Raw genomic sequence first — 72089 nt, 5'->3', positions numbered from 1 at the left:
GAGCCTCCGACGTCCTTTGACTCCCGAGCTAGCTTGGCAACACTATAAGAAAATAGAAAAGAGAGAGACTAAGCATAGAGGTTAGTAAGCTTATACGTAAATAATAAGCAATAAAAATATGCATTTACATACACATACATAACATAATTTAATTCATCTTATTCTCAACAATCATTGTAGTCATATCCTATCTCATTCGATTTATATAATGTTCAGTAGAACTCAAGATCATAATTCCTTCATTCTCATCTTACTAAGGTTTAATCATTTCATAATATCAATATTTATGAGCTTAGCGTGCATACTTGTACTCTTTCAACATGATCATACCTCATTATTTCTTTGACACATCCTTGGACTACCCGTTGAACCACTTGGAATACTAAAGGATACTTAGGAAATCATATTCACAAAGTACGGTGCCAATGCCATATCCCAAATATGTTCTTACATGGGAACACTTATTGATGCCAATGCCATGTCCCACACATGGTCTTACATGGGATCACACATATCAAAGTCGATATCCCATCTATGGTCTTACATGATGTTCTCATATCAATGCCAATGCCATGTCCCAGACATGGTCTTACATGGGATCACATAGCGATACCAATGCCATGTCCCAGACATGGTCTTACATGGGATCACTCATATCGATGTCGATGCCATATCCCAGATATGGTCTTAACGGGATCTCACCAACCCAAAGGTCTTGATTTTTATGCTCGAAGTATTCCTAAGGTTCAGCTAGCTTCCATTGCCTCAAATCTTTGTCGAATAACATCAATAATACTCAAAAAGGCAAATATTCATTTCATGCAACATTAAGTGTTAAATGTTTAATAAAATGTTGTATCAATTACATACAAACTTACCTCGGTACAAAAATGTAGCTAACTATTTGATTTAGTCCACAACCTTGTTCTTCCTTCGATTTTGGTCCGGACTTCGTTTTTCTTGATCTATAATAGTAAATTTCACTTATTTAATTATCACATTATTCAAATCAGTCCATAAATCATACTTTGGAAAAAATTACAATTTTTCCCCTAAACTTTCTCTTATTTAATTATCACTTTATTCAAATCAGTCCATAAATCATACTTTAGAAAAATTACAATTTTGCCCTTAAACTTTCACATATTTACACTTTGGTCCCTAAGCTCGTAAAATGAAATGTGTCCAACTTCTTAGTTGCCTAAGCCTAGCTGATTCATATTCCCTCTTATAATAGCCCACATTTTTCATTACATCACATTTTTAACATCTATTTTTACATGTTTTACAAATAAGTCATTTTTTGGTATTTTAATGAAAAATCACTTAGAAAAATATGTTCATTTAACACCAAACTTCCATATTCCTCCATTAATCATCAAAATACATGTATAAACACATGGGTAAATTCTTGAACATAAACCCTAGTTCAAATAAAGGGTAGAAATAGCTAAACCATGCTTCTAGGATCTCAAAAATGTAAAGAACATTAAAAATGGAGCTAGGATTGACTTACTATTAAGCTTGAAAAGTTGAAAAACCCTAGCTATGGTGCTCCTCCAAATTTCAACTATGGCATGAAAAAGATGAGAAAATTTTTGCTTGATTTTTCCCTTTTTAATATTTAATTAACCAAATGACCAAAATGCCCTATTCATTAAACTTTCAAATTTTTTCCATGCATGCCCATTTTTGTCCATAAAAATAGAAATTGGGCAATTTGCTATTTAAGGACTTCTAATTAATAATCCAAAGCTATTTCATACTAAAAGTATCTAGAAACATATATTTAGCAACTTATTCAATTTAGTCCCTAAAGACAAATTGGATACTTTACCCACAAAATGTCTTCATGAAATTTTCACACGAGTATGAAAGCATATCATAGACCTCATAATAATCATAAAATAATTATTTCTACCTTAAATTTATGGTCTCAAAACCACTATTCTAACTAGACCTTAATTCGGGATGTTACAAAATTTGCTTATAACAACAGTTATCAATCGAGTATAAAGATGACACTGTATGAAGCATTGCATGGCCGTAAGTGCTGAACTCCATTGTACTGGACTGATCTCAGTCAGAAATAGATTCACGGGTTGATTTGGTTAGAGAAATTGAAGAGAAGGTGAAAGTAATTTGTGATTATTTGAAAGCAGCTTTGGATAGACAGAAATCATACACGGATTTGAAACGAAAGGATATTGAATTTCAGTTGGTGATAAAGTGTTTCTAAAAGTATCACTGGGGAAGAAAATTCTTAGATTTGGTCGTAAAGGCAAGTTGAGTCTACGGTTCATTAGGCCTATGGAATTATTGAAAGAATAGGACCAGCGGCATATCGATTAGCTCTGCTGCCTAAATTGGAAAGGATTCACAATGTGTTTCATGTATTGATGTTGCGCCGTTATCGACCAGATCCTCCGCACATAATTTCACCAACAGAGATTGAGATTCGACCCAATATGAGTTATGGTGAAGAACCGATAAAGATTTTCGCTTTGGAGGTTAAACAGTTGAGAAATAAAAGCATAGCTCTAGTGAAAGTTTTGTGGCAACGACATGGAGTCGAAAAGGCTATGTGGGAACCTAAGGAAGCTATGAGAAAATAGTACCCTAACCTCTTTTCTAGTAAGATTTTTGGGGACAAAAATCCCTCAAGGGTGAGAATTGTAACAGCCCGTTTTTAGGTCAAATCAGAACATTGGTTTCAAGACCATAAATCCAAAGTGGAAATATTTATTTTGTTATTATTTTAAGCTCTATAGTATGATTGAATAATTGTGTGAAAATTTCGTTGAGAAATTTTATCGATTGAGTGTCCAATTTGACTAGAAGGATTAAGTTGCAATAGGTGCAAAACTTGAGTTCTCTATGTTAAAGGTGCCTAATTTCTATGAATTCTTAAATTAGAGGTCCTCAAATGTTAATTAGACCATTATTATTTAGTATGGGAAAAAATAGACATGGTTAGATAAAATTTCAAAGTTCTAACTAAAGGGCATTTTAGTCATTTGGTAAATAAAGATAAAAATTAACAAGTAAAAGATTTCATCTTCATCAAATTATTCCCCCATAGCCGAAAATTTCAAGGAGAAGATATAGCTAGGGTTTTGGCCACTTTTAAGCTCGATTGTAAGTCCATTCTTGTCCCGTTTTTAATGATTTTTATATTTTTGATATCGTTGTAACTTGATTTAGCTATTTCAAGGGCTAATTTGAAAGAAAGGTGAAGTTTAAAATTTTACCCATGTTGAACATGTATGTATTTTGATGTTTGATGGTAGAAAATGCATGTTTGTTGTCTGTTAAACGACTTAGGTAAAGTGATTTTCAGTAAAAATGACAAATAGACTTATTTGTAAAAGTCTATAAAATGAGTAGAAAATGTGAATAAATGAAAATTTTGGGCTGCCATGAGCATGACAAAGGTTTGGCTAGGCTTGGGTTGTGAAGAAATTGAAAGAAATTCATTTTACGAGCCTAAGGACTAAATTGTAAAAAATGTCAAAAGTTTACGGGAAAAATGTAATATTTTCCATAGTGTGTTTTTGGGCTGAATTGAATAATGCGATGATTAAATAAGTTAAATTTGGTATTATAGATCAAGAAAAATGAAGTTCGAGTCAAGATCGGGAAAAAAACAAAGTAATTGATGAATAGATCCCTTTGGTCATTTTTGTAACCGCGGTAAGTTCGTATGTTAAGTAAGATTTAATATAATTGTATTTAAATACTTTACTATTGCATGAACTAAATGTTTGATTGTGTAGACAAGCTCAACTCTACGGACGAGTTCGACGACAGTTCGATAAGTAAGAAATCCCTTTTGAACCTTAGGAATAGATTAGGATACAAGTGACATGTCACTAGGGTTACAATGTGTTATGTGATTATGTAATCTGGGTACTGGTCTCGTACATCCTATCGTTGGCTGAGTATGCCGACGTATGTTGCAGTTACTTGACAGCTTAAGAGTAGCACTAGTAACTACGTCTTGACTGACAGCTTGTGTGAGAAAGCCTGTTGACTAGCTCGAGAGCGAGCAATTATGCAATATGAGATTGAGGTAGCATTGGCTACATATGTGGCACTTAGTGTGCAAGATTCCCAAGTATTCGATTTTGGTCTACATTGTGATATCCAACTCTACATGGTGACTCACAATATTGCGAACTTCGATAAGCTGGTAGATAAAGCCAAAGCTATTTAGGAGATTAAGGCTCCGCGAATTGAAGTTGGAGTAAGAAAGTAAATGTTTGGGTGTGTAACACCCCAAAATAGGGCCTAGGAGTTTTAAGGGTATTTTAGGAATTTCGGCCTATATAAGCTTGGAATTTTGTAAGGTTGGTACTCGATAGTATTTTCAACTTTGGCATCTTAACTATCTAATTAATTTTTGAAAAGGTGTTTTAGAAACCCTTAATTTTAAAAAAGGACTAATTTGTAACAAAGTCAAAATAGTAGGTTTTTATGTTATAGTTTTACCATCTTGTAAAATTGAACCTATTTCTTCCCCATCAACATGTTTTTCACGACTGTTTCTTTTCCCTTTCAAACTTGTGCCACCCCTTGTCATATCCTTAGCTATTCCATTGATTTTTTTATTCCCAAACCACAATACATTGATTTTCTATCATTCCTAAGCCATATATTACAATAAATCTCCAAGAAGAACACTCAAAACATCCATAGATTTCACTATCTTCTTCAAACGTGAGTTTTTAGATTTACGTCGAAACTCGTTCATTCTTTCCAAAAAGTTAATCGTTCATGTATCCATTGGTTTTTAATGTTATCTAGACTCTATAACTGAATTATTAGCCCTCAAATTGCATGTTTTAAATAAAACCTGAAAATCGAGCCATTAATGGTGGATTTTAGGATTTTGAGTTAAAACATGGTTTCAAAGTGTTTGTCAGCTTGTTTTTCATGATTAGAAGGTTTCTAAATTTATCTATAATTTTTATTAATGATTTCTCATGTTTTAATGGATTCTATGAAAATTTCCCAAAATATGACCAAAAATGTCGATATCATGAATTGAATAGATTTATATAGTTTGAAGGTTTCGAATTAGGTGTAGATGATTAAGTAAATGAATAAAACTTATTTTAAGCAAAATGGTTGAATACGGATCGAGATATTGGTATATAAAGTTTGTTATGTTAATAGTTTAAGGTACATGGGAACTTAGCTTAAGCTTGTGTTTTGTTTGGTTTGAGTGGATTCTTGGTTGATATTTGACAATGGTTATTGTATGATTTATGTGTGTAAAGCTTCGAATTTTTTAGAGCTAGCTACGAGCTAGGGAATCATTAGTTGAGCTTTCGAGTTTCTAACAAAAGCATAAAGTGGTGAGTATATGGAATTGCTACTCGTAAACACGAGTCATGTGTTCTTTGGGAATTTAGATGTAGCCTGAAATCCCACTTATCATGTGGTTATGTGGTTATATAATATGAATGATATGTGATATGTGGATATGGTGCTTATTGTGTAAAGTACAAGTCTATACATGCAATAATTGTGTAATATATATGTTATATGACTATGCTAGTGTTTTGCAAAAGATGTTAATATGTAGTGTTAGTGTATGGTTAATCGAGTAATATGTGATGCTTTTCAGATATTTCGGCCATGTGAACTTGGAACCATTAGATATAGTTGGCATGTCATAGAATTGTCAGTACTCACATATATGTACAGAGGTTTTGGGCGTTAAGGCCGTGGGACATGTTTTAAGGGATAAGGGAATGTGAGCTAAGAACCATTCAACGAGACATGTGAGGGGAAATAAGTGTGTTAGCTATATGATTCACTTTCGGGACATGTTTGACTCTGTAACACCCCAAAACTGGCCTAGACGTTATGGCCGAATCTGTGATGTCACATTGAAGTGAGTTTAAAAAAACGTGGTCCTATTAAAAAAGCCCATTTGTGTTAAAACCTCATTTTTTATCTTTATGAGATGCTAACTTAATTTATTCATTTGTTAAGTTACAGGTTTGTCTAGCAAAACATGTTTCATACTAAATCGTTATTAAACTTAATAACATTGTTCGTTGCGGAAGCTTTTAAAACAAGTTACGTAGTATGGTAGTTGAAAATCATTTACTGTTTGAAAACCTGGGCCCTACTGCTATCAGATTTAAGTCAATTTAAATAAATCCCCAAATAAAAATAAAACTTAAAACGGCCTTATTACATAAAGTTTACCCAAATAAAACTACCTTTATTAGAAATCAAAAACGAAAAACATGTGGCCATTTCTGAGTCCCTCGTAGCACCAACCCGCCTAAGGATTACCTGTGCAGATAACCAGAAAAGTGATTTTATGGAAACTCAGTGTGTAATCCCTATTTATCAAACAGTACATCATGCAATGTAAACAGTCTAGGCCTAAGCCCTTATTAGTAGAATTTCAGTGTGGCCCTCAGCCTATTACGGTAACAGTATCAGTGTGGGCCTTAGCCCAATTTAGTAAAGTATTAGAGATGCAAACAGAGATCCTACCCATCCATCCTCTACACTCCATTCCGTCCAACCCTACACTCCATGTGGGGATAAAATCGACCCATCCATCCCTACACTCCAGAATATAGCACCGGTTGCAACATTAAATAGTATATGCAGCAGAGCTGCCAGTACAGTACACTTCCTCCAAATATATTAACCCTACCCCCATGCAACATGCAATGTCATAATATATACGTGTATGCAAAATTTCATGCTCGATTATAGTCAAATATAACATAGGGGTACATCAGTCATTTTACCTCGAGGGGAATAACAATAAGCCAAAATAATGGCCTTGGCCGTGTACACTACTCAGCCGGCCTGGTTATCTCTACACAACAGTGTGGATTACTCATGTAGGGCCCACGAGCCCGTGGGTCGACACGACCCATTTCAGCCCAATATGTCCCAAAATGACCTATGCCCACGAGATCCCTCGTGGTGGTCTCTACAGTCACATGCTTGTGCTTATGCGTTTAGATGACCACACGGGCGAACGCACGCTCGCATGGCATCAATGGTAATAGTTTTTTGGCTTTAGCCATTTAACAATTTAAGTAGTGTGATTACACACCTTGCTTGCGGGAAGTGCCAATAATCCACGAGCGCCACAGCCTGCATTCGTTTAAGGATTTCCATTAGTCAATAAGGTTAATCCCCCTCTTTTAACTTTATACCCAAAATAGCAGTTGCTATTTGCCTTGGTTGAAAGAGCGTGATTACTTAATCCGTTGACAAACGTTAACTACACCCTCCTTGCTGAGCAACTGCATTACCAATGAAATCCATTACTGATGATTACATACATACACACAATTTGAATCACAAATAGGCTTATAAGAAATACAAAACCAGATATGGGAAAAAAATAAGAAAATCGGCCAACACCTTATAACATCAATTACGCACCACGTGATATCTAAGAGTCAAATTACCTTTAATCGAGTGATAAGAGAAAGGTTTTGAATGCTTCCGAAGCCTTTGTAGACTTCTTCACTCCCTGAGAAGTTCTAAAACTTGAAAGAGCACCACAAATGAGAAAAAGAAGAGAAAGTCAAAATTAGATAAGCAAAATGGAAACTTACCAATCACAAAACTGAGAGAGAATCGAAGGGAAAGAAAGAAAAGAAAAAGAAGGGGAGAAGTGACAAGATATTTAGCCAAAGAATAAATGGGAGGGAGAAGGTGGTATAATCGGTTAAGAAGGTCACAAAAAGATCAATAAGCCTAGAGAGTTCTTGCCAGAATCAAAAGTGTGGTGGGGAAAAAGGAGTTAAGGGAAATTGGTCAAAAAGAAAGGAAAAGAAGTCAATTGCAAGAGGGGAGATGGTCGAAAAGAGAGCACCAAAACAATCATAGAAAAAGATACCCGAATGAAAAAGAAATATTCGGCCCCCAAACAAGAAATCCAAAGAAGCAAAAGGGAATTTTTTGGCAGAAACCAAAGAGAATGAGTGTATCCACCCCAAAGCTGAATTCTTTCTCCCCAAAAAACTGATTCCCATGAGTGATCAATGCCTTATTCGGCCACAAATCTACCACACCTCAAACTCCACTTTTTCCTTCTCTTATCCCTCTCCTAAAATCTCTCCATTTTATTCTACTCAACCGCCCATTCAAACTCCCACCAACACTACAGTTTCGATCAACCTAGGATACCTCCCTAACACATGTAGCAAAAATGAAACACTCTTTCCCCCTACCAATGCTCGAACCTTAGACCCCAAGGAAGACTCCACACACCTTCAACCACTAGATCAGTAGGCTTTTTATGACAAGGTTTACCCATAACAATTTAATAGACTACTAACCATAGGCAAGGGTTATTCTTAAAAAAAACAAAGTTTTAGCAATTATCCAAGCTTGAACTCAGGACCTCTCCCACACTCCTCAGGACACTCGACCACTGACATAAGCATACATTTGTGCAACATAACATACAAAATAAGCACCTCACTTTTTTTTAGTGCGTTACAACTGTAACAGTCTGATTTTGACCCTAGTCAGAATAGTGGTTTCGGAACCACAAATCTGAGTTAGAAAAATATTTTAATATTATTTCTATTTCTATTATAAGTGAATTGACATGTGAGAAAGTCTCGTGTGAAAATTTAACTGTTTGTGTGTTAAATTTGCAAAAAGGACCCAATCGTATAAAAGGTAAAAGTTGTGTGCTAGATGTTAAAAGTGCTTAATTGACTTGGCTTTATAATTGTGAGGTCCTTATGTAGTTATTTGACCAATGTTATGATTAAATGACAACAGTGGACATGAGTGGATGGTATATTAATGTTTTTATGCAAGGGTAAATTGGGAAAATGCATATTAAAGTAATTAAAATAAAACAAAACATGAAAAATAAGGCCATTATGTTGTTCATCCACCGAAAATACAAAGAGAAAGAAAAGAGAAAGCTCACTTAGGGTTCAGCACTTTGAATTGGTGAATGAGGTATGTGTTTTACTCAGTTTTTGTTAATTTCTATGTTTTTGTGATCGTTGCTTAGTGTACTACAAAGCCCATGACTCAATTTCAAATTTTGGTGATGATTTTGAAATGTGCCATGGATGAATTCATGAGTTTTGTGCTGTTAAATGGTGAAATATGAAAGCTTGATGTTAGGTTTACATGTTTTGTCTTTGGATTTCAGATGAATTTGAGCAAATTTGGAAAATTTGTGAAAATGTTATTTTGAGGGACTAAAATGTGAAATAAATGAAATGCATGGACTTGTTTGAGAGCTAGAAGAATTCGGCTAAACTTGTGTGTATGCAAATTATGTGTATTTTGTGATTTTTTGAAATAGGGACTAAAGTGTCGAAATGTAAGAATGTAAGGGCTAGTTTGCAAATTTCCCTAAATATGTGTTTATGGATTAAATTGAATTAAATGGTGAATAAAAGGGTTAATTTTGAAAACATATAGATCAAGAAAGAAGGAATTCGGACTTAGATCGAGGAAAGTCGAAGGTTATCGAGTAGATAGTCTAAGTCGACAAATTCCAAGTACGAGATAAGTTCGTACTTAAAATGTGATGTTAAGTAAGCTTTGATGCATTTTATTATATATGGGTTGTATATAATTGAATTGGATAATATGATGAATCGAAAGTTTTGGCACTAAGTGTGCGATTTAAACTAGCTTCAGCTACTTGAGGCACTAAGTGTGCGTTACCGACTTAGTCTCGGTTACTTGAGATGGCACTAAGTGTGCAAAAATATTATAGCTTCGGCTAACCTTATAGCACTATGTGTGTGGATGTTTAAAAATATGAATAAGTTATGGAAAGTTTTATATAATTCAACAAGAGGTAAGTATGAAAGTGAATAAGTACGGGAAGATCCAGTTATGTACGATACTTAAGTGGTAGAGGATATTATGTATGTGAATTTCATTGAGTTGATATGATCTTAAAGATTGACATTGTACAAATACTTATTTATTTCGTATTGTTGATGATTTGAGTATGAGCTCACTAAGCTTTTAAAAGCTTACCTTGTATGTTTTTGCATTATTTTATAGATTTCATAGCTGCTACAAGCTCAGGGATCATCAAAGATTGTAGCCACACTATCGAACCTGATTTTGGTACCTTTGCAAATGTACATATTTGAAGTATGGCATGTATAGTCTAGTTGTTGTGGAAGTATGTTCTGTGATGTATATACTTAGCCATGTGATTTGGCTAATTTGTGTTTGAATTCATAGTTGATATTGGTTTATGATATGTGGGGTTAATTTGAAATTGTGGTATGTTTTAGTTGGTTAAAAGAAATGGTAAGTGATGGTAAGCTTTGGTAGATTTATTTTGGGTTTGGATGATAAATATAAGGAAATGTTTCGTTATGAATATACCTTGTGTTTAGCTTGAATTGGTAGGTTTAATGAGTAGAGAAATGGTTGATGTTGTTATGTTATAAATGATGAATGCCATAGCATAAAGATTGGCTAAATTGGATTGTACATATATGCTTGTTTTCAATGCTTGTAGGTTGATCTAAAAAGGAGTGGCAAATTGGCTTAAACCAAGCTGAATTGTGCCACACGGCAATGGCACACGGGCGTGTCTATAGGCCATGGGTTTAAGTCAGTAGCTATCTAGGAACCACACGGCCATAGCCCACGGGCGTGTCTGTTGGCTGTGGGGAAAAGTCAGTATGTAAACTTTGTTTTGGCACAGCTGGGTTTCATGGGTGTGCCTGGTGCCCGTGTTAGGCACACGGCCTGGTTCCACGGGCGTGTGACCTCAGCCAAATGGAAAAAGTTTTTGAATTCTGAAATTTGCGAATGTATTTAGTTTTGTCTCGACCTCTTCTTAATGTATGTTTATGGTTTCATTGACCTAAGAAAGGGACTTTATGTTTATGTTCGACTATGATGTTTGTGAAATGAATGTGAATTTTTTTTCGATAAGTTCAGTAATGCCTCTTAACCTTAGTCTGGAGACGGATACGGGTTAGGGTGTTACAATTTTTGGTATCAGAGCTATGGTTTAGTCAGTTCTAGGACTACCATAGCATATGTGAGTCTAGTTATACATGCCATTTATTTAAAACTGCGATAGTGTGATGAATCTGTGGTTCCGAGTGAACAAGTTACGTAGGATTTCTTCCAAGCTGAATTCTGAAAGAAATATATCAGCCAAAGATTCATTGATCAGAAACACAATAAGTTTCTTGAGCTTAAACAAGGCCCAATGTCTGTCACAGAATATCAACGAGAATTTGTAAGGTTGAGTCAATATGCCCGTGAATGTGTATCTTCGGAAGCAATAATGTGCAAGAGATTTGAAGACGATTTGAATGAGGATATTCGCCTGCTAGTTGGTATTCTAGAAATCAAAGAATTCGTGGTGCTTGTTGAATGAGCATGTAAAATGAAAGATCTTGGGAAAGAGAAAAGAAATGCTGATTTTGAAGCTAGAGCGGTACAAAAGAGATCATCAGGTAAATCATTTCAGTCTGGATCTAAAAAGTTTAGAGATGATAACAATCGTTCAAAGGCTAATACGGGATATCTGAACAGAGATCGTGTTAGATCACAATCGAATTACAAATCTTTAGCCACGTCTATTGCTAGTGTTGATAATGCCAAGAATGAAAGGTCTGAATGTGATCAATGTGGAAGACAACACTTTGGTGAATGTTGGGGAAAGAGTAATAATCGAGCTTGTTATAGTTGTGGTTCAAGAAAACATTTTATTAAAGACTACCCAGATTTAGCTGAAAAAGATAACGTTCAGAATCCGAGATAGAGTGGTAATGTTTCTCGTGGTAGACCTCCCAGAAATTTGAGAAATGTAAGTGGTAGTCAAATAAGAACGAAAGATACAACTATTAGATCTGAGGCTCGTGCACCTGCTAGAGCATATGCTATCCGAGCTCGAGAGGAAGCTTCACCGCCAGATGTGATTACGGGTACATTTACTCTCTATAATACTTCTGTGATTGCTTTGATAGATCCTGGATCAACACATTCATATATATGCATGAACTTAGTGAACAGTAAGACTTTGCCTGTAGAGTCTACTGAAGTTGTGATTAGAGTTTCGAACCCCCTAAGTAGATGTGTTCTAGTTGATAAATTCTGCAAGAATTGTCCGTTAATGTTTCGAGACAATTGTTTTTCAGCTGATCTGATGTTATTACCTTTTGATGAGTTTAATATAATTCTGGGTATGGATTGGTTAACCTTGCATGATGCTGTGGTGAATTGTAAACTAAAAACTATTGATTTCAGATGCAAGAATGATGAAATAGTTAGAATTGAATCTAGTGAATTGAATGGATTACCTGCTATAATATCTTCGATGAAAGCTTTGAGTATTGTGAGAAAGGGTTGTGAAGCCTACTTTGCATATGTGATTGATTCAAAAGTGTGAAAAAAGAAAGTTGAATCTGCACCTGTAGTCTATGAGTTCCCTAATGTGTTTCTTGAAGAACTTCCAGGATTACCTCCAGTTAGAAAAGTAGAATTTGGTATAGAATTGGCACCTGGTACTACTCTGATTTCAATAGCTCCGTATAGAATGGCTCTGACCAAGTTAAAAGAATTAAAGTCTCATTTGCGAGAATTAACCGATCGAGGATTTCCTAGACCGAGTTTCTTACCTTGGGGTGCTCTGATTTTATTTGTGAAAAAGAAAGACAGTACGATGAGAATGTGTATAGATTATCGTCAGTTGAATAAAGTGACTGTCAAGAATAAGTATCCCCTGCCCTGAATCGATGATTTGTTTGATCAGTTGAAAAGAGCTACCGTGTTTTTGAAAATAGATTTGAGATCGGGCTACTATCAGCTACGAGTGAAAGATTCAGATGTTCCGAAGACTGTTTTCAGAACGAGGTACGACCACTATGAATTTTTAGTTATGCCTTTCGGATTGAATAATGCACCTGCTATCTTTATGGATTTGATGAATAGAATTTTCAGACCGTATTTAGATTAATTTGTTATAGTCTTCATCGATGACATATTGATTTATTCATGTGATGAATCTGAGCATGCCGAACATCTGAGAATAGTGTTACAAACTTTGCGAGATAAACAGTTGTATGCAAAATTCAACAAGTGTGAGTTCTGGTTGCGAGAAGTTGGTTTCTTGGGTCATATTGTATCAGCCTCTAGTATTCGAGTTGATCTGAGTAAATTTTCAGCTATTTTGGATTGGAAACCTCCGAGAAATGTTTCTGAAGTCTGTAGTTTTCAGGGACTTGCTGGTTATTATAGAAGATTCGTAAAAGGTTTCTCGATGATTGCGACTCCGTTGACAAAATTGCTCCTAAAAGATGTGAAGTTTGAATGGTCTGAAAAGTGTCAGAACAGCTTTGACTAGTTGAAAGCTTTATTGGCTGAAGCTCCAGGTTTAGTACAACCTGAATCGGGTAAAGAATTTGTGATTTATAGTGATGCTTCGTTAATTGGTTTGGGATGTGTTTTAATGCAAGAAGGAAAAGTTGTTGCTTATGCTTCGAGACAGTTGATGCCACATGAAAAGAACTATCCGACACATGATCTAGAGTTAGCTATGATTGTGTTTGCTCTAAAGATTTGGCACCATTATTTGTTTGGTGAACAATGTCACATTTATTCAGATCATAAGAGTTTGAAGTATTTGATGAAGCAAAAAGATTTAAATCTACGACAAAGAAGATGGTTAGAACTGTTAAAAGACTACGAACTTGTGATTGATTATCATCCGGGAAAAGCAAATGTTGTCGTAGATGCCTTAAGTCAGAAAACATTGTTTGGTTTGAGTGTAATGAATGCTCATTTGGTTCTGTATAATGATGGTTCAGTTTTAGCTTAATTAAAAACAAGATCATTTTTCTTACAATAGATTATCGAAGCTTAGAAGATTGATAATGAGATTTTAGCAAAACGAGCTCAGTGTGATGTAGAGACTGATTCAAAATTTAGAGTTGATGAAGATAATTGTTTAAGATTTGGAGATCGGATTTGTATTCCTAGAAATCTAGAGTTAATTCAAATGATTATGAGTGAAGCCCATAGTAGTCGGTTATCTGTACATCCAGGAAGTACGAAAATGTATAACGACTTGAAACAACATTATTGGTGGCCCAGAATGAAAAGAGATATCTCTAAATTTGTTTCTAAATGTTTGATCAGTCAGCAAGTTAAAACTGAACATCAGGTGCCATCTCGGTTATTACAACCGATTATGATTCCAGAGTGGAAATTGGATCGAGTGACCATGGACTCTGTGTCAGGTTTGCCCCTGTCTCCGAGAAAGAAAGAAGCAATTTGGGTTGTAGTTGATCGATTGACGAAATCGGCTCATTTAATTCTAGTTTGATATGATTATTCGCTTGATAGATTAGCTGAATTATACATTTCTGATATAGTGAGATTGCATGGTGTGCCATTGTTTATTCTATCAGACAGAGATTCAAGATTCATATCGAGATTTTGGAAGAAATTGCAAGATGCTCTGGGTACTAAATTGCATTTTAGCACTGCTTGTCATCTGCAAATAGATAGTCAATCTGAATGGATTATTCAGATACTTGAGGATATGTTGAGATGTTGCATTCTTGAGTTTGAAGGAATGTGAGAACAATATTTACCTTTGATTAAATTCGCTTATAATAACTGTTTTCAGTCGAGCATCAAAATGGCACCATACGAAGCATTATATGGTCGTAAATGTCGTACACCTTTGAATTGGACAGAGCTCAGCGAAAATAAAATTTATGGAGTTGATTTGATAAAAGAAACCGAACAGAAAGTGAAAGTGATCCAAGATAGTTTGAAAGCAGCTTCTGATCATCAGAAATCATATGCAGATTTGAAAAGAAAACACATTGAGTTTGAGATCGGCGACAAAGTGTTTTTGAAAGTATCTCCGTGGAAGAAAGTGATTCAGTTTGGTAGAAAAGGCAAGTTGAGTCCGAGGTTCATCGGACCATATGAAATCATTGAGCGAGTTTGGCTGGTTGCTTATAGATTAAGGCTACCATTTGACTTAGAAAAGATACATAATGTGTTTCACGTATTGACGCTTTGATGATATAGATCTGATCCTTCGCATATAATTCCTCCATCTGAGATTGAAATTCGGTCTGATATGACTTACGAAGAAAAGTCGATTCCAATCTTAGCTCAAGAGGATAAAGAATTACGTAATAAGAAGATTTCGTTAGTTAAAGTGATGTGGCATCGACACGGTATTGAAGAGGCAACGTGGGAGCCTGAAGATGCTATGAAAATCCCTAAGGGGGGAGAATTATAACAGTCCAATTTTGACCCTAGTCAGAATAGTGGTTTAGGGACCACAAAATCCAAGTTAGAAAAATATTTTAATATTATTTTTTGTTTCTATTATAAGTTAATTGACATGTGAGAAAGTCTCATGTGAAAATTTAACTGTTTGTGTGTTAATTTGCAAAAAAGACCAAATCGCATAAAAGGTAAAAGCTGTGTACTAGATGTTAAAAGTGCTTAAATAAATTGGCTTTATAATTGTGAGGTCCTTATGTAGTTATTTGACCAAATTTATGATTAAATGACAATAGTGGACATGAGTGGATGGTATATTAATGTTTTTATGCAAGGGTAAATTGGGAAAATGCATATTAAAGTAATTAAAATAAAACAAAACATGAAAAATAAGGCCATTATGTTGTTCATCCACCGAAAATACAAAGAAAAGAGAAAAGAGAAAGCTCACTTAGGGTTTAGCACTTTGAATTGGTGAATTAGGTTTGTGTTTTGCTCGATTTTTGTTAATTTCTATGTTTTTGTGATCATTGCTTAGTGTACTACAAAGCCCATGACTCAATTTCAAATTTTGGTGATGATTTTGAAATGTGCCATGGATGAATTCATGAGTTTTGTGTTGTTAAATGGTGAAATATGAAAGCTTGATGTTAGGTTTACATGTTTTGTCTTTGGATTTCAGATGAATTTGAGCAAATTTGGCAAATTTGTGAAAATGTTATTTTGAGGGACTAAAATATGAAATAAATGAAATGGATGGACTTGTTTGAGAGCTAGACTAAACTTGTGTGTATGCAAATTATGTGTATTTTGTGATTTTGTGAAATAGGACTAAAGTGTCGAAATGTGAAAATGTAAGGGCTAGTTTGCAAATTGCCCTAAATATGTGTTTATGGATTAAATTGAATTAATTGGTGAATAAAAGGATTAATTTTGAAAACATATAGATCAAGAAAGGAGGAATTCGGACTTAGATCGAGGAAAGCCGAAGGTTATCGAGTAGATAGGTTGAGTCAACAAATTTCGAGTACGAGGTAAGTTTGTACTCAAAATGTGATGTTAAGTAAGCTCTGATGCATTTTATTATATATGGATTGTATATAATTGAATTGGATAATATGATGAATTGGAAGTTTTGGCACTAAGTGTGCAATTTAAACTAGCTTCGGCTACTTGAGGCACTAAGTGTGCGATACCGACTTAGTCTCGGTTACTTGAGATGGCACTAAGTGTGCAAAAATATTATAGCTTCGGCTAACCTTATTGCACTATGTGTGTGGATGTTTTAAAATACGAATAAGTTATGGAAAGTTTTATAACATTCAACAATCGGTAAGTATGAAAGTGAATAAGTACGGGAAGATCCAGGTATGTGCGTTACTTAAGTGGTAGAGGATATTAAGTATGTGAATTTCATTGAGTTGATATGATCTTAAAGATTGACATTGTACAAATACTTATTTATTTCATATTGTTGATGATTTGAGAATGAGCTTACTAAGCTTTTGAAAGCTTACTTTGTATGTGTTTGCATTGTTTTATAGATTTCATAGCTGCTACAAGCTCGGGGATCGTCAAGGATCGTAGCCACACTATCGACCTCATTTTGGTACCTTTTTAAATGTACATATTTGAAGTATGGCATGTATAGGCTAGTTGTTGTGGAAGTATGTTTTGTGATGTATATACTTAGCAATGTGATTTGGCTAATTTGTGTTTGAATTCATAGTTGATATTGGTTTATGATATGTGGGGTTAATTTGAAATTGTGGTATGTTTTAGTTGGTCAAAAGAAATGGTAAGTGATGGTAAGCTTTGGTAGATTTAGTTTGGGTTTGGATGATAAATATAAGGAAATGTTTTGTTATGAATATACCTTGTGTTTAGCTTGAATTGGTAAGTTTAATGAGTAGAGAAATGGTTGATGTTGTTATGTTATAAATGATGAATTCCATAGCATAAAGATTGGCTGAATTGGGTTGGACATATATGCTTGTTTTCAATTCGTGTAGGTTGATCTAAAAAGGGGTGGAAAATTGGCTTAAACCAAGACTACATTGTGCCATATGGCCATGGTATACGAGCGTGTCTGTAGGCCGTGGGTTTAAGTCAGTAGCTATCTCAGAACCACACAGCCATAGCCCACGGGCGTGTCTGTTGGTCGTGGAGAAAAGTCAGTATGTAAACTCTTTTTTGGTACGGCTGGGTTTCATGGGTGTGCCTGGTGCCCGTGTTAGGCACACGGCCTGGTTCCACGGGCGTGTGACCTCAACAAAATGGAAAAGGTTTCTGAATTTTAAATTTTGTGAATGTATTTAGTTTAGTCCCAACCTCTTCTTAATGTATGTTTATGGTTTCATTGACCTAAGAAAGGGACTTTATGTTTATGTTCGACTATGATGTTTGTGAAATGAATGTGAATTATTTTCGATAAGTTCGATAATGCCTCTTAACCCTTGTCTGGAGACGGATACGGGTTAGGGGTGTTACAACAACTCTACCCCCTAAAAGAAAATTTTGGCCTCGAAATTTACCTGGTCAGAATAGATGAGGGTATTATTGTCGCATCACCTCCTTGTTCCCACGTGGCTTCCTTAGAATCGTGATTATACCATAACACATTAACCAGTGGAACCGAATTCCTTCTCAGAACTTTCACATAGCGATCTAAGATCTGGACAGGCTCTTCCTCAAAGGTCAGATCAGGTCTAACCTTAATCTCCTCAGTCGAAACGGTATGTGTAGGATCAGAGCGATATCGCCTCAACATAGAGACGTGGAAAACATCATGAATTCGGTCCAACTCTAAAGGTAACTCAAGTTGATAGTCAATCGATCCCACACGTTTCAATATATGATATGGCTCAATGAACCTAGGGTTAACTTGGCATTCCGACCAAACCTCAGTACCTTCTTCCATGGTGAGGCCTTAAGAAACACCAAGTCTCCCACTAAATACTCGATCTCCTTATGCTTCAAGTCCGCATAAGACTTCTATTTGTCCGAAGCCGCCTTCAGCCGATCTTCAATCAACTTCACCTTATCCTCAGTATTAGAAATCAACTTAGGGCCTAGGACACGCCACTCACCCAACTCAGTCCAACAAGGAGTACGACACCTACGACCATATATTGCCTTGTAAGGTGCCATCTGTATGCTAGACTGGTAGCTATTACTGTATACAAACTCTGCCAATGATAATTAATCCTTCCAACTTCCCCGAAAGTCAATTACACAACTCCTTAACATATTCTCCAGTATCTGAACCACCCTCTCTGACTGCTCGTCTATCTGAGGATGGAACGCAGTAATGAAGTCCAACCTTGTACCTAATGCTTCATGCAACTTCTTCCAAAATCGAGACGTGAAGCGAGGATTTCTATCAGATATGATGGAAACTGGTACCCTATGCAGTCTCACAAATTCAGACACATATAACTTAGCCAACTTCTGCAATGAGTAATCTGTATGAACGGGTATAAAATGAGCAGAGTTAGTCAGTCGATCAACGATGACCTATACTGAATCCTTCTTAACAGGCGTTAAGGGTAGCCCACTAATAAAATTCATAGTTACTCTCTCCCACTTCCAAAGCAGAATCTTAACTAGCTGAAGTAACCCTGAAGGCAACTAATGCTCCGCCTTAACCTATTGGTAAGTTAGACACTTACTCACAAAATCAGTAACTTCATGCTTAAGCCTTGGCCACCAATACAACTCCCGAAGGTCTCAGTACATCTTATTCCCACCAGGATGCATAGCATAAGGACTATTATGCACTTCTTGCAGTATCGACTGCCTCAAATCAGTATCTTTCAGTACATAAACTCTCCCACGGAAACAAAGTACCTCTTCGCTATTCAACCCAAAAACTCTAAAGTTTCCCCACTCTCAATCTGTCGGAAACGAGAACCCAGTGACTCATCCTCCAACTGCTTATCTTTAATCTGTTCAATCCACCACAGTTTAACTTGAAGTTTGTCTAGTAAACTACCATCATCGAATAAACTGAGACGAGCAAACATCGCAAATCAGTAACAGCCCTACCGCTCAGTGCATCGGCTACCACATTAACCTTACCATGATGGTGCTCAATCAAACAGTCATAGTCCTTAAGCAGCTCGATCCACCTATGCTGCCTAAGGCTTTTGTAATCCGTGTAAATGATACACTTCTCACCAAACAGGTAGTGCCTCCAAATCTTGAGTGCAAAAACCACCGCTGCCAACTCCAAATCATGCGTCGAGTAGTTCGCTTCATGCGCTTTAAGCTGACAAGATGCATATGCCACTACCTTACCCTCTTGCATCACCATACATCCCAAGCCAACATGTAATGCATCACTGTAGATAGTGAAGTCCTTCTTAGAATCTGCCTATATTAAGACAAGAGCCTCAATTAGAACTTTCGTAAGCCTCTCAAAATTTTCCTACTGCTTATCAGTCTAGTTAAACGGTACCCCTTTACGCAACAACTTAGTCAGAGGTGTAGCAATCAACGAAAATTCCTCAACAAATCGCCTATAATACCCGGAAAGACCCAAAAAAATTTGAATCTCAAATACCGACTTAGGCTGCTTCTAATCCAGAACAACTTTAATTTTTTGAGGATCAACCCTAATCCCCTCAGCAGACACCACATGACCCAAAAAAGTTACCTTTCGTAGCCAGAATTCACACTTACTGAATTTAGTGTATAAGTGTTTCTCCCTCAAAATCTGTAGAACAACTCGGAGATATGCATCATGATCCTCCTCAATCCTCGAATACACCAGAATGTCATCTATAAACACCACTACGAACTGATCCAGATAGGGTTGGAACACTCGGTTCATCAGATCCATAAAAGTTGCTGGTGCATTCGTCAATCCAAATGGCATCACTAAAAACTCGTAATGACCGTAATGAGTCCTAAAGGCTGTCTTGTAAATATCCATCTCCTTGACCCTCAGTTGATGGTACCCTGATCGGAGATCAATCTTAGAGAAGACCGAAGCTTCTCTATACTGGTCGAATAGATCATCAATCCTCGGTAGGGGGTACTTATTCTTGATAGTCAATTTGTTCAATTACCGATAATCGATGTACGCATGGTTCCATCCTTCTTTTTCACAAATAAAACCGGTGCTCCCCACGGAGACACACTAGGACGAGTAAACCCTCGATCCAATAACTCTTGAATATATGCTTTAAGCCCCTCAAGCTCCTTCGGTGCCATTCTATAAGGGGCGATAGACACCGGAGTTGTACCAAGCAAGAGCTCTATCCCAAACTCAGCCTAGACATTATGGCTGAATTTGTGATGCCACATTGAAGTGAGTTTAAAAATACATAGTCCTATTAGAAAAGCCCTAATGTGTTAAAACCTCATTTGTTATCTTTATGAGATACTAACTTAATTTATTCATTTGTTAAGTTACAGGTTTGTCTAGCAAAACATGTTTCGTACTAAATCGTTTTTACACTTAAAAACATTGTTCATTACGGAAGCTTTTAAAACAAGTTACATACTATGGTAGTTGAAAATCATTTACCGTTTGAAAACTCGAGCCCTACTACTATCAGATTTAATTCAATTTAAATAAATCCCCAAATAAACATAAAACTTAAAATGGCCTTATTACATAAAATTTACCCAAATAAAACTACCTTTACTAGAATTCAAAAATGAAAAACATAAACAGTGGAGTGGCCATCTCCAAGTCCCTCGCAGCACCAACCCGCCTAAGGATTACCAGCACAGATAAGCAAAAAAGTGAGTTTATGGAAACTCAGTGTGGAATCTCTATTTATCAAACAGTAAATCATATAATGTAAACAGTCTGGGCCTAAGCCCTTATCAGTAGTAATTTCAGTGTGGCCCTCAGCCCATTATGGTAACAGTATTAGTGTGGGCCTTAGCCTAATTTAGTATAGTATTAGAGATGCAAACAGAGATCCTACCCATCCATCCTCTACACTCCACTCTGCCCAACCCTACACTCCATGTGGGGATAAAATTGACCCACCCAACCCTACACACCAGAATATAGCACCGGTTGCAGCACTAAATAGTATATGCAGTAGAGCTGCCAGTACAGTACACTTCCTTCAAATATATCAACCCCACCCCCATGCAACATGCCATGTCATAATATATAAAGGGTATGCAAAATGTCATGTCCGATTACAGTCAAATATAGCATAGGGGTATATCAGTCATTTTACCTCTAAGGGTGCAACAATCATCTTATCAGTATGGGGTCTAAGTGTACTTACCGACCCATCAGTAGGCCCACAGTTGTCTTAGGCGATCCGTGCGACCTCAATAGTCAAATAGTGGAAATGGGCCCAGAAGCCCATAATACGGCCCATGTGGGCTTACACGCTCTTATGGTCCAGTAAGCCCAAATAATGGCCTTGGCCGTGTACACTACTCAGCCAGCACGATTACCTCCACACAACAGTGTGGTTTACCTATGTGGGACCCACGAGCCCGTAGGGCCCAGACGACCCATTTCAGCCCAAAACGAACTATGCCCACGAGATCCCTCATGGTGGTCTCTACAGTCACATGCTTGCGCTTATGCATTTAGATGACCACACGGGCGAATGAATGCCCGTGTGGTATCAAATGGTAACAGTTTTCCAGCTTTTTCCATTTAACGATTTAAGTAGTGTGATTACACACCTTGCTTGCGGGAAGTGCCAATAATCCACGAGCACCACAACCTACATTCATTTAAGGATTTCCATTAGTCAAAAAGGTTAATCCCCCTCTTTTAACTCTATACCCAAAATAATAGTTGCTACTTACCTTGGTTGAAAGAGCGTGATTACTTAATCCATTGACAAACGTTGACTACACCCTCCTTACCGAGCAACTGCATTACCAATGAAATCCATGACTGTTGATTACATACACACACACGGTTTGAATCATAAATAGGCTTATAGAAAATACAAAACCAGATATGGGAAAAAAATAAGAAAATCGGCCAACACCTTATAACATTAGTCACGCACCAAAACCACCACATGATATCTAATAGTTGAAGAAAGTGAGGACCCCGAAGAAGAAGAAGAAGATCCCATAATGCAATCAGCTGAAGTCCCAGATAAGGCAGAACCAATGGAACCAGAAGCTAAACCTGATGTCGAAACTTCAATGTTTAGAGCTTAATCACCTCATGCAAATCTTGAGATGAGTTGTCAAAGTTGATAGACATAATACAACATATGCAGTGGCAGCAACAAGCTTACTAGGGATAGTAAAAAATAATGGAAGACTCAATGAGAAACGCTTTTACGAAAATATACAACGACCCATTTATTTTTGTTCTTGAGTTTCCAGATTTCATATTTGAACCATGGAGTCCACTATCGAAGAATGAGTGAAGTGATTCATGCAAAGGCAATTATGATGGAGCAAAAGATGAGTCAAATTCGGAAGGATCTGCAAATAAATAAAAGGGGGGATCTTGACTTTATTTTTTTCTATTCTTAGTTCATTTTAGGATTAAGCTCAATTAAAAATTTTTATTTTTTCATAATAAAGCAAGAGATGGAAATCATGTATAAAAATGAACAAGTCGCAAAGTATAAAGTGTGACAATAGGTATATACATGTCTAGGATTGGATCTTAAGAGAGCTTGGTACTTAAGTAGTCAATTTGACTCACCTCCTCTTTTCTAGAATCCTACCTAGTGTATAGTATCTATTCACTTTTAAAAATGAGAACAATATTCATTTTAAGTAGGGGGACCAAAAAAATTATTTCCGCTCAAAATGAATTTTCCTTTTAATTATGATTAGGATATACTTTGTTCAATAAATTTGAAATTTTGTTAAGTATGATAAACTTGAGTATAAATAAAGTTTTAATATTTTAATAATTATTATGTTAGCTTAATAATGACATAAATGTATTTTTAATAAAGCATGCAAATCGTACCATAAAATTTTTAGTTCTTTAGGAAAGTTAGACATGCATGAAAGTTTAAGTCTTTAAAATAGACTTAGTAGTTTCTTGAGGCGAAATCTTAGGAAGCATGGAATGCTGAAAATGATTTAGGCAACTGTTGTTTGCACCGTTTGAACCTTTCAAGCCAACCATGATGAAATTTTTATCCTTTGAAACCCAGCTTTGAGACTATATGGCCTAATTTTATTTGAACCCTTGCAAATGTAGCCATCACTTCTCTCTTAACTATCTTAAAATTGTCCCAAACACTAAACTCGGTACTATTCAATGTATTCTTTGAAATTAAGTTTGGGGGAGTTGAAAAGAAGTATCAAATGCTCTAAAATTGTAGTACATTTAGTAAAATGCTCGTATGAAAAAAAAAGCATGAGTTCTTAAAATAAAATGTACAAAAGAGCATGTGAAAGTAAAGAAAGTTGATGTATTGAAGCTAATTATTTCGAAGGTCTGATACAAGCTGAGTCTAGGGTTTTTAGCCTAAAATTATCTATCTTCTACCTACCCTTAAGTCTAGCCACGTTACAATCTTGTTAAATACCTATTGATTAAAGTTCCAATGCTACCTACATTAGTGGAGAGAAATTGCTACGTGCACCATATGAAAGCATAAGTTAAACTTAATGCTTGTAGTTTAATCTTGAATAAGGGAATAAAATTAAATTGGTAAGGGTTCACATGACTTTAGTAGGAAACAGTTAGTCTAATTTTTGGCTATCATAAGAATGGTTGAGATTTGTTTGAACGATATATATACTTAAGTAAGCATAACTATCAAATTTCTTGTTTTTGAGCATAAGTATATTAAATTCATAATTTTGGGAAGAATGTTGTTCTTAAGGAATTTTTCAAAAGTTTTTTCGAGGAATTCTTTTTAAAATTTGTGCATTACTCGGGACGAGAAATGAATTAAGTTTGGGGGTGTGGAAACACAAAAATTTACGCATTTTTACATACCCCTTTTAACTTAAAATCATACAGTTTCGATAAAATTCTTGTTGAAAAATAATTAATTTTTATAAAATAATTAAAGTGCACTTAAAATATGAACATTTGAATTTTATTTAAATTTAGAATTATTTTTTTATGAATTTTGGTTATTTTCGACAGATTTGCACAAAAGGCGAAAAATGGCTCGGCAGACATTGTTAGAAGCACAAAATCAAGAAGTAATTTGAAGTATCGAGACAAACTAAATTTCAGCTGAAGACGGTCAAAAATTATATGTATTAATTCATAATATAATTAATTTTAATTTATATCCAATTTAATTTGGGTTAATAAATTATTATTAATTAATTATGAAAAAGTGGTCTAGCTGAACTGAACTGAATGAACCGAACCACCCAAGAAATGGACAGCCCAAAATTGTCCCAAGAGCGGACCCAAATCAGCTTATTATCTAATTATTTAAGCTTTCAAAGAGGCCTTCGAAGACTTGTTTAAGTTGCATTCAAACCCCTCCACAATTTGTGGCTTTGTAGATATGCCCTAAGCCAAATTTAGCAAAGTTGAAACCATCAACCTTGCCACATGTGTGGCCGGCCAAGGGATGGCTCTTTGGCTGCTATTTTTAGCTAATTTTAGCAGCCATCTTTAGCTATAAAACCCCCCTTGGCTGATCATTCAACACACCTCAATTCATTCACATCTTTTCTCTTTTCTCTCCACTTTTTCTCTTCTTTTCCATTCTAAATTCTCTTACTCTCTTGCCAATTTCCTCTCTTGGAAAAAGGGTGTTCATCAGCCATTTTTGAGCAACATTGAAGTGTTCATAGCATCTTTGATCAATGAGGACAACAAAGAACGAAGAACGGAGCAAGCTAGTAAAGCCATGGAAAAACACCGGATTTGATTCTTGTTCCGTATCTCTTTAATTTTTTTTGTTGTTATGATGAACATATCTATGAATATTTATGTTGTTGGAATGGTTAATTTAATCAATTTAGCTTGAATTTAATTCATGTTAGGTTGATTGCATTTCGTCTTCTTAAATTGTTAAAATTATATTTATGTTGTTATAGGCCTCGGTAAGATGCTTGATTAAGTAAAATCATGACTAAGTTATTGATCGCGATTTTCGTGTGACAGGTTTTAAATATTTATAAAGAATAGTTCTTGAAACTAACTATTATCACAATGTAGGCAAGTGTACCTATCGAACAGTAGTATAGTTTTAACAAGACCGGATTGTCGAACCCAAAGAAACTAAAAGTACTAGTAGTGACTGTCTTTTTGTTATCTAGCCTAAGAATAAGAGGGTTTTGTTTTAACTAACTAATTATCTAAACTAAGAATCCATAGAAATTAGAATTGGGGGATTACTTTTGGAAAAGGATTGAATTAAGACAATACCTAAGGAAAAATCCACCTAGACTTTATTTGTTATTCTGGCTCCGAATCGGATGATTTATTCATTTAACTTGTCCTGTAGAGATCCCTAAGTTATGTTATTATCCCTATTTAGGACTAATAACGTTTAATCCCTAGATTGAATAATTGAGACTTTTCTCTCATTAACACCCTAGGGTTGCATTAACTCGATCTATGGATCCCCTTATTAGGTTTCACCCTAATCCGACAAAATCTTGTCACCCTATGTCTAGGCACACAATCAATTCCGCTTAATTATGACAAATGTACTCTTAGACAGGTTCTATTCCTCCTCTGAATAAGAGCTTATCTTGCATCAGTATCCTGGGATATCAAAACAATAATTAAGAACACATAATTAAGAACAAGTTAAATATTTATCATACGATTCAAAAAATAATAATAAGATTCGTCTTAGGTTTCATTCCCCTTAGGTATTTAGGGGATTTAGTTCATAACTAAAAAGGAAAACATCTCAGAAGAATAATGAATACAAAACATAAAGAAAACCCAAAACTCCTGAAGGGAAATTGAGGGGAGATCTTCAGTCTTGATGGTGACTCTGGCTTCTAAGATGGATCAATCGGCTTCCCTTGAGCAGTTCCCTGCCTCCTTCTCTCTATGTCTTTTCCTCTTCCTTTAGGGCGTATTTATAGGCTTTAGAATGCCTAAAAGCCCTCAAAATTAACCTTTTTCTGAATTAGACTCAACTTGGGCTCGGTAGGGACACGCCCGTGTGACACGTCCGTGTACGATTACTTCAGGCCGTGGTCAAGCCTGTTAAATAGGCACGAGCATGTGGTCTGCCCGTGTGAGTGGTGCTTTGATTCTGCCAAATTGACACGGTCGTGTGGTCTGCCTGTGTCAGGAAGTCCAGGCCGTGTTGATTTCGTACTTTGGTCCATTTTCTCAGTTTTTGGCTCTTTCTCGTTCCTTTCGCTCTCCTATGCTCACCTAAGTATAGAACATGAAATTAAGGCATCAGGAGCATCGAATTCACCAATTCTAAGGAAAAATCATCCATAAAATGCGTTAAGCATGGGGTAAAAATATGTATAAATTACGGTTTACCAAATACCCCCACACTTAAGCATTTGTTTGTCCTCAAGCAAAATTCTCAACTCATATTCAAAATAAATTTTTCTCAACCTATAATTTCTATCGATAATATCTCAAAATAATCCATAGATAATCCTACATTGAAAATTCAACTGAAAGAACATCAAAGTTTCAAACATTCCAAGTTGAGTATTTAATCAAGCAAAACTTTAGGCAACTTCCCTTATCTAAGTGGTTACCTCGATTCGAAATCTCACGGAGTTTAACATCCTCACTAAAGATTCACTCAAATCACTCAAAGTGTTTAAGGACAATGTAAGTAGCACTCATCAGTCAATATGAAAAGTTATTACCATAGGCTTGCATGAAAATCACATCTCCACCACTATAAATTGAGATGATCCATCAATCAAAAGGTCTTTAGAGGGTTGTAAAGTGGATTTTGTTAGGGGGTGTGGTCACAAGCTAAAAGAAAGGGTTAGAATTGAGATTGAATTGAAAAATGACTTAACTGGAAAAAGATTTAATCATCATTAGCATACAACAGAGCTTTTCTCAGAATATGGAATTTAACTTCTTTAGCTCAGAGGATTACTACTACTAATATGTATAGATGTTTTTATTTTAGAACAAGTTAAATTACAAAATAGAATAAAACATAGTTAAGCAACTATTTCAATTCAAATCTCGACAAAAATAGGGATCAAATTAATTTAGGGGATTTCAATAATAATGGGTTAATGGCTAATATTAAGGGTAGTACAAGAAATGGCTTGTTAGCTCAACAGGGTCTACTAAGGGTTAATCGTGGAGGTAGGCTTTTCATGACATGAGTGGGTTAATCCTAAGTGCCTTTCTCATTTTGACATATCAAATCAAATAGTGTGGTCTTGACATGCATAATCAAGCAAGTTCTAGAATAACAGTTCAATACCGACACACTCAAAGCAATAATAAAAGTGAGCATGAAAGAATTAATAGATGCTTAATAGGCTCAAAAATCTCACAAAAATTATGGCTTTTTGATGTTTAAAACTTGTGAATTCCAACTCAAAGTAATACCTAAACTTTAGGGAAACAACCTAAAATTTTAAATTCTTAACAATCAACTTATCATGCTTGATTCTCTAATGTCTTAAAGTTTAAACAATCAATGAATAAATGCCTATGTTTTAATTCAAGATATATCAATAAAAATCATAAATCAATCAAAATTTATCCAAAATATGATATGAGAGCTTTTCAAGAGAGCAAGCCAGTCATTCAGGGATTTTTCTGATAATGAAATGAATACCCCCACACTTAAGATGTACATTGTCCTCAATGTACAAAGATAGATATAAGAATATAGAAATAAGATAAGGAGAGGAGTGAAACTTTCTGAGTGATGAGTGAATTTCCTTGAACTGGAGTTTTGGAGAATAATCGGTGTGAGGGTAGAGGAGGATGCTCTGGCGGTCGTAGAGGTTCATTAGTCCACAAGTCCTGATCTGAAGTTGGTTATAATCGTGGTCGAGCAGGACATGGCAGCGTGGAGAACCTTTACCAGTGGAGTTTCAAGTTCCTGAGTAATAGTGAGCTGTGGAGCTCTTTATAACTGTGATAGAATTAGGAACTCTTTTAGGAAATATATAAGGAAGGGTAAGTACTCAATAGGAATTAGCCAAAATTAAAAATTGTAAAATAATAATTATAAGTCCTAATAAAAATAAGGTGAAAGAAAAATAAAAAAGTAGTCTTAAAATAAAATAAAAGTAAAAACATAAAATAATAAATAAATGTTTTTAAACATCTTCATCGCTAAATGTTCACGAGGTGGGAGTGGCGATGAGATGTGGAGGCACTGACAAATTGCTGTGGAGTAGCATCAATGTTGTCAAATCGTTGAAAACACTGCTGCTTGAATCGAGTGAGGCGCTCAGAGATGTCAACATATGAAGCCGTCGCATGAACTAGACAAAAGGGTGGTGGTGGCTGAGATGGTGGGTCCTCGTGCTGTGGGGGGACATCATCAGTAATGTCTTCAAGGGCCTCTTCCTCGGTAGATTGGGCGAGACGATATTGAGGAGGGTAGGTTCCTCGGTGCTTTTCGATCATCCTCATGCTAAGCATGCTCGAGATGCCTTGTGGAGACATCTGGCCAATGAGGGTCAAAGATGATTCTTGGGCCACGATGCTGAAGAGCCCGAAATGTCAAGCCAATCGTGTCACATAGGGGCCAATGGAGATGACCCCCTTCCTATGCCACTCCGTCTGATGTTGAATGGCGAGGGCAATGAAATAGGCTAGGTCGATGATGTGCCCGTGCGACATACACCATAGAAAGTAGGCGTCGTGAGCATTGAGGATGCCAGTGCTCTCTCACCTTCCTATTATCGTGTGAGGCAAAATGGCGTGTAGGTACCTCAAAAATGGAGGGAGAGTCGATGCCTTAGAGCGGCTAGGATTATATGTGGCTGCACCTAGTACTAGTGCGTCCAACAACGTGAAGGAGAACGACGAATATGGCAGTTAGAGTATCTAAGTCATTCTCCTCCATGAATTCCTCCGTATATAAGCCCGGTGTCGTACAGAATTCTAGGACGCTGAGCTGGCGGACTAATCCGCCTAGGTGAAATTGCACCATGCCGGGATCATCGTAGTTTGTCATCAAAGTTTGAAGTTGAAATGTGGAGCATCATTCCATCGTGAGCTCAAGATACATCGGCTCGATGATCCTAAAGAAAAGCTCCCAACGATCGGTGGTTAGGAGGGACCGAATTGCATCAGCCAACTGAACTTTTTCTACTGCAGCCCAGTCAATGCAGCGGCCCGTAATTAATGGTCGGGCCCGGAGTATTTGGAAAAGTTCTTCTTGGGGCCCAATGGGGAACCTTAGGAAAGGGTGATGAAATTTCACGGTAAGACCCGAAGAAGATGACGCTCCCTTCCTTTTTGAAGTAGGGACAGTGGGCTTTTTACCACGTGAAAACGACATTGTATGCCTGCAATTGGAAACATTAATTCGTCTTGATGAGTAGACAGGGGAAGATGCGACTAAATTCAAAGAGGAAAATCCGTAAATATGTTCAGCCATAATTACTAAGTTTAGCAAAAACAATAAGTTCAAGGACCTACTGTTGTGGCATTAGCATGGTGATATAAGTAAAAATGGCAAAGAATGGAATGTATCATACTATATGAATGAACATAAATGTTAACACAAGAGGCATGAATATTTCAACTATCCTAACCATGAATATGCACTTCTAACTAATCAAGTGGAGTAGGGAAATCATGTAATGAATAAGAATTTGAACAAGAAAAAGGTGATAACTTGTTCTATAAATGACATTTGAGTGATAGAAAGATGAAAATAATATCAAAAACATAGATTACTATGATAAATAATATTATAAATTAATGAAATAAAAGAGAAAGGAGTAAACAAACGCTAAAGTTGAGAGGTTAGGAGTCAAAAATGCAGTTGGAAGTGGCCCACGGGCTTGGTAGGGAGGGCGTGTGGACTTGCAGCGGCTAGGGTTAGAGTTTTTTTTCTCGGGTGAAGAAGACAAAGAATAGTGTAGCCTATTTATAGATTTTGGGGCACATGGCCAGGGAACACGCCCGTGTTCCCCAATTTTTGCCCGTGTGACTCACGAATTATGAATTTGGGTGCGTCTAACTTTTAGTCCACGCCCGTGCTCCTTGGCCGTGTGGGTGCACACGGCCGTGTAGCACGACCGTGCCTGGCTTTGTTCTCTTCCCCCACGCCCGTGTATGTTGGCCAATGCCCGTGTTCATTTAACAGGTGCGATCACAGGTTCTAGACACGAGCATGTCTCACGCCCGTGTTGTTTTGGTAAGTTCGCCCACAGCCATGTCGCATAGCCATGGCGATTTATCGTATCCCGTGTTGGGGAAATCTTTCCCCTATTTTCACACGACCCTAAGTACACTCGTGTGCTTGGCCGTGTCTGTGTGGAAAAACCTGTATTCAAGATCTCTATTAGTAAGTTAGGTGTTAAATACTAAAATTTAAAGAAATTAATATTGTTAGTGCCCGGGTTGCCTCCCGAGAAGTGCTTATTTATAATCTAAGCTCGACTTACCTCTCCATTGAATGGTCATGGTGGTTTGAGGAGTTTATACTCCTCATTCCTACTATCATTCTCATCAAAATAAGGTTTTAGATGGGTGTTGTTTACCTTAAAAGTGTCGAACTTGGGATGACTTACCTCTACTGTACCAAATGGGAAAACGCTAAGTACCCTAAGAGAGATTTCTTCGTTCAGTGTGGTAGTGACAATGTGAGGATCTGCGGCATCTAATAAGACTTTATCTCCAGCCTTAAGCTGACATGGGAAGGTGTTGAGCTCATTCTGGCGTAGTTTTGGTTTATCATGTGTTCTCGGTTTATGCGTCTGCCATTCATCTAGCTCCTCGATTTGTAGCCTTTCATCTTCATGAATAAGTCCTCTACTATTGCTTCAGAATGACTCATGTGCTTCCTTCAGACTCATTTCCTGCAAAGTAGGTTGTACCATATTGAAAGTTTTAGTAGAATAGTTTAGACGATCACCTTCAATATTCGACGTGTCGCCAGAATTGCGAGCTTGAAGGGTGATTGTTTAATCTCCCACATGGAGTGTGAGCTCAACTGTCCCAACATCAATGATTGTTTTAGCAGTTGCTAAAAAGGGCTATCCCAAAATCAGAGGAGTGTTGCTATCCTCCTCTATGTCTAGAACAATGATGTCAACGGGAAATATAAATTTATCGACTTTAACTAGCACATCTTCAATAATACCCCTAGGGAATCTTATAGTTTTATCTGCTAATTGAATGCTCATCCTAGTTTGTTTGGGCTTCCCAAGACCTAATTGTTTGAACATTTTGTAGGGTATGACGTTAATACTAGCCCCTAAATCAGCTAATGCATTATTAACATCTAAACTCCCAATTAAACAAGAAATCGTAAAACTCCCTGGCTCTTTTAGTTTGTTGGGTAGTTTATTCTGTAGAATAGCTAAGAAAACTGTGTTTAACTCCACATGTGACACCTCGTCCAACTTCCGTTTATTTGCTAAAAGCTCCTTTAAAAATTTCATTGCGTTTGGCATCTGCGATAGAGCTTCAATAAACAATAAGTTAATATGTAATTTTTTTAAGAGTTTAAGGAATTTACCAAATTGTTCATCTAAGCGGTCTTTCTTTGTCGCGTTGGGGTATGGCACATGAGGTTTATATTCAACATTCACTGATTTGTTTTTATTATGACCTACCTCACCTTGACCTCTACTTACCATAGTTTCTTGCCTCGGTTCTGGCTCAGGCTCAACGAATCCTTCTTCATCTTGAACATTAATTGCATTGAGTTGTTCCCTTAGGTTGGGTTCAGTATTACTTGGCAACCTGCCTTGTGGTCGTTCGAAGATTACTTTGGAAAGCTGGCAGATCTGAGTTTCGAGCCCTTGGATCGATGCTTGTGTATTTTTAAGTGCTGTCTCTGTGTTCTGGAAACGAGTTTCTGACACCGAGATAAATTTAGAAAGCATCTCTTCAAGGTTTGGTTTAGTTTCCTGTTGATAGGGTGGTTGTTGAAAACCCAGAGGATGTTGTGGTCTTTGATTTCCTTGACCGCCCCACGAGAAATTGGGATGGTTCCTCCAACCTGCATTATAAGTGTTACTATATGGGTTATTTTAGGATCTAGAGTTATTGTTACCCATTTATTGAACTTGTTCCTCCTCAATGCTAGGGTTGAAGGGTTGATACTCTGTGCATGCTCCTCCTCCATTCGTCTTGCATCTCATTACTGGATGTACCTGAGCAGAACCAAGTAAACCATCAATCTTTTTATTTAAAAGTTCTACCTGGTTTGACAGCATAGTAACCAAATCGACGTTATAATCGCCTGCTGTTTTAGTTGGCTTAGTCCTCATGACTTGCCACTGATAGTTATTCAGTGACATCTCTTCAATAAACTCATAAGCATTTTCAAGTGTTTTATTATTTATGGTTCTGCCAGTAGCTGCGTCAACCATTTGTCGAGTCGAAGGATTCAGGCCATTATAGAATGTTTGAACCTATAGCCAAAGTGGTAACCCATGATGAGGGCACCTTCTCAGTAAGTCCTTGTATCTCTCTCATGCATTGTAAAGAGTTTTTAAGTCCATTTGCACAAACGAAGAGATATCATTACATAATGTGGCCATTTTAGCTAGCGGAAAATATTTTAATAGAAATTTTTTGATCATTTGTTCCCAAGTAGTGATTGACCCTTGTGGTAACGAGTTCAACCACTGTTTAGCTTTATTTCTCAATGAGAAAGGGAATAACCGAAGACAAATGGCATCGTCAGAAACACCATTAATTTTAAATGTATCACAGAATTCCAGGAAATTTTCCAAGTGAGTGTTCGGATCCTCATCCTGCAAACCATCAAACTGAACAAATTGCTGTATCATTTGAATAGTGCTAGGTTTTATTTCAAAATTATTTGCAGCAATAGCAGGCCTAACTATACTTGACTCAGTTCCTGTTAAAGTAGGTTTAGCATAATCATAAGTAGTACGAGGAGCAGGATTCTGATTCGCTAGTTCAATGTGTATAGCAGGAGGTAGCTGATTGTCTTGGTTTTTAGCCATCTCTTCGATTGGGGTTTGAGTATCATCCTCTTGCTCGTTCTTTGTGTATCTTAAGCTTCACCTTATTTCTCTTTGGTTTCTGTGAACTATGCGATCGATTTCTTCGTCAAAAAGTAGTGGTCCTAACGAGTTTCTTCTAGTCAAAAACTATAAAAACCTGCCAAGAGAAAGAAAAAGTAAATTAATAAATAATAATTAAAATTAAATTGCAAGAAAAATAAATGGCTAAAGTAATAAAAATTGAGCATTCCTAATATCTTAGTTCCCTGGCAACGGCGCCAAAAACTTGATCGCGATTTTCATGTGACAGGTTTTAAATATTTATAAAGAATTGTTCTTGAAACTAACTATTATCACGATGTAGGCAAGTGTACCTATTGAACAGTAGTATAGTTTTAGCAAGATCGGATTGTCGAACCCAAAGGAACTAAAAGTATTAATAATGATTGTCTTTTTATTATCTAGCTTAAGAATAAAGAGGTTTTTGTTTTACCTAACTAATTATCTAAACTAAGAACTCACAGATAATAGAATTGGGAAATTGCTTTTGGGAAAATCGATTGAATGAAGGCAATACCAAGGAAAAATCCTCCTAGACTTTACTTGTTATTCTGGCTCCGAATCGAACGATTTATTCATTTAAATTGTCCCGTAGAGATCCATCCCTAAGCTATGTTATTATCCCTATTCAAGACTAATAACGTCTAATCCCTAGATTGAATAATTGAGACTTTTCTCTAATTAACACCTTAGGGTTCCATTAACTTGATCTATGGATCCCCTTATTAGGTTTCACCCTAATCCGGCAAAATCTTGTCACCCTATGTCTAGGCGCGCAATCAACTCCGCTTAATTATGACAAGTGTACTCTTAGACAAGGTCTATTCCTCCTCTGAATAAGAGCTTATCTTGCATCAGTATCCTGGGATATCAAAACATGAATTAAGAACAAGTTAAATATTTATCATATAATTCAAAAAATAATAACAAGATTCGTCTTAGGTTTCATTCCCCTTAGGTATTTAGGGAATTTAGTTCATAACTAAAAAGGAAAACATCTCAGAAGAATAATGAATACAAAACATAAAGAAAACCCAAAACTCCTGAAGGGAAATTGAGGGAGATCTTCAGTCTTGATGGTGACTCTGGCTTCTAAGATGGATCAATCGGCTTCCCTTGAGCAGTTCCCTACCTTCTTCTCTTCGTGCCTTTTCCTCATCCTTTAGGGCGTATTTATAGGCTTTAGAATGCCTAAAAGCCCTCAAAATTAGCCTTTTCCGAATTGGACTCAACTTGGGCTCAACAGGGCCACGCTCGTGTGACACTTTCGTGTGCGATTACTTCAGGCCGTGGTCAAGCCTGTTAAATAGGCACAGGCGTGTGGTCTACCTGTGTGAGTCGTGCTTTGATTCTGCCAAATTGACACGGCCGTGTGGTCTGCCCGTGTGAGGAAGTCTAGGCTGTGTTGATTTCGTACTTTGGCCCATTTTCTCAGTTTTTGGCTCATTTCTCGTTCCTTTTGCTCCCCTATTCTTACCTAAGTATAAAACATGAAATTAAGGCATTAGGAGCATCGAAATCACTAATTCTAAGGAAAAATAATCCATAAAATGCGTTAAGCATGGGGTAAAAATATGTATAAATTAAGGTTTACTAGTTATTCTTGCATTACAATTGTTAGGTAACTAATGAATTAATTATTTAAACGGATTCAAATTGTAATTAATAGACACAGTACTTAATCAGTGCATATTTAATCATCTAAGGTAGCTGGGGGTTAAATTAGCAATGATATCTGACGACAAATTTACCTTGCATAACTTGCAAGATTATTGTGACTAAATTGTTTCAAGGTAAGCATACTTTGTTACCTCACATAGTCTTTTATGTGCTTATTAAATCGAGTTAATTGTTTGAATTGACATAGGGATATGTTTAAGAGATTATTTCAATTTAATAAGTATGTATGTGCTATAACATATTTTCCTATTAAGATTTGTTTAATCGACTGAATTGACATAGAGATATGTCCAAGAGATGGATGGATTTTGGTAGGTGAGTATGTTCATAAGTTAGCAAATTACTGAATTGCCGTGAATTTATTCGTAACAATATAAACATGAGTTTAATAATTCTAAGATAAGAAATGTAATTAATCTAACACAATTATGTCATCTTGATTAAACTCGTATTTTGAAATTGTGCATTTGAGATTTATTTATTTAGTTTACTTAGTTTAGAATCTTAGTTTTTAATCACCCTCTACAAACAAAATATTTTTCTTCACCAAAGTGTTTTAAACAGCATTCATAAATAATTCTTTCCACAGTCCCTGTGGGTACGATAACTCGACATTTACTTGTCACTTTATTACTTGTTGCGATTGTATACACTTGCATATTTCCGTCGTTCCACCCGTGTGTCTGTCCATATGGACAAAATAAAGCCATTTTTAACTTTATTTCTCACCCAAATCCACACTAATGACCTGCACTTGAACTCAAATCCATAAATCAACCAATTCAAGCATTCAAATTTAGCAAATTCCATCATTCATCATGACATATCATTTCATGCATACATGTCTACAATCTTAGCTTAGTTCAATCCATGTATTAAAAATGATTTGATTAACTACTTAACATTTATGTAGCTACCATAGTTTGACATTACAAGTATATTTAAACAAATCATTACTAGTCATTCCAATGGCTAGATTTCAAGCATCATTTACATTATATGCCAATACGGTCAATATATCCTATACATGTCATTATAACCCTAATTGATTTACCATATTGTACTGACATGGGCCGATGGATAGTGTGAGTGATCTTCGCCGAGATTCCAATCCAACAAGCTTTTGATTTACTCTAAACATGGAAATAAAACTAAGTAAGCATAAAATGCTTAGTAAGTTCGCATAACTTGGTACTTAACTTACCATTCATTCTATTATGAGGTAACTATGTAAGGCATATTGAATTAATTTGACCTCAGGCCCTACACACATCCTCATTGCCCTTTTTCGTCATATAATCCATAATAACATCAAGAAATATATGGGCTCAACAATAATCAAGGTTTCAAGCACATATGCTTTCCACAATATGTATTCATTCAACATGCATAATTTATCTCATTATTACAAGTATAATTTCAACTAATTCATCTTGAGTTCAGATAATCTCATATCAGAACTTTACTCATATTAATTGAAATATCAAGGTCATGATTAGTACACTCAAGGTGTACAAGTCTATAATCAATGATGTCTATACTCATCCAATAAATTCCACATACAATATCGTCATTTCATATTTCCATATATCAATTATCACGTATTGTCATTTTCACGTATTTCAGGCTGATATGTGTAATAACTCATTTCTTATTCATATCTTCTCATGTCAAGAACTTTTACCCATTAAATTTATCTAAAATATCGATGGATACACAGGTGGTACACTCGTGGTGGTACCCATAAGGTACTATATCAGAGAGTACACTCTCGAGCCATACATGTATACAACAGGATTACCAGTCCAGGCTAAATCCTTTTTTATGACATATGCTCTAAGGAGCTTGATCTGGATTACCCATCTAGGCTAAACCCAATCTATAACATGTGCTCAGGAGGACTCATGTAACACCCCTTACCCGAGTTCGATGTCGATACCGAGTACGAGGCATTATCGTTCACAAATCACATATACATGTACTAAATCAGATCATATGAGCCCGTTAAAATTTAAAACTTTTTTGAACTTGTTTAAACTCCTCAATATGGGCCTACGAGGCCTCAAACATCCACTGGAAGCCATTCTGAACCAACTCGGGTCCTTAAATCGAATTTATAAAAAAAACCCTTAAAACAGGGCACATGTCCGTGTGGAAGGGCAACACACCCGTGTGGCCACTATGACATGGCCGTGATGATGGCCCATATGGTTCACACGGCTTAAGCACAAGGGGACATGCTCGTGCCCCGAGCTCGTGCGAATTAAATTCCAAATTCAAACCTACGGTGTTTTCACACGGCCTGAAACACGCCTATGTCTATGGCCCATGTCCCTCACACAGCCATGACACGCCCGTGTTCTAGCTCGTGTCTAAAAACCTTGATATTCTATTTCTGATGTCAGCATCCAATAAGGGGCACACGGCCAAGGCACACGCCCATGGTCGGAGGCCGTGTCCACCACACGGTTGAGACACACGGCCGTGTTTCTGCCCGTGTGTTTACTACCATGCATACTGACTAACAAATTTTACGTGCAGGGGACACACGGCCAAGCAACATGCCCATGGGGCTGACCGTGTGTCACACACGGCCTAGACACATGCCCGTGTGTCTACCCATGAGGACAAAATAAGGCTATTTACCAAGCCTTTTTGCCACCCTTACTTGCACTAACCTACATAACATCTAACATAGCAAATCCACACAACAACATAAGGTCTAATCAGTCACACAAGGCTTTATCTCATTCATGAAAATATCATCATTTGCATATATCAATAATAAACATTAGCCATTATCCATGGCTTTATACAAAAAGAAGGGATTCATCCCAAGCCAACACATTTGGTCAAATTAACATTGACACAAAAGTCAAAAGTCTAAGCCCTATACATGCCATATTCAAAATAATAAAAACCAACTATACCAAGTGCTTCAGTTGATATTGTGATCGATGCCTCCGACATCCGATGATCCTCGAGCTAATTAGGTGGCACTATAAGAAAATGGAAACGAGAGGGAGCTACAAATAAATATAACAACAACTTTACCATTCATCATCATGCTCATAATACAAAAGTAGGCATAAGCACAACTTACTTATAACTATCCAATACAATTCACATAGCATATATTGAGCTCACATCTCACACATTTCAAATAAGTACTTGAACCATTCACAACATGGTTATACTTTTCTCGTTTAACTCAAACTGTAACTTTCACTGTTGAACCATTTGGAATGCTATCGGATATTCACTAAGCCTCAAACATAGGGTATAATGCCGATTTCATATCCCAGACATGGTTTTACACTGGCTCATCCATCAAGTCGATGCCATGTCCCAGACATGGTCTTACAATGACTATCAAAATCAAGGCCGACGCCAGCTCCAATACATGGTCTTACACTAGCTCTCACATATCTATGCCGATGCCATGTCCCAGACATGGTCTTACACTGACACCTCTATATGTGCCGATGCCATGTCCCAGAAATGGTCTTACACCGGCTCTCATAATGTGGTCGATGCATGTCCCAAACATGTCTTACACTGGCACACAAATAACCCGAATGTCATGGCATGAATATCCGATTTATTTCCTAAGGTTCAACCGGGAGTTCTACTATATCCATATTCATCATACATAATCATTTCCACAAACAAGGAATTTATGCTTTATCAATTCAAACACATATACAACTTACCTCGATACTCAAAATGTGGGGACTAGTTGATTTAATCTACTTGCTTGGCCTTTCCCCAGTCTGGGTTTGGATTTTGTATTTATTGATCTAAAATGGCAACATTTAATCATTTTATCATAAATTAAATCTAAACGCTCAATAATTTATGATTTGGGAAAAATGACCATTTTTCCCCTAGATTTCACAAAGTGACCATTTTACCCCTAGGCCCGAAAATTGATTTTTATCGATTAGTGAAGCCTAACTGACCATTTATCTCTCTTATGAAAACACCAAAATTTCTAATATTTCACAACATTACTATCTATTTTGCAAACCTTACAAAATGGTCCTATTAGGGCTTTCATTAGAAGTCCCTTCACAAAATTTGTTTATTTCACAACCATGATTCATTTTCTTCCATAAAATTTCAAAAAACAACATGAGCACTCTCATGGTAAAACCCTAGACTTTCAACCATTTAACAAAATAGTCCCCTTGTTAGAAAGCTTATGCTACAAGGGTTCTAAAAGTGTAAAAGTTTTCAAGAAATGTAACATCCTGAATTATGGCCAAGTCAGAATAGTGGTTTTGAGACCAAAAATTCGAGATATAAATATTTATTTTATGATTATTATAACGTCATTGATGTATTTCAATGCTTGTGTGAAAATTTCATAAGGAAATTTTATGTGAAAGGTGCTTAAGTGGACTTTAGGGACCAAATTGAATAATTTGTAAAACTTGTGTACTAGAAGCAATTTGCATGAAATTGAATTAGATTATTAATTAGAGGTCCTTAAATATAAAATTGACCAAGTCCTAAAAATTTGGACATAAATCGCCTTGGTTGGGTAAAATTTGAAAGAATAGTAAAAAGGGTATTTTGGTCATTTAGGGGTAAAATAAATTAAAAGAAAAATTTTAAAACCCAAATGTGTCCCTTTCTACTTTCTTCTTTCTTCAGCCGAATGTATCAAGAGCAGCCACGGTTAGGGTTTGGCCAAGCTCCCAAGCTCAATAGTAAGTGATTCTGAGCTCTCTTTTTAATGTTCTATGCATTTTTGAAGTCCTGGTAACATGTTCTACATATTTCTACCATTAATTTAAGCTGGGGTTCTGTTTAAAAATTTACCCATGAATGATATGCATGTATTTTGATGTTTTATGGTAGAATATGAAGGCTCGGTGTGTAATAAATGACTTTTACTAAGCGGCTTTTGATGAAAACGTCCAGAAGGACTGTTTTGTAAAAATTGTAAAATTGGTCATAAAAGGGTGATTTAGTGGAATTTAGGCACTGCCATAGTTAGGAAAATGATTCGTCTAGGCTTGTAATTCAAGGAAATTGAATAAAAATCATTTTACAAGCCTTGATTCAAAAGTGCAAATATGTGAAAGTTTAGGGGTTAAAATGCAAATTTGTAAAAATATTATTTTTTGACCCACATGAATAATGTGACTAATTATTCGGCTAAATGTGATATTATAGATCAAGGAAAACACGATTCGGGCTTAGAACGAGGTTGAACAAGGTTAAGCACAAACTCGAAATAAATAGTCGTACTCGAAACCGAGGTAAGTTCATATGTCAATGATAATGCAATGATATTATTGTTCATACTTGAACTTAAATTGATGTATTAGCATTGTGTGATAGATATTTATTTAGTTGATATAAAGATTATATATTTTAACAAATGCCTAAATATAATTATATGCGATACCACGTTTATTTCATGGACTAATGTCTAAATAAACATGGAAATGTGTTGAATTGGATGTACATTGCATGGTCAGCTATGCATAATGAGATACTTGATGAAAAGATAAAAATCCTGGTTGAATGAAAAGAGAAATCTTATGGATAAACCATGTCTTACATGACTTGAGATCCTGCATGTGTTGCCGAAAATGATTTAGCCCAGACGGGTAATTTGATCTCAAATATAGAAAGGATCTAGCCCAGACAGGTGTTCCTCGAGTGATCAAGCCTCCTGGAGAATATGTTTGCATTAAAGATTTAACCCGGATGGGTAATCCGATTAGGATCTGAATTTAGCGTGAATTGGTAATTCAGATCCGAGCTCATTGAGAGTGCTTGTTGTTACGAGGGATTTAGCCTGGACTGGTAATCCCGACATCACTCCATGAGTTTATATTATGGGGGATTTAGCCTACATTGGTAATCCCACCGTAAGATGTGAGGTTCACGGGAGTGCGTACTTGAGACGATCACTTGTATGACTTGACAGTAAATGGATTATCCATCGAGATTTCTGAGAAGTTCAACGGGTATTATAATGAATAATGCGCTTAAAGTCCCGAGATAGGCGTGGTGATAAAGTTAAAGTTAATTGATATGCTACGGATATGTACAGGTACATACATTATACTCATAAGTGATGCCTTATTAAAATGTGATAAATGATGAGTAAGCGAATTCATGCATATGTATGTGTATACATGATTAACAAGTGAAAAGATTTGAAAGATGAACCATCCTTATGCTTATGGTTATGAATTGTGTTATAATATCATGTTAACTTACATTGTGTAATTGAATATGGGACTTATGAAATAATGAGTCCATGATCAATGTGACAATGAAATTATGATAGCTATTGTGATTTTGCATCGAAATAGTGTTGAACAGCAGCAATAGTCCGACTTTGAAAAATCACCATAAATGGTGGAAGTTGAATTAGAGGCTGAATAATATTTGAAATTAAATCTTAATGAGTCTATTTTCACATAAATGAAACGGTTAAGCAAAAGAATTTTTTATTATGAGATATTTGAATTCTTGTGAGACAGAGTCGGAGTGATTCCAGACTCCCCTATCTTAAATTTGGAAACTCACTAGAAATTGTAAAAAATAATTATGAATTAAAATTAATATGAATGAAATCTTTAATGAGTCTATTTTCAATAAAAAGAGACAAGAACATTATCCGAGTCTTTTACTATGAGATATTTGATTTTTAGTAGATAGAGGTAGAAGCTGTTAGACAGAAAAATAGGGAAGAGTTTAAAGAATAGACTATACTTATTGGATAGACAAAAAATTCTGTAAATTTTATGGTATGAAGATATATGAGTTTAGTTTCAGGGAAAATTAACAGATCTTAATTTAGAGTCCTGTAGCTTGAGTTATAAATAATTTATCGACAATGACTCGAGTAGATAGCTTGACCAGAATATGAGTAAAAGTGTAATTATAGTTGTTTTACCTAGGAAACATGTTGTTATAATGCTTATTATTTTCATATGGACTTACTAAGCGTAAAGTTTACTCCCCCTTCCATTTCTTCTAGTGTCCTTAGGTCGGCTCGGGGTTGGAGATCGTTGGAGGCAACCTCACACTATCAAGCTACCATCTTTGGATTATTCTTGAAACTTCATTTCTTCAAATGAGTGGCATGTATAGGGAATTAATTATTGATATGTGTTTTTTTTGTTTTGGCCAAGATGTTGGCTTATATTAATTCATTGTATATAGCCATGAGATGTGGCTTATGATGATTTTTGGTTTGTAAGTCTATTTGTCCATGGTATGTGTTAATGTCTTGTGATGTGGTTATATGATCACGCTTGTTCACTATGTATGAGAAGTATACGGCACATTTACATGATGAATGCCCCAGGACCATTCGAGATGGTCGTGGCCATGGAGTGAATGCGTGGCATGGTAGTAAGATGATAATGATTGAACATGGACAATTGTTGAATGTGTAGAGATTAAGTGTTGGGTAATAAACACATGTATGACAACATGCAAATAATTTAATTGAATTTCACCAAATGTTGATTAAATATTAAATTGATGTTATAATTTGTGTCTATGATGTTTAAAAGTATGGGGGAAAAATAAGGTCAACATAAGGACTGGAAAATAGCCTAAGTGTTAGCTACACAAGCAGAGACACGACCATGTGTCTCAACCGTGTGGAGGACACAGCCTAGTACACGGGCGTGTGGCCTGGCCGTGTGGCCTGGCCTTGTTGTATAAATTATTTTGCTAACGTCATAAACAGGGAGTTACACGGGCTGAGGACATGGGCGTGTCCCAAGCCACACTGGCGTGAGACTCTTCAAAGCAAGAAAATTTATTAAGTTGCCCAAACTTTATCAAATGTTTTTGGTTTTGTCCCGAATTGCCCTGATGCATGTTTTAGGCCTCAAAGGCCTGTATAAGGGACGATATGCATGTGTTTGAAAAGTTTTAATTTTGGGCGAAATTTGGTAACCCAGTTTTGTATGTTTGTGAATGTTTAAGTCCGGTACAGCCTCGAGCCCTGTCCCGGCGTTGGATTCGGGTGAGGGGTGTTACAAGAAAAGCCATTAAAGTCACTTGCTTGCAAGAGTAGAGAGTGGCTGAAATTTTTGAAGCTCAAAAACCCGTACAATGGCTGAGTTTTCGGTGGAGAAGGAGATAGGGAAAAAGATGATATCTTTTCTCTTTATTTTATTTCATTTTGGTCAAATAAATTACCAAATTTCCCCCTAATTTTTCCTTTCTCTATCTTTTGTCTCCTATGGCCGGCCATCACTTATCCAAGGGTCGATTTGCCCTTTAAAGACCCCCAATTTTGGTTCTCTAGCTATTTAACACCCTTAGCTATCAAAATAGGACTTTTGCACTTTATGCGATTTAGTCTTTTTCTCACAATTAGGCTCACAATCGCTAAAATTAATTCACAAAAATTTTCATACTCTCATATAATCATGCCACAACACATAAAATAATATTAAAAATAATTTCTCTGACCTTGGATTAGTGATCCCGAAACCACTATTTTGACTGCGCCCAAAATCAGGCCGTTACAACTCATATCAGGATTACACGTCCAGGCTAAGTCTTTTTCTATAATAAGGTCAATAAGATTACTCGTCCGGGCTAAATCCCGTCAGCAACAAATGCAGGACCTCATTCATTTACGGAAATCACATATCCATCGAATTTCCATTTTATTCAACCAGGATTCAAACATATTTCAAGCATTATCGGGCATGTGATTATTTCATACATCCACAACATTCATATAATTCAAATAAACACATTCCACATTCATTTCAAGCATATAAATAACATTCTCATCATTTATCCATTAACATCTATCGGGCACTATCATTTAATTCAAACATTTTCATTTATCGAGCTTGATCGGGTATGTAATCATTTTCACATATTTATGACATTTATACAGTTTACATAAACACAATCAATGCAAGCATGTAAATAAACACAATTTAGTCACACGAACTTACCTCGATGATTCTTCGTGTACGAAAAATCTACTAATCCTACTTTCCTCTTTTCCTCACTCTAGCTCTGAATTTGGTCTATCCTGATCTATACGAGTAAATTTGACATCAAATTTTCACATTTCACATTCATGTGGACTCAATTTACAATCTAGGCAAAATTACCATTTTGCCTCTATCTTTTCCATAAATTCCAATTTCGTCTCTACGCCCGGAAAATGAAACTTGTGCAAATTACTCCTTATTCCAAGCCTAACCAAAGCCCCATTACAAATTTTACAACACATGTATTCATAAAATTTTAGAATTTTTCATCAAATTTTACACGTTTTTCATTTTAGTCCCTAAATCATGTTTTCATCAAAAATCACTTTGTAAAAGTTGTTTATCTATCAATAATCTTTCATTTTCTACCATAAATTTCTAATTTCCAACATATACATCCATGATTCATTTTTCATACCTTGATAACTTTTCAAATTAATCCCTTAAATAGAGAGATTAATCTATCCCGGTTTCAAAAATATCAAAATTACTAAAAACGGGACTTGAATACTTACCCAATTTGGCCATGAAAGTTTCTTCTCTCTCTTCTAGGGTTTCCATGTATTATTTGGGAAAGAAGATGAAAAAATAAGATGATAATTCTTTTATCATCTTTTTAATTAATTAATTTAATTTAATTCTAATTTAGTCCCTATCTTTTTAAAAATTTTCCAAGGATGAGTCATACCAAAATATCTACATACTTTTACTAATGGTCTAATTACCATATAAAGGACCTTCAGTTTTGAATTTTAAAATAACTTGTTACAACAGATTTGATACAGATCATTACAATATAGAATTTTATTAACGACAGACACAAAAAGCGCAATCCTAGACTATGACATTACTTCCATTGTATGCATAATAGTCATTCTTGCCTCTACCTTGGCGTAATCTTGGTATCGCCCCTCCTGGCACAAACTCAAGCCAAACACCTAAAACATTGATAAACATGGTAAGTTTAAGATAACTTTGTAAGCCTCATCACAAAATTACCTTGACGGATACTTTATTTTCTTATAAGAACTTTTGCGTCAACCATTCTTCTGAATCATCTCTTTTGGGAGAATATCACTACAGGTTTAGCATACTCTTACATGCCAACTATCACACATTTATCATACCCGTGTCTTCATTATCTAACTAACTGAAGATCCTTCTAGACATTTCGTAAATACCTTCAGAATTCGTTTTGTACATACCATATCCTAATACTTGCACTTTACTCAAAACAATTGTTTGTAGACAAAGATTATGGCGGATACAATGCAATTAGCAAATACTTATATAAAGCTGATTACCGCCAAATTATTAACCAAGTTATATATTAATTCAATATTCACACAACCCACAATTGTAATGCACTATATAGACCGATCAGAATAATTCCACATTAATTACTTTTCGAACCATATATACTCAAAATACCTATAACTTAGACTTCATATGTCCTCATAAAAGATTCACTACAGTCCAAAAATAACCTCGATATGACAAATTCCAAGTAACTTTGGTTCAATCATTTCATAACACAGAAAATCTCATATACACAATTTCTTAGGTCACTCATAACTACAAATATAACCATATTTAACTTTGTAGATCATCATGGTGGATACCTTTATTATCGAATAGCTATATAGTTCTTTCCAAAATTTTATTCAATTATTTCAGAAATCTTTCTCAGCTCCTAACCCTGAGCACATTAATACCTTATCTCAACCAAACTTATTACAGAATTGATAGAATTTATTGACATCTTACCATAGAGACATATATACACAGCTTGTAACACCCCAAACCCGGCCCGAACGTTATGGTTGAATCTGACGTGTTACATTGAAGTGTTTAGCAAAAACTGTGCTTTCATTGAAAACCCTTCTTAAACAAAAGAAACCTTAATAAACACACCTTTCAGTTGCGAAAGCCTTGTTTTAAGCATTTGATTTAAGAAAACTTATCATTTAGAAATTAAGTTGTGGAAACGTAGAAAACAAACTATAATTTAGGAAACCCATGTTCAACTTCTCGTAATTACAATGGAAATAAAATACTTCAAGTAATAATAGCATAATGAAAACCTTATTACAATCTGGTCTGAAACATACTTAATAAAATAAAACTTATAAGCTTTAAAAAAAAGTCCAAGTTTGTCTTGCTAGCTGGCCATCCAGAGTCCCTCCAAACATCAAACCGTCTACTAGCATCACCTGAAAATAAAATAAAAGAGGGGGTGAGTTTTTGCAAACTCAGTGTGTACAACCCTCGACGGAAAACAAGCATTCAAAAATGATCATAACATGTAATGCAATCCCATTCAAATTATCCATCCGCTACACACCAGCTCTGTCCCCCATCACACCATGTGGGGATAAAAATATCGACCCACCCAGCCCATACACCAATGGTAGCCCAGTTGCGGAACTACCTTCATTTACATATTGGGCTTTAAAAGCAGCCGGTGGATCCACGATTATCAGGCAACCAAGCGATCCTCATATACTTCCTCCGTACCATAATTCCCACCCCATATGCAACCTAAGCAGAACATCATATGTATGCATGTCACGTCCACAAAACTTATATTCAACACCTAGGGGTATTTTGGTCATTTTTGCCCTTAGGGGCATTTCGGTAATTTTCCTTTAATTACAATTTTCACTTACCTTGGCCAATGAACAAGCCTCGCGAGCTAAGTGAACGAAAACTATGCACCAGGTAGGATTCCAAAGAAGAGGAGTGGGTCGTTAAGATCGCTTAAGTACCAAGCTCTTCCTAGATCCAATCCTAGACATGTATATACCCGTTGCCACACCTTAACCCTATGACTTGTCTACGGTCTCAATTAATTAATTAAGTTTTATGTAGTCATCATATACTAGGCCCAATACCCCTACATACATGCATATAGCCCACTAGGCCCAATCTTATTCAAATGGCCCATTTGGCTCAGTTCATATTCTTATGGCCCACTAGGCCCAATTCACCTTCATATGGCCTATTAGGCCCAAATCATATTATACTCATGCTCACATACAAATTTTTTAACACATAGCATCACTTATCAATCTTTCCCTATTATGGGCCCAACAGCCCATCAGGCCCATTTAGCCCATTCCGGCCCATTTGGCCAATTCTCAACCCAAGTCCACGGAATCGCCCGTGGGCCTCAGGAAACCTATTTGTTTCCTCTCCATGAGTGTTCGCGCACTCGTGTGACTACCGTAGCCCAACTTTCAGCTTTTCGGCATTTCAGCTTTTGCCAATTCATTGTGTGTGTGCGATCTCCTTAGTCCAAACCTAAAATTGATATCACTCAAAGATTAATCCTACATATTTATCAAATACTTTACCAAAAGCCAAAATCTCACCTTAACCTTACCCTGAACACAAATCCCAAATAGCTTTTCCTTGATCACGTACTCCTTAGATCTGCACTAATCTTAACTATTACACCAGAATAATAGATGACTCGTATCCAACGCAAGTCCCCTTACCTTAACTATGAACATTCGGCTAACCAAGATCAAGATCACTTACCAAAGTTTCTCACCGGAGGAGCAAATCGGCAGAGATCCAAGGACTGAGATTCGTTACCTATTCCTACCCAAAACCGATTAGAAGAAGTGAGGGACTGTATACTCAATACTTAGCAAAACCCGATTATAAGAACAAAGCACTTACACTAGGCTTGACCAATTAGAAAGGGTACTGGCGGCACCAAGAGTATTCAGCCAAGAAGGTTTCTGCCCATGCGATTTGTATGGTAAAAGAGAGTTATTCAGCTCCAAGGAAAAAGAAAGAAAAGTCAGCAATGAGGTAGAGGAAGAATAGAATTCGGCACAAGGAAGAAGAAAAAGAAAAGAAAACAGAGGGTTTTAGCTTTTAGAGAAAAGAGTTTCTGGTAACAGGGTGAAGGAAATTGGGCATTAGCTTCATACCCTAGCATTCGGCACCTATTTATAAGCCTTATAGCCAAATTTTTCCCATGCCCAATTCCCAATTCTGCTCCATCACTTCTCCCTTCTCATCTTCTCGTTTTTCTCCTTAATAACCCCTTGATCCTTTCCTTAATTTTCTCTCCTGAACACTTCCGTTGGAGTCCACTTTCACGCTACTTCCATCCTTCTAGAAGGCCAAAATTAAACTTCTAAAAACACTAAGCTAGGATTCAAACCTTGGACCTCCTTACTAGCTATTAACACCACCTCCCTATACTCTAAGTGGTGTCACTTAGCCACTCTTTTACAAGGTGTTTTGATACTATTTTCCCCTAACTTTATTTAAAAGCCCAACTACTTGCCAGCCCTGATTCTTTTAATATCTAAACCATAATTTCATTTATTCCTAGGTTCGAACTCAAACCTTAACTAAGACCTACTAAAATTATCGCTTGGATAAGAATATTAAACACAATTTTTATCAAAATTGAAACAAAAAAAGTTTAAGATTTTGGGATTTTTGGGGCGTTACACAGCTTACCAGACATACATGACAGACTATGCCACAAGGCCCAAACAGAATATTCCATAAAGGTATCATACAAAATCTTATGTTTCTTGTCTTGACGAACTTCACAGATGAATTTCTACCTCATGGACTTATACAAATTTCATGTATCATGATCTGCCATTTCGATTCATACATCATCGATGCTTACACCAAGAACATACGTTCAGTCATATCATATCATGCAATAGGCCTTAACCACATGGTCTTACACAAATTCATAAACCATGTTCTACCATTTCAGTTTCATTTTATTGAAGACTATACCATGAATGGCTCTCAATCATACCAAGTTTTCATGAGCCTTTACTCCATGGTCTTGCACTCATTTTCAAACTATGATATGCCAATCTGGTTACCACTAAAACTACGCTACCAGAGGCTTCACAATAAATCTTCAGCTCAGCATTCACTTACCTAGATTATCACCTCTTAACTGGCTAATACATCTCATCTACTAGACTTACCTGCCTACTTATAAAAAAACATCATTTCTCTAATTGAGCTTTATACATTTTATTACAACACATCTGTCATCTTTACCATACTCATACCTTACCAGTTTTCGTGAACTTCACCATCACTCTATTTATGTAGGTATATAAATATATTTCTTATTTGAACTGTTTGTATAAAAGAGTCAGGATAAAGACTCACCTAATTTTCACCTACTATAGTTCTAACCTCCAGGCTCAGGCATCCCTTTCGAACCAATAGAAACAACTTCTTAGAAACATAAATTTACTACTACAACTCTTATCCATACAATTTATTTATGATCTCAATAGCTGACAACCTCATGCAAAACTTGTACTTACAACTTTATTGTTTATACAACTCTTTCAATCTGGCACTCTCATAACTTAACATGCAGAGCTGAAACACTTACTCGAAGATAGAATAACCACTGATTAGACCTAAAATCAATGATTCCATCTAAATAAGAAAAATATACATTTATATTTTTTAAAGAAAGAATGAGAGAGTAGTATTTTTTTAAGGAATAAGAATAAGAAAAACCTCCCTAAAAAACCTCCTCACACATAAATATGACCCACTTACTAGTGGAACTTAATAACTATCACACGATTCAGAATTTACCTTCTTAATGGTCCACATTTTGTAACAGCCCGATTTTGGGCGTAGTTGGAACAATAGTTTCAAAACCACTAATCCGAGGTTAGAGAAATTATTTTTTTCTTTTTAAATTTTATGTGTTATAGCATGATTATATGAGTGCATAACAATTTTGGTGAAAAAATTTTAGCAATTGCATGCTTAATTGCAAAAAAAAGACTAAATCGCATAAAGGGAAAAAGTTTTGTTTTTCCAGAAAATGGTGTTAAATAACTAGAGAATCATAATTATGGATCTCTAAAGGGAAAATAGAGCCATTTCAATAGGGGTGCCCGGCCATAGGGACAAAGATGAATGAAAAAATCAAAATTTGGTGGAGTTGGTAGCTTATATTAACTAGAAATAAGATAAAATAAAACAAAAAGGACTTCATCTTTTATCATTCATCTTCTCCACCAAAATTATCAGTAAGAAGGGGTTTTTGAAGCTTGAAACTTTCATCCATTAAGTTTTCTCATAAGTAAGTGATTTTGATGACTTTTCTTGATAATTTTTGTTCTTTTGGGACCGTTGTAGCTTAATTTAGCTAATGGAGGGACTATTTTGCAAAATAGTTGAGATTCTAGGGTTTAGCCATGAGAGTAATCATGTTGGTTGCTGAAATTTTATAGAAGAAAATGAATCATGGTTGCTAAATAAACAACTTTTGTGAAATGGTTTTCATGAAAACACCTAAGAGGACCATTTTGTGAAGTTTATAAAATAAGTGATCGCGAGATTTCGTGATAGGTTTTAAATATTTATGATTACTCGTTCTTGAAACTGACTATCGCGATGTAGGCAAGTGTTTTTAAATTTTAAAGAATTTAATACAGTTAGTGCTTGGGTTACCTCTCGAGAAGTGCTTATTTATAGTCTAAGCTCAACTTACCTCTCCGTTGAATGATCATGGTGGTTTGAGGAGTTTATACTCCTCATTCCTACTATCAATCTCATCAAAATAAGGTTTTAAACGAGTGTTGTTTACCTTAAAAGTGTCAAACTTGGGATGACTCACCTTGATCGTACCGAATGGGAAAATGCTGAGTACCGTAAGAGGAATTTCTTCATTCAGTGTGGTAGCGACAATGTGGGGATCTGCGGCATCTAAGAAGACTCTATCTCCAACCTTAAGTTGATTTGGAGAGGTATTGAGCTCGTTCTATCGTAGATTCAGTTTGTCAGGTGTTCTTGGTTTATGCGTCCGCCATTCATCTAGGTCCTCGATTTGTAGTCTTCGATCTTCATGAACAGGTCCTCTACTATTGCTCGAGAATGGCTCATGTACTTCCTTCAGACTTATCTCCTGCAAAGTGGGTTGTATCATATGGTCAGTTTTAATAGAATGGTTTAGATGATCACCTTCAATTTCCAATGTGTTGCCAGAATTGCGAGCTTGAAGGGTGATTGTTTCGTCTCCTATACGAAGCGTGAGCTCACCTGTGCCAACATCAATAATTGTTTTAGCAGTTGCTAAAAAGGGCCTTCCTAGAATTAAAGAAGTGTTGCTATCCTCCTCTATGTCTAAAACAATGAAGTCAACGAGAAATATAAATTTATCAATTTTAACTAGCACATCATCAATAATACCCCTAGGTAATCTTATAGTTTTATCTAATAATTGAATGCTCATCCTAGTCTGTTTGGGTTTCCCGAGACCTAATTGTTTAAACATTTTATAGGGCATGACGTTGATACTAGCCCCTAAATCAGCTAATGCATTATTAACATCTAAACTACCAATTAAGCAAGGAATCGTAAAACTCCCTAGATCTTTTAGTTTGTTTGGTAGCTTATTTTGCAGAATAGCTGAACACACTACGTTTAGTTCCACATGCGACGCCTCGTCCAACTTCCACTTATTTGCTAAAAGTTGCTTTAAAAATTTCATTGTGCTTGGCATATACTACAGGGCTTCAATAAACGGTAAGTTAATGTGTAATTTTTTTAAGAGTTTAAGGAATTTACCAAATTGTTCATCTGAGCAGTCTTTCCTTGCTGCATTGGGGTATGGCACACGAGGTTAATATTCGATGTTCACCGATTTGTTTGTATTATGATCTACCTCACCTTGACCTTTGCTTACCATAGTTTTTGCCTCGGTTCTGGCTCAGGCTCAACAAATCCTTCTTTATCTTGAATATTAATTACGTTGAGCTGTTCCCTTAGGTTGGGTTCAGTATTACTTGGCAAGCTACCTTATGGTCGTTCAGAGATTAGTTTGGAAAGCTGGCCTATTTGAGTTTCGAGCCCTTGGATCGATGCTTGTTGATTTTTAAGTGCTGTCTCGGTGTTCTAAAAACTGGTTTCTGACACCGATATAAACTTTGAGAGCATCTCTTCAAGGTTCAGCTTCTTTTCCTGTTGGTAGGGTGGTTGTTCAAAACCCGGAGGATGTTGTGGTCTTTGATTTCCTTGACTGCCCCATGAGAAATTGGGGTGGTTCCTCCAACCTGCATTGTAAGTGTTACTATATGGATTGTTTTGAGGTCGAGGATTTTTACCCATGTAATTTAATTGCTCGTTATCCATGTTGTGGCCATAAGGTTGGTATTCCGAATGGTTTGGTCCACCTCCACTTGCTTCGCACTGCATTACTGGGTAAACCTATGAAGAACTAAGAAAACCATCAATCTTTTTATTTAAAAGTTCAACCTGGTTTGACAGAATAGTAACCGAATCAACGTTATAAATGCCTGCTGCTTTAGTTGGCTTAGTCCTCATGACTTGCCACTGATAGTTATTCAGTGACATCTCCTCTATAAACTCATAGGCATCTTCAGGTGTTTTATTGTTGATGGTTCTACTAGCAGCTGCGTCAACCATTTGACAAGTCGAAGGATTCAGGCCATTATGGAATATTTGAACCTAAAGCCAAAGGGGTAACCCATGGTGAGGGCACCTTCTCATTAAGTCTTTGTATCTCTCCCATGCATCGTAAAGTGTTTCCAATTCCATCCGCACAAACGAAGAGATATCATTGCTTAATTTAGCCGTTTTAGCTGGTGAAAAGTATTTGTAACACCCCGCACCCGAGACCGTTGCCGGAGTCGAACACGAGGTGTTAACGAACTTAATTCATTTATTTACACAGTTCATTTTAAAATTTCTGGACAAGCTGGCTAACTGTGTCACTGTCACCTTAAAAATCATATCTCGAGTTCCGAAACTCAAAAACTGATTCCGTGAATTTTCCATGAAACTAGACTCATATATCCATCTACATATTTTTTTCTAGAATTTTTGGTCAGGCCAATTAGTACAGTTTATTAGTTAAAGTCTCCCCTATTTCAGGGTTCGACTAGTCTGACCTTCATGCATTACGACTTAGATATCTCCCTGTACAGGGCTTCAATACATATGCTATTTGTTTCTAATGAAACTAAACTCAAAAAGGAATCTGTACATATAAAGAATGACTTCTAATTATTTCTGGTTAATTTATGGTAAATTTCCAAAGTCAGAACAGGGGATCCAGTAACCGTTCTGGCCCTGTTTCACGAAAACTTAAACATCTCATAAAATACGGCTCATATAGTTGTTTCGCTTCTTCCATATGAAAATAGACTCATCAAGGTTCGATTATATAATTTATTCATTATTTAATTACATTGCTACTATTTTTAGTGAATTTTCAAACTCACATCACTGCTGCTGTCAGCATCTATTTTAAGGTAAATTTCACCTATTTCATAGTTTCCATGATTCAACTAGCCATTTGACATACATAGCACCAAATATGATCGTGATTAACCATTCCAATGGCTAATCATTGCCAAGCATTTCCACACCTCTCAATAACCATATATATACAAAATGATTTTAATACTATGCTCAAAATATTTAAGCCATTTTCGCATGGCTATCCGAATATATACACATTACCAAAGGTACTTGATTAACAACAAAGGTTAGTCTTATACATGCCATTATCAACGTTTAACTAAAAGAGTACCAAAAGGGCTTAGATAGTGTGGACGACTTCGACTTCGACAATCCCGAGTCTGATAGCTGACAAACAAAAATCTATAAAACAGAGAATTAAAGAAACGGAATAAGCATTTAATGCTTAGTAAGTTTTGAGTAACGAAATTATTTACGACTAAAGTATAGCGTTCATATGACTAAATGAATAGTTTCATATATGCACATTCTCAAAATCATAATTTCTTCACGCTTCAACCAATATATTCATACACAGGGTATCAAACCTAACTAGAGGCCGGAAGCTCGTTAATCAATTGAGCGAGTACTATTTGAAAGGAATCAACCTTTCCGATGCATATACGAAACATACCTTATCGTTTGTATTTTATGAGCGTATTAATTGAAATTATTACAGCAAGATCGCTCGCTTCCAAACCCAAGTATCTTCGGGATTTAGCCGGATATAGCAACTCGCACAAATGCCTTCGGGTCTTAGCCCGGATATAGTCACTAGCATGAATGCCTTTGGGACTTAGCCCGGATATAGTCACTAGCACAAATGCCTTCGGGACTTAGCCCGGATATAGTAACTTGCACAAATGCCTTCGGGAGTTAGCCCGGATATCATCCGAATAATCAAGTACATATACCAATAAATCATGACACATCCATATTTCATTATCATAACTAGAATTCAAACACAAGACGCTTATCAACCATTACCATTTTCGGCTCAATAGCCACATACAAAGAGCATGATTTTGATTTGCTTTATAACATGATCTCTATACACATTCGGCTACCCGTCATAGGTATAAACTAATCACCTCAATATACAATTCAAGTAGAATCATTATATCACCGTTTATTTGTTATGCTTATATATCATGACTTAATCAAATCATAAACCAAGTTTCATTACTCGAAAACTTACCTCGGATGTTGTCAAACGATTTCAAGGCTATTCGATCACTTTTTCCTTTCCCTTATCCAACTTTGATCCTCTAAGCTCTTGAGCCAAATCAAACAATTTACTTCCCAATCAAACACAATTACACGGCATCCATATACATTTTAGAACCATTCTTAACATATTTACTACTCATTTACAAACAAAATACTCATATCACATTTATAAAACTACAAGCCGAATATACCTATGTGTGACCATCCCAATTTAATCGATTTCTTGTTTTATGCACTACCACATATTCACACACATATATATATTATGCCAATTACTCATAAACCCCATTATGCCGAATATTCATTAACCAATAGTCACACACGCTACTTATGTACAAAAATTTATCCACCCTAGCCTATAGTTCATTCGGCCATTCATCACTCAACCAAACAAAATTTCATAGCAAACTCCTATGACCAAGCACACACATATACTTACATCCCAATACTCATAACATTCAAAATCACATTTTAAGTAAATTATCCTAAACAATGCCGAATCCTTAAGTGATTAAACATCAAATTTTTACTCAATTCCCAAACATATAAACAACATTTATTCATGACATCAAGCATCTTCATTTCGGCTATTACACATATATACACTAGCAATCAAATACTAACATTTGCACTTCACCTTAATAGCTAGCTTAGCAAACCTTAATTTAACATATAATTGTTCATAACACAATTAAAGCATCCTGTAACACCCCGAACTCATGGCCGTTACCGGAAATCGAACACGAGGTGTTACCGGCTTACTTCATTTATTTCCCCCTATATTTTTTTTTGTTCCAGGCAAGCTGGCTACTGTATCATGGTCGCTTTAAAAATCATATTTTGAGTTCTGAAAATCGAAATCCAATTCCGTAAATTTACCCCAAAACTAGACTCATGTATCTATATGGTGGAATTTTTTTAGAATTTTTGGTTGGGCCAATTAGTATAGTTTATTTGTTAAAGTTTCCCCTGTTTCAAGGTTCGACTACACTGACCTCTGTATCTTACAATTTAAATATATCCCTGTAAAGGGATTCAATGCCTATGTCGTTTGTCTTTAATGAAACTAGGCTCGATAACGAATCTGTACATATAAGACACGACCTCTAATTATCTCGATAAAATTTACGGTGAATTTTCTAAGTCATAATAGGGGATCCAGAAATCGCTCTGGCACTGTTTCACAAGAATTTAATTATCTCCTAACATAAAGTTCATATGGTCGTTTCGTTTCTTCCATACGAAAATAGACTCATCAAGCTTCGATTACCTAATTTATTCATTATTTAATTCCATTTCTACTATTTTTAGTGATTTTTTAATCTCACAACACTACTGCTGTCAGCATCTGTTACTAAAGCAGACTATGCCTATTTCGTGATTTTTCCTTGATCTAACTAATAATTCATCATACATGTCACAATTTATGACCATGACTAGCCATGCCAAAGACTAATCATCATCGAGCATCTCCCCACTACACTATTACCAAATCATGAATTTAACACCAAAAATAAATTAGCCATGACATATGGCGTAATAATCGAGTAGACCTCAACCAATACTCAACCACAACCGAATTACCAAGACCTGTGACCAAGCATCATAGAACCAAATCCAAACGAACATTTATGCCATTTTCGCATGGCTAAAAGTTTACATACCAAATTTCAAACAAAACATAATAGCCTATACATGCCGAAATGTTCTCCTAGACCAACTAAGAAGAAAGTACCAAAAGTTGCTAGCCGGTGTGATGACTTCGATGACGGTCCCGAGCACGGCAAAAAGACGAGTCCAAGAAATCTAAAATAGGTGACAAGCAAACTCCGAATGAGTATATAACTCAGTAAGCCATAAGCATTCCACAACCATCCATTAATAAAATTATCACAACAGGAAACAATGAAATGAGGCTAAGTACTCCATCCATACCGAACTATACCATAGTTCCTTAAACCTTACGGTTCAATCTCATACCAAGTCCTACATTGACCTTTCATACATCATTTTATTTTCATTACAATCATACAATTAAACGACCTTTCACCTATTCCACGATGAACCTTATGTACGTGACTTCGACTATAATCATCACATAGGTTCAAAACTTACCAAGCTCAACTCCAAATATAAACATAGCGCCTATTAGCCATGAACTCAAGGTACTTACCTTTTCCGCTGTCCAAAATCGACTCGGTAAAGTCGCACCCTTAATGTAAATAATTTATAGAAAATATATGGTGGGTTCGCACACATAGTGCTTAATAATCAACCGCGCACACTTAGTGCCATGTACTTTAAACTCGCACACTTAGTGCCATGCATTTCAAGTTCGCACACCTAGTGCCAATCTCACAACCGTGAACACTTATTGCCCGCACACTTAGTGCCGAAAACCAGCCACTCTATATGCTTCACTTCCTTTTTACATTCGACAATTTCATCTCTACATACATATACATTTGTGTACACTTCATCTCATTAAACACAATTGCATAGGTATTACGATCATTTAAATCAATACCAAAGATATGCTTAATGACTTACCTTGTGTTAGGTAAAATAGTTCCAAGTCGGCTACTCGATGACCTTCGATTTTCCCTTGTTGGACGCCTCTCCTTTAGGATCTTGAGCTTAAACAAATAAATTAACTCATTTAACCGCTTTGCTACATATATTGGTATCCACATTTTAATGATTTTATGACATACGAAACGACATGGTAAAATTTTCATCTTGCTACCTTATGTTCTTAGCTATTCGGCTGATAACCTTATGCAATTACCATACTATCAATAATCTAATCACACATGCATATGCATGCTTGGACATTCGGTAATCACCTTTGCTAATTTTAAACTCAACATCACATAAGCTCCCAAGTGATGGCCGGATATGTATATCTATACTATCACCTATAATTCATCTAATCACAAAATTTCATCTCATGAACACTTGACCCATTTTTTTTACCCCATATGGCCGAATGCTTCATTTGTTACCCAACTAACCATTCAACAACTTCAACCTCATTACCACCCTTTTATGCCTAATTATCTAAGTCAAGACAAAATCATCAACATGCCTAACTATAGCCGAATGTGCAACATTAATCTATCATTTCCATTTCATTTAACACTTAACATTTACCACATATCGATTCACCAAACTCTTCATCTATTCATGCTCTCATATTCGGTCACCCATACCTATACTAACCATATAACTAATTAATCCTAGGGTTAAACACAAGTACAATATTTAAGCACCATGGCCGAACCTTCATGAAGTTGCTAAGACCCATCATTTCTACTCCTCACACACTCTCACATCCAATCCTTTTTATTAAACACTCAAGCTCAATCATCTTCATGCCTCATCACCACAACATCAAAACAGCAACCAAGAAAGACAACACCCATGGCCGAATATCATCTCCATCAATAGCAAAAAATTAAACCATGGGCTAGGTAGAACTTAAACTAACAACTAAAAACATGCATGAATTTCAAAAAAAATAACATCAAACATACCTCAACCTAGGTACAAGCATGGCCGAACTTCTTCACCTTTCTTTCCCTCACTCACGGCAATTGTAATAAGGAAAAGGATGAACACTCCTTCTTCCTCCCTTATTTTATTCATCTTTTTCCTTTTTAATTCCTTTCTTTAATTTATTTTATCTCCAATAACCCAATTTCTTATTATAATATCTAATTCAAACAAATATATTGCCCATCATCAATCTATCTTGGCCGGCCACTATAAGGGAATTGGGCAATTTGACATGCAAGTTCACCCTTGTGTTGACATGCACTAATAAGCCCTTTAAAATTAGCCTATCATATTTCACCATGTCTCATGTTTATCCCTATTTAATAATTCCTCATGCAATTGGCAAAATTAGGGAATGAAACTTCCACATATGCATGTACACACATAATAAGCATAGAATATAACAATTAATTATTTTTTGACTCGGTTTTGTGGTCCCGAAACCACTTTCCGACTAGGGTCACATTAGGGCTGTCACAACTTTCCCGCACATAAGAAATTTTCGTCCCCGAAAATCTTACCGGTGAACAATTTTGGATATCGATCCTTCATAGAGTCCTCAAGTTCCCAAGTGGCTTCTTCAATTCCGTGTTTATGCCACAACACCTTCACTAATGGGATTTTCTTATTTCGCAACTCTTTTACTTCACGCATCAAAATGCGAATCGGTTCTTCTTCATAACTCAAGTTAGGCTGAATCTCGATCTCAGATGGAGTGATTACGGGCGACGGGTCGGACCTATGTCGTCGAAGCATCGAGACATGGAAAATGTTGTGAACCTTTTCAAGCTCAGGGGGTAAAATTAACCGATATGCGACTGGCCCAACTCGTTCGGATACTTCATACGGACCGATGAACCTCAGACTCAATTTGCCCTTACGGCCAAATCTAAGCACCTTCTTCCAGGGTGAAACTTTGAGAAATACCTTGTCCCCAACCTGATATTCAATGTCTTTTCTCCTTAAATCCGCATACGACTTTTGACGATCCGAAGCAGCTTTCAAACTTTCACGAATTACTCGAACTTTCTGCTCAGCATCCTTAATCAAATCAACCCCAAAGATTTTACTTTCACTAAGTTCAGTCCAAAATAATGGGGTACGGCACTTGCGACCGTATAAAGCCTAGTAAGGTGCCATCTTAATGCTTGATTGAAAGCTATTGTTATAAGCAAATTCAATCAAAGGCAAATATCTTTCCCATGAACCACAAAACTCTAAGACGCAACATCTCAACATATCCTCGAGTATCTGAATTATTCGTTCAGATTGGCCATCAGTCTGGGGATGAAATGCGGTGCTAAAATGCATCTTAGTACCCAACGCTTCTTGTAACTTCTTCCAAAATCGCGATGTAAATCTTGGGTCTCTATCCGACACGATAGAAATAGGTACCCCATGCAATCGAACAATTTGGGAGATGTATAATTCTGCCAATTTATCGAGCGAAAAATCTGTACGGACAGGGATAAAATGAGCAGACTTGGTCAATCTATCAACAATAACCCAGACCGAGTCTTTCTTACTCTGAGTCAAAGGTAACCTAGATACAAAGTCCTTTGTCACTCGATCCCATTTCCATTCGGGTATCATGATTCGCTGAAGTAATCCCGATGGCACTTGATGTTCCGCTTTTACTTCTTGACATATCAAACACCTTGAAACAAATTCAGAAATGTCTCATTTCATACCCGGCCACCAAAATTGACGTTTCAAATCGTTGTACATTTTAGTACTACCCGGGTGGATAGACATTCGGCCACTATGAGCCTCATTCAAAATCATCGAAATAAGTTCCAAATTTCTTGGAACACATAATCGACCCTTGAACGTCAAGCAATCATTGTTGTCAATCTGAAACTCTAATTCCTCATTCGAGGCACATTCAGCTCGTTTAGCGACCAATTCAGCGTCGACTTTCTGGGATTCAAGTATTTGATGAATTAATAATGGTTTGGCCTCTAATTCAACTACTAGCACCTCATCGGGCGAAACGGATAGGTGAGCATCCATCACTCTCAAAGCAAACAGTGCTTTACGACTTAAAGCATCGGCCACCACGTTAGCCTTCCCTGGGTGATAATCAATGACAAGTTCATAGTCTTTCAACAACTCAAGCCAACGTCTTTGTCGCAGATTTAGATCTCTTTGAGTCATCAAATATTTAAGACTCTTGTGGTCCGAATAAATATGACACCTCTCTCCAAACAAGTAATGTCGCCATATTTTCAAGGCGAACACTATGGCTGCTAATTCAAGGTCATGGGTCGGATAGTTTCTCTCATGCGGCTTTAATTGTCTCGACGCGTAAGCCACAACTCGACCTTCTTGCATCAACACACAACCTAGCCCAAGCAAGGATGCATCACTGTAAATAACAAAATCCTTGCCGGACTCCGGCTGTACTAGCACTGGGGCCTCGGTTAAACAGGTTTTTAGTCGATCAAAACTTTCCTGACAGTGTTCTAACCATTCAAACTCAACATCTTTTTGAAGTAGTTTTGTCAACGGTGCAGCTATCATCGAAAAGCCCTTTACAAAACGTCGGTAGTATCCGGCAAGTCCCAAAAAGCTCCTAACTTCAATAACATTCCTTGGAGGTTTCCAATCGAGTATGGCCAAAATTTTGTTCGGGTCCACTCTGACACCCGATGCGGACACCACGTGTCCCAAAAAGCTAACCTCTCTCAACCAAATTTCACATTTACTGAATTTTGCGTATAACTACTTGTCTCGTAAAATCTGTAATACTAGTCTCAAATGCTCGGCATGTTCAGCTTCACCTTGTGAATAAACTAAAATATCATCAATAAACACAACCACAAACCGATCCAAATATGGCTTGAAAACTCGATTCATTAAATCCATAAATACCGCGGGGGCATTAGTGAGCCCAAACGGTATCACTAAGAATTCGTAGTGACCGTACCTCGTTCTAAAAGCAGTTTTGGGTATGTCCGAGTCTCGAACCCTCAACTGATAATAACCAGATCTCAAATCTATCTTTGAAAACACTGAGGCTCCCTTCAATTGATCAAACAAATCATCAATACGTGGCAACGGATATTTATTCTTTATTGTCACTTTATTCAACTGACGATAGTCGATACACAATCTCATGGTTCCATCCTTCTTTTTCACAAACAGTACTGGTGCGCCCCATGGAGAAAAACTCGGTCGAGCGAAACCTCTATCAGTCAATTCTTGCAATTGAACCTTCAGTTCCTTTAATTCTGTCAATGCCAAACGATACGGGGCTATTGAGATTGGCGTGGTACCAGGTACAATTTCGATGCCGAATTCCACCTCTCGAACCGGTGGCAACCCCGGTAACTCTTCAGGAAAAACATCTGAATACTCACAGACCACTGGTACTGATTCAAGTTTCCTTTCCGTCTCTTTGCTATCAAATGCATACGCAAGGTATGTTTCACACCCCTTTTTCACATATCTCTGAGCGGTCATTGAAGATATTATCGCTGGCACTCCCTTTAAATCAGTAGACTCAACTTGGACTACTTCATTATTTGTACTCATCAAATCAATGGTTTTCCTTTTACAGTTCACCACTGCATCATGTACGGTCAACCAATCCATACCCAGAATAACATCGAATTCGTCAAACGGTAAAAGCATCAAATCAGCTGGAAAACAGGATTCTCGGATTATTAGAGGGATCTCTTACACACTTTATCAACAAGTACGTATTGACCCAAAGGGTTTGACACTCGAATTACGAACTCAGTAGACTCAACAGGTAGAGTCTTACTGGATGCTAAGGTTTCACATACGTATGAATGAGTAGAGCCAGGGTCAATCAATGCAATCACACTAGTATCAAAGAGAGTGAAAGTACCAGTGATAACATCAGGAGAGGATGCCTCCTCTCGTGCGCGAATGGCATATGCTCTAGCAGGAGTACGGGTCTCGGTTCGAACAGCCGTATCAGAGGCCCCTCTCTGACTACCACCCCTACCTCCTGAAATTCTCGGTGGTCTACCTCTAGCTGTCATTCCACTAGGTCTTGCACCTTGCATCTTATTCTTCTCATCAAGCTCCATGCAATCTCTAATGAAGTGGTCCTTCGAACCGCATCCGTAACAGGCCCTGTTAGTAGACTTACCCCAACATTCACCTATGTGTCGTCTTCCACATTGGGGGCATTCAGGTTTCTCTTGACGATTATTGCCCACACTAGCTACCAAAGTAGCTTGGGAGTCCGTCGATGGTCGTGCTCTAATGGAAATTCCCACAGTCATCCTCGATTTATTAGTGTCCTCCCTGAACTTCTTTACAGCCGAGAACGAAGCTTTACCCGTCGATCTTTTACGATAGTCTCTAGCTTCAAATTCAGCCTTCTTCTTCTCCTTTCCAAGTTCTTCCGCCTTGCAGGCTCGTTCAACTAGTGTTACGAACTCTTTTATCTCCAAAATACCCACTAGTAGCTTTAAATCTTCATTCAATCCTTCTTCAAATCTCTTGCACATAGCAACCTCATCAGCCACACACTCCCGAGCATACCGACTGAGTCTTACGAACTCATGTTCGTATTCAGATACTGTCATACGACCTTGCTTGAGTTCCAAGAATTCCTTACGCTTTTGATCGATGAACCGTTGACTAATATATTTCTTTCGAAATTCCGTTTGAAAGAAATCCAAAGTAACTCGTTCGTTTGGGACTATGGAAATCAAAGTCCCCCACCAATAGTAAGCTGAGTCTCGCAACAAGGATATAGCACACTTTAGACATTCATCGGATGTGCATGACAGTTCATCAAACACCCGAATGGTGTTATCAAGCCAGAACTTGGCCCTTTCGGCATCATCAGTAACTATGGCCTTGAACTCCTCAGCCCTGCGCTTCCTAATCAAGTCTACAGGTGGTTTACTCAGCCTCACAGGATCAGTAACTGATGGCATTACGGGCTCTTGGGGTGGATTATTCAAATTCGGGAATGGTTGGACAGCCGGATTGGTTCGGACATATTGCGCGACCCACTCATTCATCATGGTGAAGAAGGCTTGTTTTGCCCCCTCATCTTGATTATTTGCAGATGACTGAGGTTCAACAGGCGGTGTCCCTTGCACAGGAGCAGCTCCTACACTTTCAACGTCATCCGCTAAGGGTCTCTCTACCCCGGGTTCCATTTACTAATCAAAAAAAAAATTTTAACCGGCAGAAGTCATCACATTATTAAGCACAAACATTAAGGCATGTATAGCTAGACTCATACGCGATATGGTAGTCCTAGAACCGACTAAACCATAGCTCTGATACCAATCAAAATGTAACACCCGGAACTCATGGCCGTTACCGAAAATCGAACACGAAGTGTTACCGGCTTACTTCATTTATTTCCCCCTATATTTTTTTGTTCCAGGCAAGCTGGCTACTGTATCGTGGTCGGTTTAAAAATCATATTTTGAGTTCTGAAACTCGAAATCCAATTCCGTAAATTTTCCCCGAAACTAGACTCATATATCTATATGGTGGAATTTTTGTAGAATTTTTGGTTGGGCCAATTAGTACAGTTTATTTGTTAAAGTTTCCCCTGTTTCAAGGTTCAACTACACTGACCTCTATACCTTACGATTTAAATATCTCCCTGTAAAGGGCTTCAATGCCTATGTCGTTTGTCTCTAATGAAACTAGACTCGATGACGAATCTGTACATGTGACAACCCTAATTAGGCCCTGGTCGGAATGTGGTTTCGAGACCACATTACCGAGCCAAAAATTTATTTTTGTGTTTTAATTACATAAATTTTTGTGTGACAGTGAATATATGAGAAATTAAATGCTTAATATTAGCTTTAGAAATGTGAATTAATTCGAAAAGAACCTAGTTGACGAAGTTAGAAAAGATGATAGATGAATTATAAGGAGTAATTAATAATAGGGAGAGGAAGCATGGCTTTGCATGTCAAATTACCCATAAAATGCATGGTGGCCGGCCAAGGAGTGATGATACTCCACTCATTCTAATTTAATATGTTTTTTTTAGTTAACAAATGATGGGAATAATAATAGGAAAGTGAACAAAAAAAAGGGGTGTTCATACTTGCCATCTCCTAGCCGAAAAACCAAGAAAAAGAAAGGGAGAAATTTTTTGAAGAAGTTCGGCCATTGCTTGTATCTAGGAGGAGTGTTTGATGTTGTGGCATGAAAATGAGGGAGTTTGAATGCTTAATAAGGAGGGAAGAAGGAGTGTTCAGGTTTTCTTTCTTTCGCAATTGTCGTAACTAGAGGAAGAAGAGGAAGCAAGATTCGGCCAAGGTTGTCCTCTAGATCAAGGTATGTTCAATGATATTTTTGGAAGTTTACACAACCTTTGGGTGATGAGTCTAAATTCTATCTATCCCATGGTTGGATTTGGGGTTGTCGGAGAGTTAGGCTTTGACTAAGAAGCTTAAAAATTTTAGTTGATACCTTGATGCTATTAACATGTTAGTTATATGTATGTGTTAAATTGCTTGTTATGTTAGCATGAAAGTTGAAGTTGTTAAGTCACTTTGTTGGAGGTGCCGAATTTAGGACTAAGAAGAGAATGAGTATTCGGCTAACATGGTTGAAAGGTGGATGTGCCAATTTTTAGATTTAGACTATGAGAATGGCTATAATGGGCATTAAGATGTGGAACTTAAGAAATGTAGTTATATGTGGATTTACATGATGTTACAAATAGATGTGAAAATATGCTAGATTAGGAAAATTCGATCAAGTGTTCATGAGATGAAATTAGATGTTTAAATGATGTTATAGTTGACACTGTACATACATTCGGCCATCTAATTGAGTATGAAGGTGGTGTTAAATCTAATTGTGATGCCCATTCGGAAGTGTATATATATACATAAGTATGCTCATTCTTGAGGTTACCTTTGATTATGTGTATAATCGACTAAATGGGTAATTAGTGAGGATGGTTGCCGAATATACTAACAAACATATGCATGTGTAATTGGATTATAAATATTTAGCAAGGTGGTTAAACTAGTTGATTTATTGATTAAGCTCAAGGAGTTAAAGGAGGAGAATCAAGCAAAGGCAAAGAAAAGATCATCGAGTAGCCGAGTTGGAACCGTCTTACCCAACACAAGGTAAGTCATTAAGCATATATTTTGTATTAATTTAAATGGTCATAACGTCTATGTAATGATGCTGAATGGAATGATAAATATATATATACATGTATGCATGGGGTGATGAAAGTATTGAATAAAAAAGAAAAGAGGTGAGATGTATTGAGTTGTTGGTTTCGGCACTAAGTGTGCGGGTGTAAACATTTATGATCATGAGATTGGCACTAAGTGTGCGGGTTCAATTTGTATAGCACTAAGTGTGCGAGTTTGATTATATAGCACTAAGTGTGTGAGTTCGACTATTAAGCACTAAGTGTGCGGGCTTATTATACATTCTCTAATAAATATACATGCTCTAAGTGTGCGGCCTTATCGAGTCAATCATGGACAGCGGTACGAGTAAACACCTTGAGCTCATGAGGAATAGACATTTTATTTATATTTGGGATTGAGCTTGGTAAGTCTTGAACCTATGTAGTGATTATACTTGAAGATAAATGCATCCAATGTCATATGGTGTAATGTATGAAATGTCAAAGTAGGGCTTGGTATGAGATCGAACCGAAATGCCTAAGGAATTATAGCACAGTTTGGGTATGGATGGAGGATTTTAATCCCGCATTATTTATTTTCTCTTATGATATATTATTACTGAACGGCAATGTAATGCTTATGACTTACTGAGTTATATACTCACTCAGTGTTTTCTTGTCACCTAATTTAGGTTTCTTGGACTCGTCTTTTTGCGTGCTCGGGACTGTCATCGAAGTCATCACACCGGCTAGCAACTTTTGGTATCTTCTTTTTAGTCGGTCTACGAGAACATTTCGGCATGTATAGGCTAATATGTTTTGTTGAAATTTGGTATGTAAAGTTTTAGCCATGCAAAAATGGCATAAATGTTCGGTTGGATTTGGTTCTATAATGTTAGGTCGCAAGTCTTGGTAATTCGATTTTTATGCCATATGTCATGGTTGATTATTTTTGGTGTTAAAATTCATGATATGGCAATAGTGTAGTAGGGAGATGTTTGACAATGATTAGCCTTTGGCATGGCTAGTCATGATCATAATTTGTGATATGTATGATGAATTACTAGTTAGATCAAGGAGAAATCACGAAATAGGCATAGTTGCTTTAGTAATAGATGCTGGCAGCAGCAGTGACGTGAGATTGAAAAATCACCAAAAATAGTAGGAATGGAATTAATTAATGAATAAATTATTTAATCGAAGCTCGATGAGTCTATTTTCATATAGAAGAAACGAAACGACCATATGAGCTGTATGTTAGGAGATAATTAAACTCTTGTGAAACAGGGCCAGTGCGATTTCTGGATCCCCTGTCCCGACTTTAGAAATTCACCCTAAATTAATCAGAGACAATTAGAAGCCATTCTTTATATGTATAGATTCCCTTTTGAGTCTAGTTCATTAGAAACCAACGGCATAAGTATTGGAGCTCTGTAAAGGGAGATATCTAAGTCGTAATGCACAAGGGTCAGAGTAGTCGAACCCAGGAACAGGGACGACTTTAACCAATAAACTGTACCAATTGGCCCGACCAAAAAATTCTACAAAAATTCTACCATATAGATATATGAGTCTAGTTCCAGGGAAAATTTACGGAACTAGATTTCGAGTTTCGGAACTCAAGATATGATTTTTAATGCGACTCATACGCAGATTGGCAGCTTGTCTGGGAAATTTCTAATAAGTGGTTTGAAGTCTGTTAACACCTCGTGTTCGACTCCGGTGACGGTCTCGGGTTTGGGGTGTTACAATTTAATTGGTATCAGAGCTATGGTTTAGTCGGTTCTAGGACTACCATAGCACGTATGAGTCTAGCTATACATGCCTTAATGTTAATGTTTAAATGTGTGATGACTTCTGACGGTTAAAATTTTTGTTTTGATTAGTAAATGGATCCCGGTGTAGAGAGAACCTTGGCGGATGACGTTGAAAGTGTAGCGGCTGCTCCTGCACAAGGGACGCCGCCTGTTGAACCTCAGTCATCTGTGAATAATCAAGGTGAGGCTGCTAAACAAGCCTTCTGTACCATGATGAATGAGTAGGTCGCGCAATATGCCCGAACCAATCCGGCTGTCCAACAATTCCCGAATTTGAATAATCCACCCCAAGAGCCCGTAATGCCATCAGTTACTGATCCTGTGAGGCTGAGTAAGCCACCTGTAGACTTGATTAGGAAGCGCGGGGCTGAGGAGTTCAGGGCCATAGTTACTGATGATTCCGAAAGGGCCGAGTTCTGGCTTGATAACACCATTCGGGTGTTTGATGAACTGTCATGCACACCCGATGAATGTCTAAAGTGTGCTATATCCTTGTTGCGGGACTCAGCCTACTATTGGTGGAGGACCTTGATTTCCATAGTCCCAAACGAACGAGTTACTTGGGATTTCTTTCAAACGGAATTTCGAAAGAAGTATATTAGTCAACGGTTCATCGATCAAAAATGTAAGGAATTCTTGGAACTCAAGCAAGGCCGTATGACAGTATCTAAATACGCACATGAGTTCGTAAGACTCAGTCGGTATGCCCGGAAGTGTGTGGCCGATGAGGTTGCTATGTGCAAAAGATTTGAAGAAGGATTGAATGAAGATTTAAAGCTACTAGTGGGTATTTTGGAGATAAAGGAGTTCGTAACACTAGTCGAACAAGCCTGCAAGGCGGAAGAACTTGGAAAGGAGAAGAAGAAGGCTGAATTTGAAGCTAGAGACTATCGTAAAAGATCGACGGGTAAAGCTCCGTTCTCGGCTGTAAAGAAGTTTAGGGAGGACACTAGTAAGTCGAGGACGACTGCGGGAATTTCCATCAAAGCACGACCATCGACGGACTCCCGAGCTACTTCGGTAGCTAGTGTAGGCAATAATCGTCAAGAGAAACCTGAATGCCCCCAATGTGGAAGACGACACCTAGGTGAATGTTGGGGTAAGTCTACTAACAGGGCCTGTTACGGATGCGGTTCGAAGGACCACTTCATTAGAGATTGCACGGAGCTTGATGAGAAGAATAAGATTCAAGGTGCAAGACCTAGTGGAGTGACAGCTAGAGGTAGACCACCGAGAATTTTAGGAGGTAGGGGTGGTAGTCAGAGAGGGGCCTCTGATACGGATGTTCGAGCCGAGAACCGTACTCCTGCTAGAGCATATACGATTCGCGCACGAGAGGAGGCATCCTCCCCTGACGTCATCACTGGTACCTTCACTCTCTTTGATACTAATGTGATTGTATTGATTGACCCTGGCTCTACTCATTCATATGTATGTGAAACCTTAGCATCCAGTAAGACTCTACCTGTTGAGTCTATTGAGTTCGTAATTCGAGTGTCAAACCCTTTGGGTCAATACGTACTTGTTGATAAAGTGTGTAAGAGATGCCCTCTAATAATCCGAGAATCCTGTTTTTCGGCCGATTTGATGCTTTTACCGTTTGACGAATTTGATGTCATTCTTGGTATGGATTGGTTGACCGTACATGATGCAGTGGTGAACTGCAAAAGAAAAACCATCGATTTGAGGAGTGCACATGATGAGGTAGTCCGAGTTCAGTCTACCGATTTGAAGGGGGTGCCAGCGATAATATCTTCATTGACCGCTCAGAGATATGTGAAAAAGGGGTGTGAAACATACCTTGCGTATGTATTTGATAGCAAAGAGACGGAAAGGAAACTTGAATCAGTACCAGTGGTTTGTGAGTATTCAGATGTTTTTCCTGAGGAGTTACCGGGGTTGCCACCGGTTCGAGAGGTGGAATTCGGCATCGAGATTGTACCTGGTACCACGCCAATCTCAATAGCCCCGTATCGTATGGCATTAACGGAATTAAAGGAATTGAAAGTTCAATTGCAAGAATTGATGGATAGAGTTTTCGCTCGACCGAGTTTTTCTCCATGGGGCGCACCCGTATTGTTTGTGAAAAAGAAGGATGGAACCATGAGATTGTGCATCGACTATCGTCAGTTGAATAAAGTGACCATAAAGAATAAATACCCGTTGCCACGTATTGATGATTTGTTTGATCAATTAAAGGGAGCCTCAGTATTTTCCAAGATAGATTTGAGATCTGGTTATTATTAGTTGAGGGTTCGAGACTCGGACATACCCAAAACCGCTTTTAGAACGAGGTACGGTCACTACGAATTCTTAGTGATGCCGTTTGGGCTCACTAATGCCCCTGTGGTATTTATAGATTTAATGAATCGAGTATTCAGGCCATACTTGGATCGATTTGTGGTTGTGTTTATTGATGATATTTTAGTTTATTCACAAGGTGAAGCCGAACACGCCGAGCATTTGAGGTTAGTATTACAGATTTTGCGAGACAAGCAGTTATACGGAAAATTCAGTAAATGTGAATTTTGGTTGAAAGAGGTTAGCTTTTTGGGGCACGTGGTGTCCGCATCGGGTGTTAGAGTGGATCCGAACAAAATTTTGGCCATACTCGATTGGAAACCTCTGAGGAATATTACTGAAGTTAGGAGCTTTTTGGGACTTGCCGGATACTACCGGCGGTTTGTAAGGGGTTTCTCGATGATAGCTACACCGTTAACGAAACTACTCCAAAAAGATGTTGAGTTTGAATGGACAGAAAACTGTCAGAAGAGTTTCGATCGACTAAAGACCTGTTTAACCGAAGCTCCAGTGCTAGTACAACCGGAGTCCGGCAAAGAGTTTGTCATTTATAGTGATGCATCCTTACTTGGGCTAGGTTGTGTGTTGATGCAAGAAGGTCGAGTTGTGGCTTACGCGTCGAGACAATTAAAGCCGCATGAGAGAAACTATCCGACCCATGATCTTGAATTGGCGGCCATAGTGTTCGCCTTGAAAATATGGCGGCATTACTTGTTTGGGGAAAGGTGTCATATTTATTCGGACCACAAAAGTCTTAAATATTTGATGACTCAAAGAGATCTCAATCTGCGACAAAGACGTTGGCTTGAGTTATTGAAAGACTATGAACTTGTTATTGATTATCACCCGGGAAAGGCTAACGTGGTTGCCAATGCTTTAAGTCGGAAAGCACTGTTTGCTTTGAAGACGGTGAATGCTCACTCGTCCGTCTCGCCCGATGGGGTGCTAGTAGCTGAATTAGAGGCCAAACCATTATTGATTCGTCAAATACTTGAATCCCAGAAAGTCGACGCTGAATTGGTCACTAAACGAGCTGAATGTGCTTCGAATGAGGAATCGGAGTTTCGGATTGACGACAATGATTGCTTGACGTTCAGAGGTCGATTATGTGTTCCAAGAAATTCGGAACTTATTTCGATGATTTTGGACGAGGCTCACAGTAGTCGAATGTCAGTCCACCCAGGTAGTACTAAAATGTACAATGACCTGAAACATCAATTTTGGTGGCCTGGTATGAAACGAGACATTTCTGAATTTGTTTCAAGGTGTTTGATATGCCAACAAGTAAAAGCAGAACATCAAGTGCCGTCGGGATTACTTCAGCCGATCATGATACCCGAATGGAAGTGGGATCGGGTAACGATGGATTTTGTATCTGGATTGCCATTGTCATCAAGCAAGAAAGATGCAGTCTGGGTTATTGTTGATAGATTGACCAAGTCTGCTCATTTTATCCCTGTCCGTACAGATTTTTCGCTTGATAAATTGGCAGAATTATACATCTCCCAAATTGTTCGATTGCATGGGGTACCTATTTCTATCGTGTCGGATAGAGACCCAAGATTTACATCGCGATTTTGGAAAAAGTTACAAGAAGCGTTGGGTACTAAGATGCATTTTAGCACCGCATTTCATCCCCAGACTGATGGCCAATCTGAACGAATAATTCAGATACTCGAGGATATGTTGAGATGTTGCGTCTTAGAGTTTTGTGGTTCATGGGAAAGATATTTGCCTTTGATTGAATTCGCTTACAACAATAGCTTTCAATCAAGCATTAAGATGGCACCTTACGAGGCCTTATACAGTCGTAAATGCTGTACCCCATTATTTTGGACTGAACTTAGTGAAAGTAAAATTTTTGGGGTTGATTTGATTAAGGATGCTGAGCAGAAAGTTCGAGTAATTCGTGAAAGTTTGAAAGCCGCTTCGGATCGTCAAAAGTCGTATGCGGATTCGAAAAGAAAAGACATTGAATATCAGGTTGGAGACAAAGTATTTCTCAAAGTTTCACCCTGGAAGAAGGTGCTTAGATTTGGTCGTAAGGGCAAACTAAGTCCGAGGTTCATCGGTCCGTATGAAGTATCCGAACGAGTTGGACCAGTTGCATACCGATTCATTTTGCCCCCTGAGCTTGAAAAGATTCACAACGTTTTCCATGTCTCGATGCTTCGACGATATAGGTCCGACCCGTCGCACGTAATCACTCCATCTGAGATCGAGATTCAGCCTAACTTGAGTTATGAAGAAGAACCGGTTCGCCTTTTGATGCGTGAAGTAAAAGAGTTGCGAAATAAGAAAATCCCATTAGTGAAGGTGTTGTGGCATAAACACGGAATTGAAGAAGCCACTTGGGAACTTGAGGACTCTATGAAGGATCGATATCCAAAATTATTTACCGGTAAGATTTTCGGGGACGAAAATTTCTTATGTGGGGGAGAGTTGTGACAACCCTAATTAGACCCTGGTCGGAATGTGGTTTCGAGACCACATTACCGAGCCAAAAATTTATTTTTGTGTTTTAATTACATAAATTTTGTGTGACAGTGAATATATGAGAAATTAAATACTTAATATTAGCTTTAGGAATGTGAATTAATTCGAAAAGGACCTAGTTGACGAAGTTAGAAAAGATGATAGATGAATTATAAGGAGTAATTAATAATAGGGAGAGGAAGCATGGCTTTGAATGTCAAATTACCCATAAAATACATGGTGGCCGGCCAAGGAGTGGTGATGCTCCACTCA

General features: G+C 37.0%; 1 protein-coding gene and 2 non-coding genes across 3 annotated transcripts; 2 read left to right on the top strand and 1 right to left on the bottom strand.

The window, feature by feature from the left end:
* Positions 1 to 17791: 17791 nt before the first annotated feature.
* On the bottom strand, positions 17792 to 18181 carry LOC107894539 (uncharacterized). The gene has a single exon (XM_016819802.1). The coding sequence runs from the start codon at positions 18179 to 18181 to the stop codon at positions 17792 to 17794; it is 390 nt and encodes a 129-aa protein (XP_016675291.1).
* A 14556-nt stretch (positions 18182 to 32737) lies between these two features.
* LOC121206445 (small nucleolar RNA R71) lies at positions 32738 to 32848 on the top strand. Its single transcript, XR_005901490.1, has one exon. It is a non-coding gene; the product is annotated as a small nucleolar RNA R71 (small nucleolar RNA).
* Positions 32849 to 52539: 19691 nt separating this feature from the next.
* Positions 52540 to 52646, top strand: LOC121208357 (small nucleolar RNA R71). Its single transcript, XR_005903340.1, has one exon. It is a non-coding gene; the product is annotated as a small nucleolar RNA R71 (small nucleolar RNA).
* Positions 52647 to 72089: the final 19443 nt, after the last annotated feature.

This window comes from Gossypium hirsutum, chromosome A01 (assembly GCF_007990345.1).
Source record: "Gossypium hirsutum isolate 1008001.06 chromosome A01, Gossypium_hirsutum_v2.1, whole genome shotgun sequence".
NCBI classification, from domain to species: Eukaryota; Viridiplantae; Streptophyta; class Magnoliopsida; order Malvales; family Malvaceae; genus Gossypium; species Gossypium hirsutum.
This window is presented reverse-complemented; position numbering and strand designations above follow the sequence as displayed.

Bases quoted from the DNA above. Each gene is read 5' to 3' on its own strand.
- LOC107894539 (XM_016819802.1), bottom strand. From the start codon at position 18,181: ATGGAAGAAGGTACTGAGGTTTGGTCGGAATGCCAAGTTAACCCTAGG.